Here is a 71181-nt window from a genome sequence, read left to right as displayed (position 1 = left end):
AAAAATTCCCATGGCACGCTGGATTTTGACTTGGCACGACCTGTGAGTTGACTCATGAGTCGACCCACAAGGCATGAGTCGACTCATGAGTCGACCTCTGCTGATTTGAGCCGAAAAATCCAGAAATCAGATCTTCTGGTCTGTTGCAACAGAAGTCGACTCATGAGTCGACTCCTGAAGCATGAGTCGACTCATGAGTCGACCCCTGCGACGGGAAATGTCAGCAACGGCTATTTTTTTGCCCATTTTAATTGCCATTTATGCTTCCTAAAAATCCTCTAACGGCTCTTTATCTGCCTAAATTATTTTCTCTTGCTTCTAATGCTACAAAATGCTTTAAATGATGAAAGAAATTGCAGATTAAATAGCGGATCAAACGTGAAATCAAATGTGAAGAAAAAAGAGAAGAAAAGAGAAGAACAGAAGAGAGGATCCGAAATTTGCAAGAAAAGCCTGAGATCAACGAAATATCCATAAAGAAAAAGAGAGAGGATCCACAATATACCAGAGAGATTGTGAAAGAGAAAAGGAAGATCTTTCAAGGAGAGAATTCTTCACGCCTATCGTTTCAACCTTGATCTAGAGATCGTTCAAAGCTTTCAAGAGATCTTCAATCAACAATCAACCTCTTCTCAAGCGTTCAACCGTTCATTCATCTTGAGAAAATCTGAAAAAGGGGTTCTTTATTTGAGTAAAGCTTTTATTGTTATATTTGCTCATTTAAGGAGCTGTTTTTGTATTCATCTGTGCTCTAAATATTCTTACTCTTTGTGAGTTTTTGCTCTTGTTTTTGGAGGATTTCCAAAACAAGGAAAGGTTGATCCGAACCTGAAATCGGAGTGTTTTGGGTTTGCTTGTACCCGGAAAACAAGTGTTCTAGCTTGGGATAGCTAGGGTCGGAGTTTCCGACGTCTTGTATTCTAGCTTGGGATAGCTAGTGTCGGAGTTTCCGACATTTTGTATTCGGGTTGAATACAAAGGATAGTGGATTAAAATTCCCAAGTGGGATCTTGGGGAGTGGATGTAGGTGCAAGGTTAGCACCGAACCACTATAAATCCTTGTGTTTGTGGTGTGCTTTATCGCTTTATCTTATTATATCCTTGCAATACTGCTTTAGTTAATTAATATTGATTTAAAGCCATTGTTTTGTTCTTCATAAGTTATCTGTTGGGCTTAAAATTTTTTAGAAACCCAATTCACCCCCCCTCTTGGGTTGCATAGCTGGGCAACAAGTGGTATCAGAGCCAGTGCTCTAGCTCTTCTTTGATCTAACAATCAAAGAGCCAAAGATCTATGGCAACCCATGTTGGAACTTCTCTAGCTGAGGGGCAATCAACAAACCGACCTCCACTTTTCAATGGGTCTAATTACACCTATTGGAAAGCTCGGATGAAGATTTTCATACAAGCACTCGACTATGATATGTGGAGTATCATAGTGAATGGTCCTCACACACCCACCAAGATTATAGATGGTGAGGAGTCAACCAAACCCGAGAAAGAATGGGATGAGGTTGACAAGAAATTGGCACAATTAAATGCCAAAGCTATGAATGTTCTTTATTGTGCACTAGATGCTAGTGAATTTAATCGCATTTCTACTTGTGCATCTGCTAAAGAAATATGGAATAGGTTAGAAGTCACCCATGAAGGAACAAATCAAGTAAAAGAGTCTAAAATAAACATGCTTGTACATAAATATGAATTGTTCAAAATAGAGCATGATGAGTCCATAACTGCTATGTTTACTCGTTTTACTGATATAATCAATGGTTTAAAGAGTCTTGGCAAATCTTATACTAACAGTGAATTTGTAAGGAAGATTCTCAGGTCACTGCCAAGAACTTGGGAAGCCAAGGTGACTGCCATCCAAGAAGCAAAGGACTTGAACACTCTACCTCTAGAAGAGCTTCTTGGATCCTTGATGACTCATGAACTTAGCATGATGCAACATCAAGAGGATGAAATCAAAAAGAAAAGAACCATTGCCCTCAAATCCACAACTTCACCTGATTATGAAACAGATGACTCTGAAGATGAAGATCAGGATGAGGAGATGGCTCTCATCACCCGGAAATTCAAGAAGTTTCTAAGAAAAAGGAAACAGGGGATGAGAAAGAAATTTACAAAAGGGGATCAAAGCATAGAAAAAGAGAAAGATCAAACCCCTATATGCTACGAGTGCAAGAAGCCAGGACATTTCAGATCCGAATGTCCTCAATTGAAGAAAGGTCCAAAGAAATTCAAAAAGAAGGCAATGATGGCGACCTGGAGTGCGAGTGATGACTCAAGCTCCGACGAGGAAACCTCAACCGAACAAGCCAATCTGTGCTTGATGGCACATGAAAATGAGGTAACTTCTGAATCCACTAGTGAATTTACTTTTGAAGAATTGCATGAAGCTTTCTATGATTCAATTGATGAATTAAAGAAACTAGGGAAGAAAAACAAAGAGCTGAAATTGAAAAATCAGTCCTTAGTGAAACAAGCTGAAATTCTTTCAATTGAAAAATTCACATTGATTCAAGAAAATCAAAACTTTAAGGATGAAATTAACAGGCTGAAATCTATAGTAGATAAGTTCACCTTAAGTTCAAACAAGCTAAATATGATCCTTGATAATCAGAAAGCTATATATGATAAGGCTGGACTTGGTTATAAACCCCTGAAGAAACAAAAATTTTTGAAGGATATTTATGCAAATTATTCAAGCAAAAAGCCTACAAATATTATTTGTTTTAAATGTGGAAGAATAGGACATAAATCATACACATGTCTTATTAACAAATATGCAAACACAAAGAAAATATGGGTTCCAAAAGGAACCATTCTGACTAACCTGAAAGGACCCAAGAAAGCTTGGGTACCTAAGACAGAAACTTGATCTGTGCTTGCAGGTGTGTCTAGCATCCCAAGAAGGAAACAGGAAATGGTATCTTGACAGCGGATGCTCGAGACACATGACTGGTGATGAATCACAATTCATCACGCTTGATGCTAAGGATGGAGGGATGGTCACCTTTGGAGATAATGGCAAAGGAAAGATCATCGGGATAGGTAACATTGGTATCACTCCCTCCAAATACATTGAGAATGTTTTACTTGTTAAAGGTTTAAAGCATAACTTACTTAGCATTAGTCAATTCTGTGATAAAGGGTATAAAGTAAGTTTTGAATCATCTGTATGCATTGTGACGAGTCCTATTAACGATGGCATTAAATTTATAGGGCATAGGCATGGCAATGTTTATATGGTAGACTTGAATGATTTAACTAAATTAGACATGCAATGCCTAGTTTCCTTAAATGCTAAAATAAATGAGACTAGTTGGCTGTGGCATCGTAGACTTGCACATATTAGCATGCATTCTCTTTCAAAATTAATCAAAAAGGATTTAGTTCTCGGTTTGCCAAAATTAAATTTTGAAAAGGATAGAATTTGTGATGCATGCCAATTAGGTAAACAAACTAGAATATCATTTAAATCCAAAAACACTATTTCAACTTCTAGACCTTTAGAGCTCTTACATATGGATTTATTTGGACCAACTAAAACCACTAGTCTAGGAGGAAAACGATATGGATTTGTAATAATTGATGATTACTCTCGTTTTACTTAGGTTTTCTTTTTAGCTCACAAAAATGAAACTTTTCAAATTTTCACGAAATTTCATCAAAAAGTCACTAATGAAAAAGGGTTTTCAATTCAAAATATTAGAAGTGATCATGGAACAGAATTTGAAAATCATGACTTTGAAAATTTTTGTGATGAAAATGGAATTGGCCACAACTTCTCTGCTCCTAGGACACCCCAACAAAATGGGGTAGTTGAAAGGAAAAATAGAACCTTAGAAGAAATGGCCCGTACCATGCTCTGTGAAAGCAACCTTCCAAAATATTTTTGGGCGGAAGCTATTAACACAGCATGTTACATTTTAAATCGTGCTTTAATAAGACAATTTTTAAAGAAAACCCCCTATGAACTTTGGAAAGGAAGAAAACCAAATATTGCCTATTTTCATGTTTTTGGTTGCCGATGTTTTGTATTAAATAATGGCAAAGAAAAACTTGGTAAATTTGATGCAAAATCAGATGAAGCAATCCTTCTAGGTTACTCCTCCACTAGTAAAGCATTTAGAGTGTTCAACAAAAGAACCTTAGTAGTTGAGGAGTCCATACATGTTGTCTTTGATGAATCTAACGATCTTCCTTCAAGGAAGAATAAGGGTGTTGATGATGCAGATCCACTAATAGAAGGTATGAAGGAGATCACTCTAAAAGATTCAGCAACTCCAGAAGACAAGGATCAAGAAGATGAACAAAATGAGAAAGGTGAAGAAATTCAAGAACAACCTCAAGGTACAAATGACTTACCCAAGGAATGGAGGTATGTTCACAACCACCCTAAGGAATTAATTATCGGTGATCCTATGCATGGGGTAAAAACACGTTCTTCACTTAGAGATGTACTTAATCATTGTGCTTTTGTATCTCAACTTGAACCTAAAACTTTTGAAGAAGCTGAAAATGATCATAACTGGATTAATGCTATGCAAGAAGAACTCAGTCAATTTGAAAGAAATAATGTTTGGACCTTAGTGAAAAGACCTAAAGATTATTCAATAATTGGCACAAAATGGGTCTTTAGAAACAAATTAGATGAGCATGGAAATGGAAATAGAAATAAAGCAAGACTGGTTGCTAAGGGATATAATCAAGAAGAAGGAATTGATTTTGATGAAACCTTTGCACCTGTTGCTAGATTAGAAGCCATTAGACTTCTACTTGCTTATGCTTGCTTTATGAAATTCAAACTATTTCAAATGGATGTTAAAAGTGCATTTTTAAATGGATATATTTCTGAAGAAGTATATGTAGAACAACCCCCTGGATTTGAAAATCATGCTTTTCCCAATCATGTCTTTAGATTAAATAAAGCTTTATATGGTCTAAAACAAGCACCTAGAGCATGGTATGAAAGGCTAAGCAAATTTCTACTAAATAATGGTTTCTCAAGAGGCAATGTGGATACAACTCTATTTATTAAAAGAAACCAAAATGATATGCTAATTATACAAATTTATGTTGATGACATAATTTTTGGGTCTACTAATGAATCCCTTTGTCAAGACTTTGCTAAGCTTATGCAGGGAGAGTTCGAGATGAGCATGATGGGAGAACTCACCTTCTTCCTCGGACTCCAAATCAAACAATCAAAAGAGGGAATCTCCATCACCCAAAGCAAGTACACCAAGGAACTACTCAAAAGATTTGGAATGGAGAACTGCAAACCAATTGGCACACCAATGAGTCCCTCATGTAAGCTTGACAAGGATAATGAAGGTAAAAGCGTAGACTTAAAATACTATAGAGGTATGATTGGCTCATTATTATATTTAACTGCAAGTAGGCCTGATATCATATTTAGTGTTTGCTTATGTGCAAGATATCAATCTAATCCTAAGGAATCTCATTTGAATGCTGTTAAAAGAATCCTTAGATACTTAAATGGTACACAAACTATAGGGTTATGGTACTCTAAGGACTCACAAATTAATTTGTTAGGATATTCTGATGCTGATTTTGCTGGATGTAAATTAGATAGAAAAAGCACAAGTGGAACTTGCCAATTTCTTGGAGTTAACCTAATCTCATGGTTTAGCAAGAAACAAAATTCGGTGGCACTGTCTACGGCTGAGGCCGAATACATTGCAGCCGGAAGTTGTTGTGCTCAAATCTTGTGGATTAAGCAACAACTCGAAGATTTTGGAATCAAACTTAATGAAACACCAATAAAATGTGATAATACAAGTGCTATAAATCTATCTAAAAATCCAATACAACACTCAAGATCTAAACATATTGAGATAAGACATCATTTTATAAGAGAACATGTTCAAAACAAAAATATAATTCTTGAATATGTTTGCACTGAAAATCAATTAGCCGATATCTTTACAAAGGCCCTTAGTGAGGAAAGATTCTGTGAAATTAGGAGAAATCTAGGAATTCTAGATCCATTTATCTGAAATTTCTCAATTTCCAAAGAATAGATGTCAAAAACTCTTAGAGCTCAATTTTCAACATCTATCCTGGTTCCAAAAGCTCAGTTTTATCACTCTAAAAACTTATCATTGAGCAAAATTCTTTCTCCCAAAATTTTGAATTTTTCTGGAATTTATTTGCATTTTTCCTGATTTTCTGAACTTCATGAGTCGACCCCCATGAGTCGACTCAATGGCAAACTTGTTAATCCCACCAACTTCCATCGGGTTCATTGTTTTTAAAACGGGAAACCTTGTTTATGAGACGACTCATCTTCTCGTTGTCTTCCTTCCGAAAGTCGTCCTCTCCAAACTTCTGTTTTGCTCCAAATCCAAGGATTAATTTCGAGGCAATTCTCCCTCCTCCTCTCCACCAAAAATCGTCTCCTTGAAAAAGATTTTTCTGTGCTTTCTCGCAGTGATAGGCGCGGGTGGAACGTGCCCTAGAACTTCACCGTTCATTCAAAATCCACTTCTTTTCTCCACCAAAATTCTTCTTTACTCTTTTGTGATCCCTCCTCCACTGAATTCAAGTCTTCTTGTCTGCTACCTTATTGGATATGGCTCCAAAGATGAAACTTCCCCAAAGAAGAAAATCAATCCGAGAGCCTGAGGAAATTGTCCGAAAGAAAAGGCATGCTCAGTCTTCCACTGTTCCCAATCCAGTTTCAGTACCTGCTCAAGGTCCCTCTCAACCCTCCATAAGCCCCAGTGTAAATCTTCTTTCTGATAGAAAAGTAGAAACCGGGAAAAATATAGATTTTCGGTTCTTTGAGAAAGAAGGCTTTACTTTTGCAAGTAAGATCAAAAATCAAGGATGGGAACTTTATTGCTCTCTTAAGGAAGTCACCTATGTTGATCTAGTCAGAGAGTTCTACCAGAACCTAAATTATGGAAACGGGTCTGTGACTTCAACTGTAAAGGGGATTGACATCTGTTTGGATTCTAGGATATTGGGAGAGATACTTCAGTTGCCTAGTGAAGGATACTCATATATGGAACTCCCAATTAAAGAAGAAGGGATCAGAATTATCTTAGGAGAAGATTTTTCAGGAAGTTTAAACAGATTGGAAGCAAAGCTACTGTCCATTGAGATGAGGGTCCTGCATCAGATTGTGACAAAACTATTCTTTCCTAGGAGTGGTAGACATGACTTACTATCTGGCAGAGATGTATGTGTCATGTTTCATATCATCACTCAGACCCCCCTAAACCTCCCTACACTTATGATAGAGGCCATGAGAGAAACTTTGAACAGATCCAAGGCACACTTGCCTTATGGTATGGCCCTTACTAGAGTTTTTAGGAGGTTTGGAGTTAGCTGTGAAGGGGAGACACCTACCAAGCTCTCACATGTGGACACTTTCAACCAACACAGCCTGCACCGAATGAGAATTACAAAGACTGTTGGTGGTTGGATCAAGGGCTCTGAAGAAAGAGCTGAGGAGAGAGCTGAGGAAAGAGCTGAAGACAGAACTGAAGGCAGAGTAGAAGAAGAAGGTCCAACTTCTCCTGTACATGATTTTAGGGCAGCTTCACCAGATACCCAGTTCATTCATGATACTGAGGCTGGCCCTTCTGAGTTTACTAGGATGCCCACACCAGTGTATCAGCCAGAGAGCAGAGCACCTCATTCAGAGTTCAGACTGGCTGGCGATCAGATCGAGCATATATCTCAGCGTGTGGCTTCTTTGTTGTCTAGCCAGTGGAGTAGTACTTCTTTTGCACCTGGAGCTACTTCTTCTAATCAGACCATTACTCCCCACATCTCCACTATATTTCAGATGATTTCAGATCAGTCCGTCAGGATACAGCAGCTTGAGGATACAGTCTGGAGACTTACTGGCAGAGTTCTTGACTTGCAGGGGCAAGTCCTTGCATTGGCCCATCCCCAGCCACAGGAGTCTACCATTGAGGTCACAGACCTCACTGCAGAGGCTGGCAGGCTCAGAGGAGCACTAGAAGGAGGATATGAGCTACTGAGGAAAGAGATCAGAGGATCGAGTGAGCATGCTACCACCCAGTTCACTGCTCTACTTCAATCTGTTTCCAGAGCACTGAACGTACTTGATTCTATCAGACTCATGATATCAGCCCTAGTATCTCAGCGTTCTCAGCCACCCAGTTCATCTCGTTCTCTTGCTCGTGGCAGAGGCAGACGGGGTAGAGGATGCACTTCTGATCCATCATCTCCTCACCCTATATCTGATGACTCTGATCATTGACTTATCTAGATCTTAGGAGTTAGTATCTTGTTCTAGGATCTATACCTTGGGGCCATGTATTGACATTTAGCTGGTTGAATTCTATGTATTGAAATAATTATGATTTTAATGGAATCATCTTTTACCTATATTTCTACCTCTTTGTAATGATTATATTTTGGTTATATTTCAATCTCTGATACATCTGTTGAAATATTATCTTCTCCTTATTGTTGTTTGCTATTGATAATTGCTATATTAAGGGGGAGCAAACATCTGTGAAAAACTCTAAAGAGGAAGAAATTAAAGAATATTTTCAGAAAAGGAAAAGAAAGAGTTAACTATGTTTGATGATGTCAAAAAGGGGGAGAAATTAAAATTAAACAAAAATTGAAATTAGACAAAAAGCAAAACCCTAAATTATGAGAAAAAGGGGGAGAAATTAAATTAAAACAAATATTGAAGAAATTAAACAAATATTGAAGAAATTAGACAAAAACTAGGATTGAAAGATTAAACAAAACTTTGAGAAATTTTGGTATCGAAATTTGGTATCAGACAGAGAAATTTGGTATCAGACAGAACTTTAATCCATCAAAAGCAAAATCATGAGTACAATGCAAATAAGTATTTTTTATATATATGCTCTGATATTCAAACTTGCTTTTGAAATTTTACTCACCTTGAGACATCAATAAGAAATTTGTTTTACTCTGATACATCCTACAATTTTTTTCAACTTGATCTGATACATGATAACATTTGATCCGATACAGTGTGAAGGTTTCTCTAAAATATTATAACATTTGCTCTGATACTGTATGAAATTTTCTCTGATACATTAAAAATTTTCTTGCTCTGATACATTATAAAATCTTTTCTGATATCATTGTAAAAATTATTTTTGCTCTGATACATAGAAAAAGTTATTTATCTTCTCTTGCTCTGAAATATCTTGAACTCAAAATGATCTAATACCCTTTTCAAATCTTTAAGAAAATGGACAAACTATTTTTGCATTTATATTACATGCCAAAAGAATCATACTCTTTTCAAGCATATACACCCATAATGGATTCTTTTGAAATTAATGCATTAACATAAATATTTTTGTTCATATGTTTTGTCATCATCAAAAAGGGGGAGATTGTTGCTCCTAGATTGATTTTGATGATTACAAAGCAGATTGAAGGGATACAAACAATTGAAAAAGTCCTTATGCTCTTCAAGGGCAAAATCATAATTTTGCTAAAATCCTGATTTGATAGTACCATTTGGTAGAACAAATGATTTGAAATCTATTGGTGAAAATTTCATTGTGTTTGGACTAATATTTTTGAAGTTATGAAGGTTTGAAGTGCATGAGTCGACTCATGAGTCAACTCATGGCACTATGAGCTGAATGGCACGCAAAAAATTCCCATGGCACATTGGATTTTTGACTTGGCACGACCTGTGAGTCGACTCATGAGTCGACCCACAAGGCATGAGTCGACTCATGAGTCGACCTCTGCTGATTTGAGCCGAAAAATCCAGAAATCAGATCTTCTGGTCTGTTGCAACAGAAGTCGACTCATGAGTCGACTCCTGAAGCATGAGTCGACTCATGAGTCGACCCCTGCGACGGGAAATGTCAGCAACGGCTATTTTTTTGCCTATTTTAATTGTCATTTATGCTTCCTAAAAATCCTCTAACGGCTCTTTATCTGCCTAAATTGTTTTCTCTTGCTTCTAATGCTACAAAATGCTTTAAATGATGAAAGAAATTGCAGATTAAATAGCGGATCAAACGTGAAATCAAATGTGAAGAAAAAAGAGAGGAAAAAGAGAGGAACAGAAGAGAGGATCCGAAATTTGCAAGAAAAAGCCTGAGATCAACGAAATATCCATAGAGAAAAAGAGAGAGGATCCACAATATACCAGAGAGATTGTGAAAGAGAAAAGGAAGATCTTTCAAGGAGAGAATTCTTCACGCCTATCGTTTCAACCTTGATCTAGAGATCGTTCAAAGCTTTCAAGAGATCTTCAATCAACAATCAACCTCTTCTCAAGCGTTCAACCGTTCATTCATCTTGAGAAAATCTGAAAAAGGGGTTCTTCATTTGAGTAAAGCTTTTATTGTTATATTTGCTCATTTAAGGAGCTGTTTTTGTATTCATCTGTGCTCTAAATATTCTTACTCTTTGTGAGTTTTGCTCTTGTTTTTGGAGGATTTCCAAAACAAGGAAAGGTTGATCCGAACCTGAAATCGGAGTGTTTTGGGTTTGCTTGTACCCGGGAAACAAGTGTTCTAGCTTGGGATAGCTAGGGTCGGAGTTTCCGACGTCTTGTATTCTAGCTTGGGATAGCTAGTGTCGGAGTTTCCGACGTTTTGTATTCGGGTTGAATACAAAGGATAGTGGATTAAAATTCCCAAGTGGGATCTTGGGGAGTGGATGTAGGTGCAAGGTTAGCACCGAACCACTATAAATCCTTGTGTTTGTGGTGTGCTTTATCGCTTTATCTTATTATATCCTTGCAATACTGCTTTAGTTAATTAATATTGATTTAAAGTCATTGTTTTGTTCTTCATAAGTTATCTGTTGGGCTTAAAATTTTTTAGAAACCCAATTCACCCCCCCTCTTGGGTTGCATAGCTGGGCAACACTACTATTACCAACATGTTCAATAACTCGAGCAAAGTGTTATTAATTTTATTCATATGGTAGCTCATAATGAATTGTCCATATGAATCAAAAAGAGACTGGAGGATCAGATCCACCTGTAATTTCTTATCCATGTTCATGCCGAACTTCTGAAGCTCCTCAATGTCTTTGATCATTGTCAAACAATGATCATTGACAGACTGTCCATCACGTATTTTCGCTCTGAATAGTCTTCAAGAGACCTCAAAGCGAGCTGTGCGACTCTGCTCATCATACAACTCTTGCAGGTGAGTTAGCATTTCTTTGGCTGTCCTCATGTCTTCATGCTGTCGCTGAAGATCATTGGACATGGACACTAAAATATAATACTTCGTCTTGTTATCTTCATCCATCCACTTCTCAAGTGTGGCTCGTTGATTAGGGGATGGATGAGCTGGTAACACAGATACATCCTGATCAAGGATATGGGTAATTTTCTCAGAACTGAGAATGATTCTCAAATTTTGGAGTCAGTCTTTATAGTTTGTATCGGTCAACCTATTAGTATCGAGGATACGGGCTAAAAGCTTGGAACTTGATATGGTTATCTGTAGAGAGAACAATTTTTAGTTAGATATTTATACTTATAAAAATATTTATTCTATAATTTTTTTAAAAACAAACAAAAATTTTTACTATTTTCTCAAATCTCCCACACTCTTTGGGTGGAGAAAGGAAAATCTATACACAATCGATTTCAAGTGGATACTGTGGTCTCATTAATCTATACACACCTCACCTAACAGTTATTGATGAGCACAGACTAATGAGTGGATAATACTTTATTCATTATTTTACTAAGTAAGATGTAGTAGGCTTGGTCTCTAAGTCATATGGCCTTACCTAACAGTTATTGATATATTTCTTAGTTAGTTCAGACCCATCGTTCATCAAAGGGTGCAAAGCTGTCATTGAGACCCTCACCTAACAGTTATTGGGCCTAACCCCATCTCTATCCCAGGACATCAAATATCAATAGAGTGATTGTATCTTTCCGATGCAACTGAACCACTGTAACTAACCGAGAATGATCAACGTCAGGAAGGCACCCACATCTCTACAATAATGAAAGACCTCTGACTTAATATTTAGTGAGGAGATTTAGGTTTAGGTCTCTTCTAAATTAGTAGATATGATATCTGACTGATTAAATTTAGGTCAGTACATCCACATATCTAACCAACCTAGTCAGCATGGGTGAACTCGAGTCAACAAGTAATATAGCATGAAACTGAATCTTCCAAGATGGTCAAGTAAGTTAAGATGAGTAGGGGTCCCTCGTTACTTTTTTTAGACATTAATCAAAATTGGTCAGGTCAGACAATGGAACCAATTAAATAACCACCATATAAATACTTGTCTTAGACAACAAATTGATCGATTAGAATCGATCACATTAACCTATTGAAATGAATCCGAATCACTGAGCCAAATTTGACCTTGAGTCAATCAATTCACATCAAAATATGAATCGATGCGATCAACTATAACTAAACTCAACTTTAAATCTCTTTGACCTAATCCTAATCAAGTATTGATTAGATCTAATCAACTGCTCAAAATCGATAATGGGTTCTAGCCTGATCTAATCAATTTAATCCTAATTGTAGTTTGATCACTAGACTTAATTTTTTCAACCCATACCCACATGCAATAATATAATTTCAGATCTAAAAATAATTTTAGATTATGTTTCATTGTATGCATTAGTGGCTTATGTCTTAAAATAATTTTAGACCTAAACCTAATGTTTTATATCATATATATGTAGTTTCATATCTAAACTAAAATATATATCACATATACATCAAATTTCAAATCTAAAATTAAAAATATATATATCAAATATATGTATAATTAGATTTAAAATAATAATTAAAATATTTTTAAAAATATTTTTCAAAAAATTGATTCGCATCAAACTAGGACAACCTTTTCAATATAGGGGATAAACCCTATATCAGGATAATCTTATATCAGTTTGATATGAACTTTTAATAATTTTAGTTTCAGATCTAAACATGAAATAAGACATATTACATATATTAATTTTTAGATCTAAAAGATTGATTTACTTGCTTTAAAAATAGTTTTCAAAAATCGATTAATCTTGTGCTAGGACAATCTTTTCAATATAGAGGATAAATTCTATATCAGGACAACCTTATACCAGTACAATCAATTTTAAATCAACAAAACTTTCAAATCTAAGATAAAAATCAGTTTATATATGTCTTTAAAAAATCAGTAGTTCTGATACCACTGTTAAAAAATCGGATAGGATGCATGCATAGATTTTAAAAAAAAAAATTATGAGTAGTAAAAATAAATCAAGTTAAATCTTTTAACTCATATGTATTAGATCTCATCTAATCCTACCAAAAAACTCAGGAATAAAGACATGTATATAATCTGAAATAAAAATGAGGATGAAATCAAATCTCGATACCTTTACGTAAGTCGATCCATACCACAGTCGATGATCGTAAATTTTGATGGGTTCCTTTAGCCACACACACACTCGACCTCCACAGATATCCACATAAGGCTCGTTCCAACAAGAGATAGATATCTTCACTGGGGTGCTAGATCCTTTACAGAAAACTCCTTTTTGATGGCTGAGGCTGTTCTCTCACAGATCTCACAAACACTCTTAAGAACTAGGGAGAATGGGGAGGAAAAGAAGGAGAAAGAAGATTTGAATTTTTCAAAATATTTTTTTTGATTTTTCACACTATACTAGGATCTAGAATTAGTCCCTATTTATAAGAGGGAGAGCTAGGGTTTCATAGGAGAGAGGGGGTGCCACTTTTTCACATGCCAAAACATTTTTAGCGTTAACAAATTTCTCACACCTATAATTTCCATGTCCAAGGGAGGAATTCAATTGTTGGTGCCACCTAGTTGGCATAAAAAGAAAATTATATTTTCTTCTTATCTCTATCCTTGATTTGAATCAAATTCAAACTAGAAATAAAATCAAGAGATAAGGTGGATGAGTCATCAACCAATTACCTGCTAAAAACATCCTCTCCTCTCATATCTGCACCCAGAAACCTCACGCACAACATTCTTCATGCCAAAACATTTTTTGTTGTGAATTATGGGCATGAAAATCAAAGTGGGGGGTGGTGGAAAGAGAGTCCCAGCTCCAAGAGACTCTAGGGTTTTCAAATTTGAACTAAATCAAATTTGATTTGATTTGATCCAAATAAAAAAAAAAAACCTAATCAAATTAGGAACCTAATATCCTCAATTAAATCATAATCTTATTAGGAATTAACTGAATCCAAATCTTGATCAAATCAAGAATTAATCTCTCTCACAATTAGGCTCGACCTAATCAAATCTAATCTAAGTCAAAATAAATTCAATTCAATTAGACTTGATCTGAGTCTCAATTACTCAATCAAATTGAGCCAATTAGTAATCCAATTACTAATTAATCTTCCTATGATTTACTAACACTTAGTGAATTTTTTAATTATAATTTTTGAACAAGATTAATCATCAATCAAATTGACGATTTTATCCTTCATTAATTCATAATCATCGATCAACTGTCTGATCGGATAAAAACCTCTTTTGTATGTGACCCCATAGATTCCATTCTATCTGATAGTGAGATATATTATGATCTCCATTATAATATCATCGAAACTCCTTTCGATGGGTTGAAAAATTCTAACTCTACCCTTCGAGGATCATCGATCATCTAGACAACACTCGATGAATCTCACAATCTACTAGTGACACCTAGCAATATCTAGTAGCAATTCAGTAGAATAAAGGTATGAACCCTAAGGTACAGTTATCGTGTGATTTAATCTTTCGTGAGTCTCAATTTGACGGAGGTCATGGAGAACTCATCAGACCCCATCGTCAGTTATATGCAATATTGGCTCGATTCGAGTTCATTTGTGAATCTTGTGAAAACTCTTTTTCAGTATTCACACTTACTTTGATCAAAGACTTTCTGAACTTAGTTTCGCAAATTGCATAGGACTTCTCCTTTTCTACCAAGGTCGATAGATTCCATCTAAATGCATCTTACTCTAAACAGTGAATTTGAACCTACTGAAGCCAATATACACAGCAAGGACCTGAATGGTTAGGGATCAAGGGAACATGTAGTCAAACTTAGTAGCCTCGCTGTGAATAGCTAATGACATCATAGGTCAAAGGACCACTCACACCACTACAGCATCAAGAAGATCACTGATAAGTGAGTAGACATCCATGTGATTTCTCGTATTGATCATGCTTAGTGTAAGTTATTCTCTAACAATCATCCGCACCCTTACCCCAGTGTCCTTACACTGCAGATTCGAGATTCATCTGCCCACAAAGAAGGTGAACTGTGCATAAATCTCGAATGGATTGATCACTGTCCTCCATGATGATCTTTTGATCAAAAATATTTAGAAATTAACCACTAATTAATATATGTCTTAAATTCTCAACACATTGAAAATATACAAAAATTATCTTTGTTAATTTTTAGGATAAATCATGGACACATAAATATGATTAGAATGAAAAAAATTTTTATTGATAATAAAAATATTACAAGTACTAAATTAAATCCTGAAATTATAAAATATGTCAGCCAACAATTGACTTCTAGGATACAAATCTAACACTTCCTATGTATTTTTTATTCCTTTTTATTTTCTTAAGGATCCACTTCTCCACTGTTTGCACCATGTCCAGACTGATGATTGTAATCCAAAGGACGATACACCAAAAGACGTGCAAGCTGAGTGACTATATTGTAGACTGAGAGATATAAGAGCTATCAACTTAGGATCGAGCTTTTTATAGAGCAGAGGCCGAAAGATGCCTAACCATCAATTATCACTGCTCAGTATATGAAAAAATGATAGTGCTATCCAGAATATAGGAATAGTAGAGGGAAGGTGATTATCATGCATAATAATAGTTGTCTATATGGTGCAAACTAATAAAAACAAATAGTTGCATCCGTCTTATAACAATCCAAAATATAGTAATGGTAGCACTACTCAATATATAAGAGTGGTGGATGGAAGATAACAACTATGCACGATAATACTAGCCCATTTAGCATAAATCATTAAGAATATGTATCAAAAATTATGTAGTGACATCTGTCTCAATAGTCGATACAAGTCATTTATAAATAGCAAGTTGTAATCACAAGAGAAGATCTTTTGGCCAATCAAATTTCTTGCTTCTATCCTTTAATTCCTTTCTTTTAGTTATTTAGTTCAACTCTAGTTTATTATTAGTCACAGTATAAACATGTAGCCCCGGTTATATCCTACCTCCTCTTTTTTTTTAAGCAAGTGGAATTACAATCAATAATAAAAATCCTTGAAGGCTAAGGCACTTGGACCTACACTACTATTCCTTTCCCTTATCTTCTCCCACGCACATGTAGGAACCTGCCAAAGGAAGCCCATGAAATCTCTCCAATAGAGGATTTTCCGACCAACATCTTCCTTTTCTAGCATGTTCAGTGGAACAGTTCACATAGCTATATCATGCCACCGAGATAGAGGATGGATGCTCCATCATTAGGACTACTAGGGAGTCTATCACACAATGCCAAAAAGTCTTAGAGTTTCTAGGTTGGCATATCTGGACTAGCTCCTCCAATCCATAAGCAGTTGACATCTTCGGTGGCTAGACCGGGTCCACTCCTCCTAGGGAGCTTGGCATTGAAAGCCATGTCCCATAGATAGAAATGATTCATTTGCTAGCTAGTCGCTCTCAGGAAATGTTCATGTAGTTCAAATCCTACATGAACAAGAGCCAGCACAGTCATTTGAAAGCATTCATATGTCAAATGGCTATTGTATTAAGGTCACTTATAGAACAACACAATGTATTTTTGAATTTGATAACAGAGCAAGTTGAGAGGCTTGTTTCTATTATTGAAAGCCCATATTATGTGCCACATATGCTCTGATGCCTATGCTATCTAGTCCCTATTAGGAAATGTTCATACAGTTCAAATCCTATATGAACAAGAGCCAGCACAGTCTATTGAAAGTATTCATATGTCAAGTGGCTATTGTATTAAGGTCACTCATGGAACAACATAATATACTTTTGAATTTGACAATAGAACAAGTTGAAAGGCTTATGTTTATTATCAAGAGCCAATATTGTGTGTCACAGTATGTTCTGATGCCTATTGTGCCAAAATTGGCCGATCCTACCTTTGGAGGGCAAATCAATCTGTCAAATTTTACAATATGAAAATGTCGCGATCCTTAAGAAACCTACTTTTTGATTTTTAGTCTATAAGATGAATAAAGGCAAAGACCACCTTAGAAGGTCCTCAAGAGTTATAGGTCGATGCGATAAGGAAGGTATCCTACAAATTAATTCAAAAGGTCAAACCGAACAAGTAGTCACCAATGGCTCAATCAACATCAGGCCGATAATTGAACCTAAGATTATGGCCATCTTAATTAGAACTAGTCATTCCCTTGGGATAGTGGATGGAGGACAGTAGTTCAATCTATCTACAGTGCAACATATCCATATTTCGAGGGCTGGGGTAACCACCTCAATGGGTATCATCACCTCCTCATTAGTAGCAATCGTGCACACCAAATCTATAGTTCAAAAAGTAAGCTATTAACCAACCAACGGCCTATGTTCCTCCAAATTTAAGAGCTGAGAGGCATCAGCCATATTGGGTACCTTCACCTCCAAATCAGCCATACCCATCATACCCATGGACCAGGGGATAAGCACAATGATGGATCTTACCTCCATCAGATCCTATATGCTTTCTACCTACCACTTAAGTTGCATCTTGCCTCGATTAGATCTTCCATGGATATGTTAGCTTTTCATTCAAATTGGTTAAATTAGATAACATCCAATTCCAAAATTAGATCAATGGATGTGACACCAGATACATCCCATCATCCTTCTAATAAACGATTGATAGGATATGAAAGGCATTGTTTACACCACCTCCAAATCGACAAGTATAATTTGAAAGTTGATACACCAAGATAGATGCAAGCCACATAACTATAGTGTAAACTGAGAAGGGCGAGAACCATCAATCTGCAACTATGCCTTTTGTAGAGTGGAAGCTAAGGGATAGCTAACCAATAGTTATTGCCACTCAGTGTATGATTGGTAGTTGCTATTTAAAATATATTAATAGTGGAAGGGAGGTGACTTCATACATAATAATTGTAGTTTACATGGCACAAACCAACAAAAATAAGTAATTATACGAATTTTATCATTATTCACAACATGAGAGATGTGGTAGCACTGCTCATAATATATAAGTAATGGAAGGAAGATAACTACGAATCATACTAATAGGAGTCAATGTGGCACAAACCAACAAAGACATATGTCAAATGTTTATAATAACATCTATCCCAGTAGTTAATGAAAGTCGCTTATAATTATCAAATTATTATCCCAAGAAGGGCTTCTTTCGTCATTCAAATGACTAATTGTTATCTCTATCTTTACTTTTAGTTTATCGTTGCTTGTATCCTTTATTTATTTATTTTTTTAGTTATCTAGTTCAAGTCTAATTTATCATTAGCTGCAACGTGAACAATGTGAATATATAGCCCCAGCTATACCTTACTTTCTGCTCTTTTAGGCAAATGGTATTATGATAACAGAAGTTCTTAAAAGTCAAGACATCTAGACCAATGATATTATCCCTTTCTCTTATTTTCTCTCCTACCATCCGACACCAGTAGCACACCTATGTACATATAGGAACCTATCAAGGAAAGCTCATGCCTATTGTATCCTTTGAGCTGTGGTTTTTTCGACCAACAGCCACACTTGTTCCAAATTCCACTATGACAAATGGTTCTACCCTAGGTAACTAAGCTCTGGACTCCTCAATCGCCTACTCAAATAAATTTCATGGGCACTAGGATTACTCCACAATCTCCATTTGGCTCCTTAGATGATGAAATAATGGAATAGCTGGGGGCAGCCATGGTTATCAAATTATTCAAATATTATCTAATGTTCAAACAAAAATATTTATCAACTTTGACATCATAACAATGAGTGCCAAGTAAGGATAATTTTTTAATATCCCAATCTGATTTTAATGCAAATTATAAGGCATGGATCATGCAAATGGGATCCAATAGGATTTGAGCCAAGCAAAAATCTCCGAAAAGCGCAATAGTGTTGCATATCCAAGGCTGATATCCCGTTTTGTTAGCTCGGATTGAAATTCTAGTGGGGCAAAATTGGAGTCCCTAGAGGCCATCTCCTTGGCAGGAAAAAAAATTCTGGAAGCGATGGTCAAGAGAAGACGAAGACTTGCGACGAAGAGAGAAGGACAAACCCTAAAAGCTTATGCCTAATCTCATCTGAGGCTTTAAATAGCACCAGAGTTTAAATCATCCCCAAGTGATGCTTCTTTTCAGAGCATTGATTATTATGGACGTGAATCGACAGAGCGAGAATAGACGCTCGATGCATGATAACCCTTGACGGGATGTAACTCCTACCGTCGATATGGTAGTTAATGCCACTGACAAGCGAATCATACCCTGTGCCACTTTCGAAGAGGCATACGAGAACGTGCGACGATACCTACCACATGGAGGTGATTTGAATTTTAATTCTTTTAAATACCTACACAATGGGTACGAGTTGTGTACGGCTTAGATTTCGATCCAGATTATGGCTCGAGTTGTACTTTGCTCAGAATATAGCTCAGGTTGCACATTTATTAAGTTATAACTCGGATCGTATTTTATGATTTTAATTACAGCTAAGTTCTTGGTTAATATAGATCGAAATCTGATCAATTCAGCTCAGAATGTGATTTGTACTAATCCATTCGAACACTACGAACATCAGTAACAAAAATAAATTTCATTCATTTGCATCAAAATGATTACAAAGTTCAGAGATACAAATCACTACTTTGGAATACCATCAGGACGACTTACTCCAAAACAGCCTTCTTCAGTGCCGGCAACCTCTTCAGTCTAGATGGTCGTGTGAATTTTATTTGCTTTAGTAGAGTAACAAGATTCCCTCGTAAATTTCTTTACGCTATCCGCCGCCATGGCCAGCAAACTTTCATCTAAAAAATTGGCTTGAAAAAGCTTGATACTGTCAGCAGAGAGATGTGCCCGAGCCATTATTTTGCATCTCTCAAAGCCTACGAAGAATACCATTTTGCAGGTCTGATTTATGATTTTAGCTCTTTTTTTTGCCAGTCGACTTTTCCTTCTTTTAACATTTTTGGTTAGAAGCTCTGGACCTATGATTTGATGCTAGAGCATATTTTAGCTCTCTCTTTCCTTCTCCAATTTCTTTTACAAGCACTCCATTTCTGATGAAGCCTCCTAAAATTTGGCAGATGGCTCAAGGGATGCTTGGATACTTTTGGAAGCAGAGCCCTTACCCCTCAGAGGTTCTCTTCCTGCGCCCCACTCTTTCTGAGGTCTTGGCCCTCTTAGTTGAGCCTCCACTGGTACTCCTTCGAGAAGGAACCTCAGAGGGACTATAATCTCGGCTCTTTTTTCCCTCGAGTGTCCTCCTCAAGTGCTCTACATCATCGCGGGTTCGATGGCAATCCCTTTCGCCTCAGACCTCTGCCTCTCGAGATCTTCTTGTAGGAACCAGATCTAGGGTTTCAGGGTTAGATCTTGAAACTTTTTCAAGATCATACAGCGGAAGACTAAAATAAATCAAAATTTATTTTCTAAAATCAGAGAATCCCTAGATCTAAGATCCTATTACATGATTATTACATAGCATTAAATCAGAAATTAAAATATATAAATATAGCATGAACTACATGTTGATCATATCAACATGTTTCTATACTACATCTAATGTATGTATTAAACAATAGATCAGATCTATTACCTTGCAGGTTAGACGTTCTAACCTTGTTGATCTGGACTTGAGGATGATGTTGCAAGCCGCACACACGTCCGGTCTCTAGGAGTCGTCCACACGAGCCCACGAATCTCGATCAGAAGTCCTGCTTCAGGAAATCAGCACAGTATGCTAGTACTGCGCTGATCCTTCTTTGATGGTTGATCAGGTGCCTCCTTCTTCTTGATTTGGATTCTTCCAAAGATGAAAAGTAGAAGGAGGAGTTTCAGATCTGAGACACTCTCAAGAAACTCAAGATGGAGGGAGGAAAGATATGAAAACAAAAATCCTAGAAGAAGACCCTCTTCTTCTTTACGTTTTTCTCTCTAGACACCCAAACTTGCATCTTTTATATCTCCACGACCCAAAGGTATTTCTCTCTGATTTTTGGATGGCACAAAGGTATCTCAAATCTCTGACTTCTCCTAAAATTTCATGAAAAAACTCATCTTATATAGAGAGATATGATAGAGTCCTTGTCTAGGTCAAACACCTAGTCAAGGCTTATCCAAACATGGCAAGTTAAGGGACGCCCAACTCTTGAGCACCTCCTTCATATTTTCGTGCATGGATCACCAAAAAAGGGTGCATAATGTATACCCTAAAAGCCATGAAAATTCTAAAAAAAATTTGGATAAATTCGGTGCAAAATTGAAAGAGTTTTGGATTTCTAAAACTCTATCTCATAGAATTCGAAATCCAAACTTATTCCTTTTAGATTTGATCCAAACCACCTTCCATGTAAGAAAGAAGAGAGGAGACCTTTTGTGAATGTGGGAGAGATCTGGGAGAGGGCTTTTGTCGTACAAAATAAGTGGAGATTGGCGTTGAATAAGAGAGAGGGCGTGGAGAAGGCTTATGTGGCGCAAGGTGGAATCCTAATCTTACTAGGATTCTGTCTTATGACTTGTTTTAATTTGGTTTCCCAAACCAAATCAAATCAAAATTAGATCAACCCAATTAAAATAGGTCTTAACCCAATTAAGAACCTAATTTAATCAGATTAAATTAGATTTAAATATGATTTAATTTTCTAATCAAATTAGAAATTAGATTGACCCAAGTCCTAGTTGAACTAGGACTAGTTTTTCCTTGCACTTGGCTTATCCAATAAACCAATTGAACTTGATCCAATCAAGTCCAAACCAAATCTAATTAAATCATATTTAATTAGACTTAATCTCAGTCCATTGGCTTAATCAAATTAAGTCAATCAGCAATCAAATTGTTAATAGATCCTCCTGCAACATTTGCACTGGGTTAAATGTCAATCGTATTGATCATTTAACCCTAGAACGATTTTTAATCGTTGATCAACCATCTGATCGGATCATGAACTCTAATGTGTGTGACCTCATAGATCCGAACCTAAGCCGGTAGCATAGGAATAAATTTCTATACCAATCGAAGTGACCATCTAGCAATGGTACCCGACGACTGGATAGGTCGAATGTGTAGAACAACATCCTTAGAACCCATGCGGATATAGTTTTCATATAATTCATCCCCTTGACCAAAATGATCATAGGACACCTCAGAGTTCCACTGTCAACTCTGATCAGGTTGTCCACATTGTATTTCAAAATATCAAATCCATCTGATGGATTACCCTGGCCAAGATTTTGCTAAATTGAAATACAGCAACTCATTCTTCTCCAACTCTTGGAGTGGTCAATCCCATCTTGATCACACTCTGACTTCGCAAGTACTTGACTGTGCCCAGAAGCCTTCCGTCCCTGAATTAGAAATTCAGTTAGTCCAGTACCAAAGCACAGTGAGTTGCTTGTAAGTCACTGAGGCGATCTCAAGTCTAAGAGACACTTATACCTATTCCCATCAGAGACATTCTCGACAGCAGAATACTCTGGAGTTGGTCACGTTCAATGATGATGTACCCTTACATCTCACCTGTATGCCATACCAGTGTCTCCACACTCCTTGGTTAAGAGGACAACCAACCCATATGGCCTACAGCGACCTATGCTCGATAGAAGCTGTCGTCCTTATTAACAGCTTATCATTTGGTCGTGAACAGTTTTAAGGACTAATCGATAAATCCTCTCTTTATCGAACTTAAATAGTCCTAAGGACTTCATCATAACAACGGAGTTCATTAGAAGATGAAAGCTTATGATGAAGATGCCAAATATATTTTATTTATTAACAAATCAATTACAATACTTGGTTGCTCAACCGTCAACAGCTTGATGATTGGCTTTTTGGGACACATTTTCCAACACTTCTATCTTCCTTTCAGTTTTAGATCTTTGCCGCTTAAGATCTTCAATCTTCTTCTTGGCTCTCCTCAACTCGTCATCCCGATGGTCAATCATTTCTCGAGCTTCTCGAAAAGCCTCTCTAGAAGAGTTGGTTTCTTTGACCAACTCGAAGTTGGCTGACTCTGCCTGCTCCAAATGATATTTCAACAAGTCTATCTCATCTCTTACTGTAGCAAACTCTAACATTGAGGCTTCAGGGGTAGAGCCGATGAAACTGGCTAAGTAATACCCAACCTGTACAAATGGGTATGCAATTGTTAGGTGTTGCGAGTTACAGAAGATTAAAAAAAAAAAATCTGAAGATACTCTACCTGAGCAAGAGATCTCAGAGCACCCGTCATCCTTTATTGGGCCCCTTGCTCATCCATCTACTGCTTTTCAATAAGAGAGAAAAATTGTTTCAAAAATTTTGCCGTTCCCTACCATAAATGGAACAGAAGGCACCGATTGCAAAGTCTTTGCCTGAGTTACGACTGGGGCAAGGCATTGGAGTGAGAATCCTGCTCCGAAGGCTCCCCAATCTTCGTCGCCATCACCAGAGTCTCCTCGGCATGACCACCCGCATCCTCTACCTGTGTGGCCACCAACGGGACCTCCTCAAGGCGGCCGGTCGAGTCCATCACTTGCACCTTCTTCACTGGCCTCTCTCCTGTCGGAACCCCTTCCGACAGAGCTTTCACCATGACTTCTAATGGGGCAACTGTCGGCTCAATGATTGATCCTCCCTCATGGCCGCAGCAGTTGATTCAACGATCGGAACCCTCACACCACCATCTGATGGGATCGAAGGACGAAACTTTGGTCTATCTCCTTCTGGCCAGTACCAACTCAAGCTTCCTCAAATGCTCTGAATCTATCTTGTCTTCGAGAGTCATCAAGAGTCACAGCGAAAATTTGGAGCAGAAAAGCCTTGCGGTTGTCTTCTCCATTCATTCAAGAGAGATTTAAAAGAGGACAAGGGTGAAAACAAAAAGCCGCCACTTGAAGAAATTAACTTCTCGAAAAAATTGCCGGTTAGGTAGTCCCACCAGTTGCGATCATCTGCAGCATGCTCCCACTTGACAGGCTAATAACATCAACTTTAAATACTGGAGACATATACGAAAGTGTGAGCACACGCATCCCCTGATCCAAGGTACAACTTTCGAAGTACTCCTTTCGTCTGATTCTCAAACTTAGGAGTATGAGGGTAATATTATGGTGATGCCATGAGTATCTCGGATTAGCATATTATTGTGAGATATCTCAGGCTGCCAAGCTATTATAGTGGCTACCGACCTAAGAACAAAGCTGAGGTATGTACAGCCGAGCTACTAGCTTACTGCCTATCGCGTGGTCTGCATGGCACATGATCTATCTCCATTATCTCGGCCGACTTATTTCCTAATATGTGCAACAACTGTCCATCCTAAGTGGATAGACTCCAACGTAACCATCTCTCCTGATTTCGCGAAAGTGATTAAGGACTAAAATATTTCATCTGCAATAGCATGTTTAACGGCTTTACAATCTCGGAATCGCACGATTTTATAGCTGTTCGACGATATTCTATATAAATGACAAAAATTCCGAGGATCAAAATAAGCAATCCCTCTCAAAAAACTCGTTGCTGCTCTCTTTGTTCTCTGAATCTGATTTGAGTGTCGAAGAATCCTCGCAGAAATGAAAATCTCCTACTCGGACTTCTTTTATAGGTCACTCCGGCACCTCTTGCACAAGAACCAAACATCCGCCTTCCAATGTAACTGAAACGAGCAGCAACAACATCCATCTCCATTCCACCTTTTCAATCACCTGTGTCCAACTATGCTCTATTTACATACCACGGCTCCATACCCCCATCCCCTAGAAAAAAAGAAAAAAGAAAAAGAAGAATAAGAGGAGGATAAAAAAGAAAAAAAAAAGGTTTGCTCCAACCCATCATACACATCACCAGATCCTCCAATCTTAACTCTAAACTATGACCCACCAAACTGCTATCAGTATACTGATTAACGAGCACCTCTGAGTTTAACCAAGATAGGCAGACTAGAAGTGAATGGCAAAGCAGTGCTCTTAAAAAAATTAAAAAGCAAATTAAAAAGGCTTGGGTTTGAAGATGCTAAGAAACAGCTAGAGCTAATAGTATAAAATAATGTAATATAAAATCTGCAATAAATGTTCACATATTCTGTTTCTTTTGTTTTAACCTTCTTTTTCGTGTCTGTATGTTAGAAAGAATTATTAGGAGTTTGATACAGATACAAGTATCATAACGGAAAACTAATAATCGAACAAAGGTCCATGCTATTTCTAAGTTGTAGCAATTGTAGAAGAGTGGTCGGAAATGGGAAAGAAGCATCAAGAAGCGTGAGTTCGAGAAGAAGCAAGATTCCAAAGCTGGTGTGCCACCCGAAGCAAATGATTCTTATTTCTGAAATTCCACCACTAAGTATAAGGTGTGGTCTAAAAGAACGATGCATAGTCACATAATTTATTTGTGAAGATTGACAAAATGATTACACCTAACGTTGCAAATCTCTAACATTCTGGGTAAGAGTATAAAACAATGGTATTGTAATATAATAAACTTAGTTAAAATTGAAAAGGAGTGCAAGAGTGAATTGGAAGCAACAGCAAGGTACTGAGGCTTTATACAGAAATTAGGGAGCGAAGATGTGTAAAAGTACTTGCACTTGATGCATTTGATAATCTCACAAAAAACATAACACATGGACTAATAAATTGATCAAATAACAAGCATTTTGACTTTGAATTCGGTCTTTGCTATATATGAGAGTAAGGCAAAAAAAAGAGAGCTTGATAGGTGACCTGATTGAGACACTCAAAAAGCACTACAGCTTTGGCATGCTAACATAAAGATAATGATTACTGATCGAAGACATGAAATCTCGATTGGAACTTAGGACATGTAGGGAAATGTTTGGCTCTAATATTAACAAGCAATGATATGGCTACACTCTGTAAGGTATACCCGGGTATTCATGGGAAAGCCTTGTATAAAGGATTCATAATGTTGGAAACAGACCCATATCATGATACAACAAATAATAAAACAGCTAAAGTGGAGCAGCTTTAGTGATTAGAGGAGCTGAAGGTGGTGGATGTGCTAGAAGACAACGTGGTCAAGGATGTATATATAAACGGTGAACTCATAGTGGAAACACGCTGAAAAAGAGAACAATCTAAGTCTTCATGGTATACGAGTAACAACGAATCAATCTATCATCAAAGCTAGTGCTAGTCAACAAGTCCTATGGCTGCTCATCCCAGAATGTGCTACTCGCTAGAGGACACTTTTCCCTGCTATGAAGAATAAAGGTTTTTGTAGCAACCTGCCACCGCTACAAAATGGCAACTCAATGAGGTACCAGTACAATACAGGGGTTTGTTACGGTATTGTACTGAAACATGTACAGCTACTGTTTCGCCTCTACTACCTCACCATGTGTCCACATGGCGGCTTATCATACATGTAAGCTACCAATAATGGGGTCCAATAATATATTCAAAATTCCAAGCAATAAATCAGCATTTAGCTAGTGCTGCACTAACATCTTCCTCTAACCATTTCCAAGTCTGAGACTCCTGGTTATTGAGACACGTGCTTAAAACAGGTAAATGGAGCACATGTTCTTACCATATATGCCTTTGCAAATAACCTCAGCCCAATCATCCACTCAGGTTGCCAAAATAGGACTTGTCCCCTACACAAGTGTATGCCAACTTCCAGGCAACAAGTAAGCATTCAGTCGATGATCTATAAGCATCTTCCTCTGACAATTTCCAAGTTCAAGTCCCTTGTCTATTGTCACAGATGCTTTAAACAGTTAAGTGCAGAAAACATCTCTATTGCTTGTCTTCACCAAATTTATCAATAATCTTAACAAGTTCGTCCCTTAAGGTTGCCAAAATTGAGATTGCTCAACCTCTTTTCAGTTTCCATTTCCATTTTTCTTAGTTATACCCAAACTACCTATGAGCTTATTGTTGCAAGCAAATCAACAAGAACATTAAATTATAGAATTATCTAATTTCCAACTCATTATGTCCTTTAGGATTTACAACAAGAAGATAGATAGTAAGTAGGCTCACACTACACAAAACAAGAATTCAGACGACTTGCTTAAAATGAATCTATTTCTTCACATTAATGGTAACGCAGGTTTAAGCATTCTTCCTTTGCAATTTAAAATGGATGATCCGAAACTTGTCCTTGAGATCTGAAATTTTCTGAAAGAAATGTGACCTAGGAGTGCACAGCTACAAAACAGAATGACAAAGTGCTCCATTTGATTTTGTTCATTCAGACACAAGGTTCCTTGATTTACAAAGCCATCAGACTTCCTGCATTCTATGGTTTTTATTTGTCTTATATTCAATGACCTGGCAATATAACAAAAAGAATAATTATTTTTATCTAAATTCTTTCATGCAGAAAGCAGAACTCAATTTAATGCAGCAATAAGGTTCTGACATTTGTGATGCATCTAAACATCTTATGAGTTTCAGGATCCATGCGGAAAGTCATAATAAAATTTCTTAGATCTAGTATCATAATGACATAATTTCATGAAAACATTGTAAAATCTTTAATGTAGCATTGACTCTTGATAAGCACAGACAAAACCTGTATCTTTTTAGCATCATAGCTTTCCAGAATGTTACGTCATAACAAAATGCTATTCTCTGTTTTGAAAGGTTTGTTGCCTTCTGAAGTGTTATTTTGACAACCTTTATTATTCTCACTCCCTAATATGGTGTTCTAACATCTGCTCATTCCTTGCTTCAACCCTTGAGTCAATAAAGTGACCAATAGGTTTCTTCGATTGTAATCTTTGGTTATTAGCACACTAAAGGGAGACATTTTTGCTATAGTTTGCAACATGAGAAGAGATTCTAGTGCAGAAACACCATGCCAAGGCAATCCTTTAAATTCAATTGAGGAAAATCAATCCACACAAGATCCTTTAGCCTACAGCAGCCAATTATGTTTTTGTGCCAATTCTAGTCATTGCAGAATATGTTTCTCACAATTAAATACAAAATCTAGAAGTTTTTGAGATAAAATAAAATTACATATTGTTGGAATTTGACTGTAAATTGAGAATATGATCATATTATGATGACCAAGGTTGAAAGGTAGGATCTAATTTTATGGAAAGGTGTAGAAGATGCTAGAAAGCAAGAATTATAGACTTCACTTTTTTGATCAGAGAGCTATAAGATAGTTGTAAGGGATGAAACTAGAAAAGAAAAAGGACAGGAGGAATGGAGAATATAGATGGACAAAGCTTGTGGGGAATGGAATAGAACAACTATTAGTGCCCCACCATCATTATGTCGAAGTGCCAAGCTAGGCTTTTTGGAGTAAGGGTGAAAGTGGACTCGATAATATCTATTTGAATCCATTTTCGTTTCCGAATTTATCCAAATATGGATAGAAATTTGAGCATCTGACTAATATTTGTATCCGTATCTATATCCATATCCATATCCGTCATAAAAAAATAGATATAGATATGGATAGACAACGGTCTGATCTGTATTTGAATATCTGATTCTATTTGTAACCCTATTTAATTTTATATAATACTCATGAACTTTTAAGAAAAATATATAACCACATTAACATGCTATTAACTCGATCTATCATTCACTTAGTAATATCTTTGTTTGTAGTCATAAAGTTCAATTATCCAACTTATATCTGTATTTATATCAATATTTCCTATATCCAATTTGTATCCATATCTGTTTAAAACAAATATAGATATGAATTTTTGTATCCGACGAGCATCCGTGTCCATATCTATATTCATCAAATAAAATAAATATGAATATGAATATATTGGTATCCGATCATCTTTGATCCGGTTTCAGCCCTATTTTGGAGACATTCATAGAATGGAATCACTATATGAAAGAGGAAGACGAAGCTCCATTTTGTTTTTATTGACTCCTAAGGGCACCATTTACTAAAATACTACTACATAATAAGTAAGCACATCATATCACAAAAACTAATAAACAAAGGCGTACAAGACAACCGTCTTTAGTCAAGTATGTTGAGACTCCTATCACATAATACAAAGTAGCCAACCACTGACTTCTAAAATTGGAATCTAGTTGGTAGGACTCTTGAAAAGAAAAATACTGGAAAAACATTGCAAAACTCCAAATCCTCTTAGCCTACTAGTGTTCACCAAATTGTTCCTATTCAAGCAAAACTAAAATAGGAAGATGGCCATTCTAGGTTACACAGGAGTCCTATACAAGAAATTAAAGGAAAAGGCAAAGATGAGAGTGGCTGACATAATCAAAGAAGAGCTTTGAGTGGTCAAACATGCAGAACAGAGTAACTGGCCCCTTTGATCTTCTTCACACATAAGTCTTCACGTTGTCTCTATCCTCGCTCATGAATCTTCGTATTGTCTTCTTTTGCACTGCTAACACCACTCTTGGTAGCTTTACCTGATATGCATGGAAGCATTCCCTTCTCTATCACGTGCGAATACATGCTTGATACCTAGTTGCATTATATTTATCATACTATTATTCTATGTATAACTCCATTAGATATTAAAAAATATATAACAGTTCCTCAACATAGCAATGGTTCATATCCCTATTATTGCCCTCGTCTATTTTCTATCAAGTTCATGATCTTTTAATAAAGGAGAGGGATCAGATATCATCTGCTGGAAACATCACTTATCTTGTTACATATTGACCATGAGTATCATAGTTCATAGATATTGATTTACATGTTCCCACAAAAGCACTAAGCTACAAATATAGTTTGACATTCGCACTTTCTTTATAGCATAAAATATTGAATGTCTTTTGGTGAATCCTATGGCAAAAGTAAATAATATAGGTTTGAAGCCAATTCTATATCCTGGTTAATTTCACAGAAAACTGGACCAGTGTGGAACTAACAAGTTAAGGCACTATTAAGGATGATCATAATTCTTTGGATTTGGTTGAGTCCATCTCATGATGGCCTAAACAATAGAGCTAAAATATGTTATATCCCTATAAGCCTCTATTATTTGAATTACATGACCTGCTAAATAAATTTGAAGTCAATTTAAAGGAAGAGGAAGGAATGATTGGGTATTGCCCCAATAATCACAACCTTCTACAAGAGGTTCTAAGTTTGATTGTTGGGTGGTGCATCCCCAAGTATTTTGACCTGCATAACTATACTTACAGGTGGATCAAACTCCCTTTCTCTCTCACAAAAAAGGAAAGGAAGGAATAGCAGATTATCTGAAATCATGAATACAAATGATATTGTAGTTATCATGGGATGGACCACTCCTCTGGACTTATCAAGGTTTAAACATTGCAATTTCCACTAGAGGATATATTTGGCTTATGTGAGGAATATATTTTCCAATCACAAAACTCAAGAGGGGGAGGGGGGGAGTTTTAATTAGACATCAAAGTTTTATTCCTCAAATATCAATCCAAAGTTTTAAAAGGCTGCTGTGGTATACAGATGGTCAGGTCACTGTAGAGCACATATGCGGCACATGGAGTGCATATGTGGTACATATATAGTTCACATTTTTAAATATTTTTAAATAAATAATATATATGATTATATACATTAATGGTTAAATAAAAGAAATAAATCAATAAATTCAAAAAATATTTTATACACACTAATTCATGCCTAACTTTTATTCATCAAATATTAATCCAAAACCTTAAAAGGCTGTCATGGTATGCAAGCAATGAGGTCACTGCATAGTACATGTGGCATGCAGGTGCATATATGGGTACATATACAATTCATATTTTTAAATATTTTCAGATAAATTACATATATAATTACATAAATAGATGTTTAAAGAAAAGAAATAAATCAGTAAATTCAAAAAGTATTTTAATACACACTACTTCATGGTTATTTGAGTGGGTCATATATGCAGTTCATATTTTTACTAAAGTATATAAATATATAAAGTGTTAAAAATAGAAACAAATAGAAAAACATCGGAGCAAATAAGAATTAAGTATGCACATTCAAACTTAATTTGAGACTTTTGAGTGCATATTCTTAGTTCTAACATGACATGTTAACCTAATAAAATGGAAATATCATCCTATGAACAATAGATTGTGCACAATCATGCAACAAAGAGTAAACTATAAATTGCATCACAACATTGTTAGAAGCCTCCAATAAACTTTAAAATTTTCACTTGATATCTCAAAAAAAGAAGGTTGGACTTAGAAGTACATATTTTATAAATAGAAGGGGCAAGAACATATAGTACTTAAGGTATGCATGTGCATATATGCCCACCTAGGCATATCGGCCTGCTTATGTTGCCCAACACATAAGAGGACTGCATATGGCCTGAGAGGCATGGTCCAGGGGCCGCCTCTGCGTATGCAGCTGCATAGACTGCTTTTTAGAATAGTGGATGAATCAGATTACAAACGAAGATCTAAAGGAAAGAATGAAAACAAAAGACCAAATTCTTCCCCAGAAAAGTTTAGGAAACCAGGAAGGGGCTATGAAATCATAGATTTCATTTCATATCAGATGGCTCGCTCAGTTCATTATGACCCAGATCAAATGAATCCAATTTTACTAGTGGATTAGAATGCTATTGTCCATCGTTAGCTTATTCCTCTCATCAGGCAACCATCCAATCCAGCATTACCCCACTAACTTCATCTTCAATGACAAACAATATAGTGAATCAAAGTCATTGTCGAACTTGAGAGGTTTGGAACATGTACAGAATCATTTCCATTGCAAGCAGAAGGCTACAGGTAATAGTTACAAACAAAGAACTGCTGTTATGTCATTTTTCTAATAATGAAAACTTTTATTTTAGGGTAGTATAATTAATACTAAGTTATAACAACACACCCCTGATAGTAGCACAAACATATGAAGAACTGACAGCTGCTATATAAAAAAGCACTACGAACCTTTATTTTCCTCAAAAAAAAATATTTCAGAGTTCATAATTCTGAACGCGATTAATTATCAAATTAGTCTCATAGAAACCGAAAAAGATATCCATCAAGCATATCAAACACAAAATTCGGGGGAAAAAGTGATATAAAACAAGATGCTGCCTGCAAGCATATGTATTATTATTTCAAGTTGCACTACAGCATATTACCATTGAAGCCAATTACATTCAAACTGACACTCTTTTTTATCCGAATTATATTCACATACTTTCTGATTTCATGTCGAATTAAACCGTGGGTTTGCGTTCGAAACCTTGGCCGGGTTCTTCATCGGATGGGAAGGCATTGAGGGCGGTGACGGCAGCGGCGGGAGGCCCGACCCGGCACCTCTTCTCGACCATCTCGTAGACGGCGTTGGGGTCGCCGGAGAAGAGGGCCTCGACAGAGCCGTCCCTCCGGTTGCGGACCCAGCCATTGAGGCCGAGCTCCCGGGCGTTCTGGACCGTCCAGTCGCGGAAGAACACTCCCTGGACCCGGCCCTTGACGACCACCTTCACCTGGATCAACGGTAAGGAAGAGAAAATATAAGTGAATAGAAAACAGATCAAAATATGGGACTAAAAGTCCACTTAAAGTGAAAGGAAAGATGAGGGAGAGGAGCGGACGGTTTTTTTCGTTGAGGGAGGCATTGGTGGCGTGGCGGCAGCGGTGGCGAAAGCGTTCATAACGAGGTTTTGAGAGGGTCTGTTGCTCCTGAGAATAAAACGGGGGTGGAGAGGCCGGGAGAAGATTCGGGAGACGAGACGGGTGGCCCGTGAGAACATTCCGTTCGAGAATGAGCTCGGCATCAGCACTGCCCGTTCTCTCTGCGTGTGGCGTGGGATGCACGCAGATGGAGACATCCATCGTTGTATACAGGTGCGAGTTGCGCTTTGATTTGAGTTAGAAATGGTGGGGTCGGGTTCGGGAAAGGGTTCGGCTCGAGTCTGTCTTGGGTTATGCAGATGCAGTAGCCGGAGTTTAGCCCAGCCTAAAACCCAGCTCGAGGCCGACCGGGCCCAGAGCCTTTTAGATATGAGATGAAGGACCAATGAGAAAATATAATTAATGTATGCCAATTTATATTGGGATCAAAGAAGTTTGCTTAGTGAAGAAATGACAACTTAGTCTCAATAAGGAAAAGTTTGGTTAGCATAGAAGAGAGAGAAAATTAGGGATTGAAGGTACTTTCCGATGAGAGAAACAAATGAAATTGACACTCCTAATTTCTATCTTATCCCAATGCAAATGGATGGCGCAAATAGAATGCTTAATTTTAAGTTTATTATTAGACTCAATACCGAAGCCTCATTTATCAAAAAATAGAAAAATGGTTATATTGTACCAATCCCTAAAATGAGGAGCATGATTTGGATTCAAATCTTCATGGACAATTTCTACATTATCAAATCTAAAATTTCTAGTTGGAGGTGCTCCCCACTATTATTCTATAAAAAGTATTTTAAAAAATAAAAATTATTTTAAAATATCAAAAAAATAATTAAATATTCAAAAAAAAGAGATTATGTATTATTGATATTTTTCAATCGATGAGAAAATTTTTTTTTCTTCAACTCGCTCAACTCAAATCTCTTAAAAGAAAACTAGAAGAAAATAAAAGAATTACGAAGATAGGACTTAAATCTCTTTTTCTTTCATTGATTGATTCTCCTTCATAAACTAAGGTATATAGCCCCTTTTTATAATAATAAAGTCTATAGTTATATAATTCTGATCAGATTCCTCTTTTTATTTTTTAGAAGGATGTATATTGTTGAATAATTTGGGTTGAACTTCTCTTTCTAGTTTAAGTAGGACTAGATCTCTCAAAAAATATGATTAATAAAAAATACTAAAATTTTATAGGAGATAAATTTTGACTTTTATATCAACTTTGTCATCCATCACTTCGCTTAGTTCTTCACAAATTGGAAGATAAGTTTTGGTCAAAAATTTTCTTGAAAAAAAATTTTGGTCTGGCCAGCCCATTATGAGACTTAAACGATGAATTTTTGCCTGATTTAGCCCTTTTAGAGGCTAGCTCAAAATTGTAGATCTATATCCAATTTTCAAAAAAAGATCATCTCAATCAAGTATCATATAATCAAGTTATGATCTCTTAAAGTTAGGTATGCAATTTGATTTTTAGATATGCTGGATCTTACTCTTAAACCCTATCTAACCCTTACTTATAGTGCCAAAGTGGTCCACATCGAGTCTAAGGATCCTCCTACATCAGGGCTCCCCTTGTTTACTCCTGCTCAATCAAAACTAAAAATGGGAAAACACCTACTTCTTTGTTCATGGTTGAACTATCTAACTTTACTTGAAAATAGTTTCTGACATACACTATTATTTGCTAGATGGTCTCAGCGTACTAATTGGTCTACTTTTGCATTTGAACTTCATGGCACAGATGCTTCTTGTTATCCTTCCTCATAGTCGATGATGATTATGGTACTCTTATTGGGAATAGTGTCCCAAAGCCAATCGTCAATCTGTTGATGGTTGTGCTTATTTTTGTATATGCACATGAATTATGAATTAATAAAAATTATTTTGATATTTTTTATCACAAAATATTTCATCTTCTAATGAACTCCTATGTTGTGGTGAAGTCCTTAGGACTATTTAGACTCGACAAAGAAGGATTTGTCGTTTAGTCCTTAAATCTGTTCGCGACCAAATGATACGTTGTTACCAAAGACGATAATATTTATCAAGTATAGATCGTTGTGTGCCATATAGGTTGGTTGTCCTCTTAACCAATGAGTGTGGAGACACTGGTATGGCATACAGGTGAGATGTAAAGGTACATCTGCACTGAACGTGACCGACTCCGGAGCTATTTCTGCTGTCAAGATTTGCTCCGATGGAATATGGGTATAAATGTCCCTCCAACCTGAGACCGCCACAGTGACTTGTAAGAAACTCACTGCACTTAGGCACTGGACTACCTGAATTTCTAATTCAGTGACGGAAGGCTGCTGGGTGTAGTCAAGTACTTGACTTGTCGGTGCATGTGTCAAGATGGGATTGACCACTCCAGTTTAGGAGCTGTATACAGTCGTATTTCAATTTAGCAAAACCTTGACCAGGATAGTCCTTGTGAGGAGTCACAGGACTATTTGAGTTGAGCACGATTCGGATGATCTAATCAGGGTTGACAGTTTAACCCTGAGTCATCCTAAACATAGAGGTCAAAAGGATGAATTATTCACGTAGGTTCTGAGTGTTGCGATTGTGACTATTTGATCTATCCGATCGTCGGGTACCATTGCTAGATGGTCACTTCGATTAGTACAGGAATTGATTTCTGTGCTACCGGTTTAGGTTCGAACCTGCGGGGTCACACACATTAGAGGTTCCTATCTGATCTGATGGCTGATGAAGAGTCCTAATGCTCGTGGACTATGAGTCCTACATGTCTGAGACTCTGTGATCAAGAATCAGGATTCTCTGATCATGAGTCCCACACATTTTGGGTACCGGGGTCAAGAGTCCCATTGGTTTGGGACTCTTCGATCAGGGTTACATATCGATGAATTCTGATGCCCGATTACCCATCGGATTTGGACTCAATATTTATGAGAGGTTTAATTAGTGATTTGATCACTAATTAACTCAATTTGATTGAGTAATTATTTTTGGATCAAGTCCAATTGAATTGGATTCAGTTGGGTTTGACCCGATTAGGTTAAGAGTTGACCTAATCGTCGAGATGGTTTGATCCCTGATATGATCAGGGGTTGGGCTTAATCAATTCCTGATTTGATTAAGATTTTATTGAACCTAATTAAGCCTAATTAATTTGGGTTTAAATTAGTCTAATTGGGCCTAACTTATTTGGTTCAATTAGGTTGGTTTAAATAATGAAACCACCTTGACCCATTCTCCCTGCGCCACCCCACTTCCACTGCGCCCATTTGAATTCACGAGAAGGAAGTTCTCATAAATTTTTCCTCACACAAAACCTTCCTCATGCCCGACTTTAATGCATCAAATGAGTGGATAAGGATGATTGGTTGGCCATTCAAATTTAAAACAAAGTTTGAATTTGAATGAGCAACCAATCTTAGTGCCTTGACCTTATCCTCTTTTAATGCCCCATTTATTACACGAAAAAATATTTCTCATGAAATCACTCACGCACAAATTAAGCCATGCCCTCCTCTTCTCACGCTCTTAGTAGATAGGAATAAATTGATTTTCATTTGAATTTAAAATTTGATTTGAATTCAAATATGCAATTACTCATCTTTATCCTCTCACGTGGATAAGACGTTTGACATTGTTTTAAAAGGAGGAGAAGAGTGGGGTGTGTGCAAAAAAAATTTTGGAGAGAAAATTTGGGTGTGAGGAATCCTTGTGTGCAAGGTGAAGGTCTATATCCTTCCGAGAGAAAAAGAAAGAAAAGAAAGAAAAAGTGTGCGCAGGGTTTCAGTGAGTTCTTCAGGTTTTCAGCCTGGAGTTCGAGAAGTGAGAAGGTGAGCTACGAGTGTCGTGAGCTGACCAAATTTCAGAGAGATCTTCAACATCCTCTCAAGCACGTCTGCTGATGATCCAGAGCATCCAAAGAATCGATAAACATCAATCGAAGGAGTTCGATCAGCATCGGCCGTCGAAAGAGCTCTACAACGAGCTAGCACTCGTGAGGAGTCGATCAGACCGGAAGCTTCGTGTGGATGATCTACAGAGGCCAAACATGCTGTGTGGCTGCATCGCGATGATCAGACTCTCTCGACGGTGATCAGATTACGGCGATCTACTATCCGCACAAAGGTATTGTGTTCTGAACACATTACAGTAAAGTGTTTACTGTTCAAATTCGAATTTCAAATTTAAATGCATGCATGTTATATATCATATTTAGATCCTAGTGTAGGATAAATTTATGTTAATTAATTAGATTAATTAATATTTTTTTACTGTAGAATCATAATTTTAAAAAAATTTTAAAATTATCATTTTACCCCTACACTGAATTTCCCCACAAATGGTATCAGAACGGGTTCTAAGATATGATATATATATTTGCATGCGTAGATTAAGTTGTAATCTAAAAGTTTAAATTTAAAATTTAAAATTTAAAATTTAAAATTTGAAATTTGGTTGAAATTTCAAATTTGAAATTCAAAATTTAAAATTCAAAATTTGAAATTCAAAATTTGAAATTTAAAAATTTGAAATTTGAAATTTGAAATTTGTTTGAAATTTGAAATTCAAAATTTAAAATTTAAAATTTAAAATTTAAAATTTAAAATTGGTATATTTAGATATACTTGATCCAAGTAGCAAGTAATCGAATTGGGTTGGTTGCCATGGCCGTCCGGTCATAGGAGAAAAGTAGGGTTTAAAGGTCCTCTCTGTTAGGATTTGACACTTCGAGATTCAGCCCACATTGAGCCCACAGTGAGGTTCGCGGTGAAAAATAGAGTCCAACGAGACCAAGATCACCTGAAACGGAGCTCAGATGGAGGAGATACAAGCTTTTGAAGTCGGCATGAGATTCGAGGTGGTGGAGGACCACCGGCGATCTGCGGTGGGTGGCAGCCGCGCAGCCGCAGGCGGCGGTGCACGGGACGCGCGACCTAGGCCCGTGCGGGATGTGCGACCCACGCGGGCGGGCGACCCAGGCTGGCGCACGGCCCAGGCGCACGCAGGCCCGCGCACGGGAGCGTGCCGGCCCAGGCCAGCGGCCTGTTGGCCCTTTGCCCCGGTCCACCGTGGATCGAGCGGTCCATGGCTGGGCCTGTGGACCGCGCGGGCATTTTCCACGCATTTCGTGCGGTCCACGGTACTATTCCGTGGATCGGTCGCGATCGGAGGGCGTGGGTTGATCTGTTTTTTGATCCGACGGTTCAGAACCTGATTTGGGTTGATTAAGGACTCTTAAACCTAATCTAATTGGGTTTTAACCCTTTAAAAGGGCCTGTGCGTGAAACAGAGAGGAGAGGGTTCGGTTTTTCTGCTGAGGCCGTGCGGAATCCGAGAAGAAGAAGAAGAGAGAGGCGGAAGCGCTGAGAGAGAAGGAGCAGGAGGCTCTTGGACAGCGATCGTCAGGCACTTCAGGGGTTCAAGGGGTCTTTCAAGAGAGAGAGAGCTTTTGTGAGGGGAACTTCTAGTTAGAGAGAATTGGATGTACAAGGGTTGAGGGTGAGGTCTCCTCTTGTAAAATTTTTTTTTCATAGTGAAGTTTGCATGCCCCGTGGATGCGAGCCCTTTTGTGGCTGATCCACGTATTTTGATTGTTTTTCTTTTTGTTTTTTTCTTCTTTCTTCCTGCTGCATCGCGTGGTACTGAAAAGGTCTTGGAAGGTGCTGTCCAGGCCAGACATCCACCCAACAAGTGGTATCAGAGCAAGGTGGTACAAGGATGCAGATTGCAGTGGTGGTGAGCAAGATTGAAGATGGAGAAGACATGAACAATCAAGATGGAGATCAACAAGTTCGATGGTAAGAGCAATTTCTCCTTATGGTAGGCAAGGATGAAGGACGTGCTCATCCAATAGCGGTTGATCGAAGCTCTTGTGCGATGAGAAGCCGACCACCATGGAGGTGCGGATTTGGAAACGGCTACAGATGCAGGCGGTGAGTACCATCCGCATGTACCTGATGGATGAGGTGGTGATCCATGTGCTGAGCGAGACTTCCCCGACGGTGCTGTGGTCGAAGCTCGAGGAGTTGTATATGATGAAGTCTCTCACCAACATATTTTTCCTCTGGATGCAGTTTTACCAACTGCGGATGACTGAGGGACAGAGCATGCAGGAGCATTTGAGCTACTTCTAGAAGATCCTCACCGACCTCCTCAGCGTTGGCGAGAACGTTGAGGAGAAGACCAGGGTGCTGGTTTTGCTGGCGTCGCTTCTCCCTTCGTACGAGTCCTTGGTGACTGCTCTTCTAGTGGGGAAGAGCATTATCAAGATGGACGAGGTCACCACGGCGATACTCCAGAACGAGGTTCTCAGGTGGGAGAACCCAGCTTCGAGCTCAGATGGTGGTAGCTCAGTTTTGGTGGCTTCTGGAGGAGCAGGAGGCGGTAGACGGAGCGACAGGAGATCGCAACGAGGGCGGTCCAAGTCCAGGAGGAACTTGAGCAAAATCAGGTGTTACCGATGTGAGGAGTTGGGGCATCTAGCCAGAGATTGCCCTCAACTCAAAAATCAGACGGTGGCTGCTGTAGCGACGGCCGACAGCGATTCAGATGGAGATGTCCTGGAGATATCTGATGAGGTATCTACTTCTTCCCAACAGTGGATATTAGATTCTGCATGCCCCTATCATGTATGTTGCAGAGAGGAGCAGTTTGATTCTCTAGAGAACAGTGAGGGCACTGTATATCTGCCGGATGGATCGAGCTGTGCGATCAGAGGCATTGGGACAGTCAACTGGAGGACACATGACGGTGCAGTGAGAAGATTAGAGGAGGTCCGATACATACCCGATTTCAGGCGGAATCTTATCTCACTTAGCAAACTGGATTCGAGAGGCTACGGGACGGTAGCTGGTGGAGGAATCTTGAGGGTGTTACACGGCGATAGGATTGTGCTGGAGGAGAAGAAGGAGAGTAGATGACATTATTACCTGGCAGGGAGCCCAGTGCAAGATAGAGCTTCGGGAGCCAAGTGGAGCCCAGAGCGAGGTGAAGCTCTAAGAGGCGGATCGGGCATGAGACAGGAGACTCGGGAGGATGAGAGGCGACATCGCAAGGTGAGATTTCTATTGCCGCAGGACGATGCCCTGAGTAGGTCTCAGGTCAGGAGAAGCACAGCATATGACGGAGATGGGATCAAGCAGCCTGGCTCGACTCCCATGTTTGCCCATCCATGATCAGTAGGCGATTGCCCCAGGGCATAGGGGCGAGGAGATCTAGAAGCTCTCGAAGTTTGGAGGAGGCCGAATATCGAGTCGAGGTGGAGATTGTTAAGATTTGATGCCTCAAGATTCAGCCTACATTGAGCCTACAGTAAGGTTCGCGATGAAAAACAGAGTCCAACGAGACCAAGATCACCTGAAACGGAGCTTGGATGGAGGAGATACGAGCTTTTGAAGTCGGCACGAGATTTGAGGGGTAGGAGGACCAACGGCGACTGGCGGTGGGCGGCAGCGGCACAGCCGCAGGCGGCGGCGTGCGAGATGCGTGACCCAAGCCCATGCGGGACGCATGACCCATGCGGGCGAGCGACCCAGGCGGGCGCGTGGCCCAGGCGGACGCACGGCCCAGCAGGGCGCGCGCAGGCCCGCGCACGAGAGCATGCTAGCCCAGGCCCAGCGGCCTGCTGGCCCTTTGCTCCGGTCCACCGTGAACCGAACGGTCCACGGCTGGGCCTGTGGATCGCGCGGGCGTTTCCCACGCATTTCGTGCGGTCCACGGTACTATTTCGTGGACCGATCGTGATCGGAGGGCGTGGGTTGATCTATTTTTTGATCCGATGATTCAGAACCTGATTTAGATTGATTAAGGACTCTTAAACCTAATCTAATTGGGTTTTAACCCTTTAAAAGGGTCTGTGCGTGAAACAGAGAGGAGAGGGTTTGGTTTTTCTACTGAGGCCGTGCGGAACCCGAGAAGAGGAAGAAGAGAGAGGCGGAAGCGCTAAGAGAGAAGGAGCAGGAGGCTCCTGGACAGCGGTCGCCAGGCACTTCAGGGGTTCAGGGGGGTCTTCCAAGAGAGAGAGCTTTTGTGAGGAAACTTCTAGTGAGAGAGAATTGAGTGTACAAGGGTTGAGGGTGAGGTCTCCTCTTATAAATTTTTTTTTTATAGTGAAGTTTGCATGCCCCGTGGAGGTGAGCCCTTTTGTGGCTGATCCACGTATTTTGATTATTTTTTTTTTTATTTTATTTCTTCTTTTTTTTTGCTGTATCGTGTGGTACTGAAAAGGTCTTGGAAGATGGTGTCCAGGCCAGAATCCACCCAACACTCTCTTCCCATTCGATGGGGTCTCCTATGGTGGTAGGGGTGCCGATGCGATTATATCCCATGCAGATGAAGCAGCGAAAGGAATTAATTATAAAGGTTCAATTGTAAAATTTATCATGAATGTGTTGGATTAGATCTAAAGGAATATTCATGATTTATTTTGATTGAGTTATTTTCTGTTATGTAATTAGCAATAGGATTGCTATTTATGAAATGTGCTGACATATTTGTGTAATGAGTCAACATATTTGGTGAACAGAAATAAAACCTTTCAAATTTGAAATTTTTTTTCGAAATACCAAACCCTGACCCATCAGCCCAAATACTTAATTAAAAGAATTAAGTGTTGTCTAGTAGGTTTAGAATTGTGAATTAAGACCTAAGACAATTGCATAAACTTGTGGGTCAATGGGTTAGATGGATTAGGTCCATAATTGGGTTAGACCTAAGGTTAGCTTAAAGAAATGGACTAAATTAGAGTAATTGGTCAAATCTAATCAAAAGTTAAATCAGATTAGGTCAAAGATACTCTAGACTCAACTCCAATAGTTGTAGTTGAATGGGTCCATGTCTTTAACTAGACCAAGATGGACTTAATTCATGGCTATGCGGTGAAACCCTATTTACTAAATTGATCAAATTGAAACTAATAAACTGGTTGGTGTCTAAGGTAAGTTTGGTAGTTTGACCAGTGGTTTTTAAGTGGGAGCTACTCGCAGTGATTTGATCTCTGATGAGTTAATGGCTTATCCCCACCATTGATCTCACTTACCTGGCCAACCTGGTGAATTAGGTTTTGATTAGATCACTTGGTGATTAGGGCTCACCCATGTCATTAGGTAAATCAGTTTGACTGATTTAGGTGCTCCTAATGCCAGCTTTAAGTAAATCCTTTTTAATCTGACTTGGTGAAGTTAGTGGGAGAATTGAAATTGGCTGGATATGATATTTTCTTTTCATCTATCCTTTAATAAAATTCTCAAAATTATTAGGTCCCTAAAATGATTAAGTTATAGTGATAACTAAGTCATAGCCTCCCATTAAGTGAGTGATAATCAGTCCATTAGTTTAATAATCATTGGAGGCCCAAAGGCCTGGTGCTTATTGACTAATGAAATTATCATTCATAATATGATAATTTGATTTGAGTCTTTCTGATGGTGGTCAGGTTGGCCGGCCAAAGTCGAGCCTGATCATTTATTGGTCCGATTCACCAAATCAAGTCATGTTAATGGTTGGACCTAACCAGATCTTTTCAATGGAGGCCAAAGCCTACTGATTAGGTTCTGGGGCAAAATCAATTACTAGAAGTTGTTTAGAGAAACAACTGGTTATAAACCTATCCATAGATGCACATGGATTGACCAACCAAAGTTGGGCTCGTGTGTAGTCTGTGTGGATCTAGTACCCACTAAGGAATTAAAGTAATTCTTCGAATTGAAGGTTGAGGCTACTAGTTTGTAAAAATACTGAGAGAAACTTTAGACTAAAGTCCAAGTCTTTAGTATTAATAATTTATGTACTAATATAGGTCTGGTTTTCCTTTATGCAGCTATGACCACTACCCTGTCGCTCTGGTCATTATTAGATAATGACAAGCTCATGGGACCTAATTTCGATAGCTGGTATCGAAAATTAAAAATTAGTCTTGAGCATGAGCGGATCCTTTATGTAGTAACGGATCCGACACCTGAGGAGCCAGTCTTGAATGCTAGAGGGACGGTCCGAGACACTTACCAGAAGTCCACCGTCCGGTGCATAATGCTGGCGGCAATGAATGATGAGTTCAGCCGCAGGTTCGAGAACGACCAGCCATAGGAGATGCTTCAAATGTTGAACGACTCTTTTGGCACGCCTGACGATGTTGAAAGGCACAAAACTAGTTGTGCCATTTTCAATGCTCGGATGAGGGATGGAGCCTCAGTCACTGATCATATACTGTACATGATCGAAATGATTGAGCACCTAAGTAAACTGGGTTTTCCCCTGCACGAGCAGCTCAGTAAGGATGCGATCCTTAATTCTCTGCCCAAGTCCTTCCTTCCCTTTTTTACTCATTTTCAAATGACAAAGCCTGCAGTGAACTACCACGACTTGTTGGGGTTGCTGCAGAACTTTGAGAAGGATCACCAGCTCCATAAGGAGTCGGTGAATGTTGTGGGAGGGTCTTCTTCTGATCGTCGACCCTTTAAGAAAGGGAAGAAGAACAAGAACAAGAAGAATAAGAAGGTACAGCTGCATGCTGGAATGTCTGCACAGGGTCAGACCAAGAAGCGCAAGCCCGACCAGAGCCAGGCGGAGTGCTTCTTTTGCAAGAAGCAGGAGCACTGGAAGAGGAACTGTCCTCTATACATTGCCTCTCTAGACCCGAACAGGCCGAAGAAGAAGCAAGGTACTTATATGATAACACCTTGCAACTTTTCTATTTGTGATACTACTGCCTGGGTATTGGATACCGAAAGCCCTTATCATATTTGCAATTCGATGCAGGGTCTGCAGGTCAGTAGGAGATTTGATGAAGGTGAGAGGTTCCTGAATGTTGGAGATGGAAGCAAAGTTTCAATTCTAGAATTAGGAATCATGAACCTTGTAATCAATTCTCAAAATATAATTATGAGTGAATGTCACTATTGTCCAAGCTTTTTATTAAATATTATTTCTGTAGGCCTTTTGGCCATGTATGGTTATCAATTTTTAATAAAAAAAAATATTTGCAATATCATTTTGAATGGTGTTACAATGTTTGTTGGACAACTTAATAATAGAATTTACTTTCTATCACAACCTGTTAATGTGGTTCAAACCTCCGGTAAACATCCTAGAATAGATAATATGTCAGAAGTCTACCTTTGGCACTGTAGGCTAGGTCATATCAATAAGAACAGGATAAACAGGTTGGCTCAAGAAGAAATTCTTGAAGTAGGTGATTGTGAATCACTTCCAACCTATGAGTTCTGTCTTCTTGGTAAAATGACCAAGTCACCTTTTATTGAAAAAAGTGAGCGAGCCAGTGAACTCTTGGGTCTGGTACATTCTGATATATATGGACCCATGAGCTCAAGTGCAAGAGGTGGATATTTCTACTTCATAACCTTCACAGACGACCTATCGAGGTATGGGTATGTCTATTTAATGAAGCATAAGTCGGAGTCGTTTGAAATGTTCAAACTATTCCGAAATGAGGTAGAAAAACAAACTAAAAAGTGTATTAAAACTCTTCGATCTGATCGAGGAGGTGAATACCTTTCCAATGAGTTTCTGACATATCTTGGGGAGAATGGGATTCTCTCTCAATGGACTCCTCCTAGAACACCACAGCATAATGGTGTATCTGAAAGGAGGAATCGAACCTTGTTGGATATGGTTCGATCCATGATGGGGTTTGCTGGTCTGCCGATCTCCCTTTGGGGATATGCATTCGAATCAGCTTGTTACCTTCTACATAGGGTTCCGAGTAAGTCTGTAACCAAAACGCCATATGAGATATAAATAGGATGTAAGCCAGTACTCTCGCACCTTAGGGTTTGGGGGTGTCCGGCTTATGTTAAATGTTTAATTACGGACAAGCTTGGACCTAGGTCTGACAAGTGTAATTATATAGGGTACCCAAAAGAGACCAAAGGGTATTATTTCTACCTGGTTGATGAGCAAAAGGTGTTTGTTAGCCTTAAGGCAATCTTTTTGGAAAAAGAGTTTTCTTGGTGAAGGGACTGTTGCCTCTAAGGTCGAACTTGACGAAGTTCGACAGGTGAAAAAACCGACATAAGTTGCTGAACCTGAATCGGATTTGATTAGATCAGATCCGGAGCCCATTGTTCAAGCACCCTTAAGGCGATCTGGTAGAGTACCACATCCACCGGATAGATACTATGGTTTCTTGGTCTGGGACGACGATCTTATCGAACTTGATGAAAATGATGAGGATCCGATCACCTACATGGATGCAATGCAGAGACCCGACTCTGAGAAATGACTAGAGGCCATGAAATCCGAAATGGAGTCCATGAAGGTCAATGATGTGTGGACATTGGTTGACCCACCCGAAGGAGTAAAACCCATAGGGTGTAAGTAGGTCTTCAAGAGGAAGAGGGGCACAGACGGAAAGGTGGAAACCTATAAAGCCCGTTTGGTTGCTAAGGGATATCGTCAATGTTATGGTATAGACTATGATGAGATGTTTTCTCCTGTGGCAATGCTCAAATCCATTCGGATTATGCTTGCGATAGCTGCCCATCTGGACTATGAAATCTGGCAGATGGATGTGAAGACAGCTTTCCTAAATAGAGAGCTGGATGAAGAGGTGTATATGATACAACCTGAAGGATTCACATTCACTGATGAGTCTAAGGTGTGCAAATTACAGAGGTCCATTTATGGACTTAAGCAGGCATCCCAGAGTTGGAACATACGTTTTGATAGGACGATCAAGATGTATGGCTTCGTTAAGAACGGAGAAGAGCCCTGCATTTATAAGTGGGCTAATGGTCTAGTAGTGATATTTCTTATATTGTGTGTGGATGATATTCTCTTAATTGAGAATGATGTCCCTGCATTATAGGGAATAAAGATTTGGCTGTCATCACAGTTCTCCATGAAGGATTTGGGAGAAGCTTCCTACATCCAAGGGATGAGGATCTATAGGGATAGATCTAAAAGGTTGCTTGGTTTATCCCAATCTACGTACATAGATACTATGCTGAAGAGGTTCAGAATGGAGAATTCTAAGAAAGGCTATCTACCGATAGGCTATGGAATTTCTCTCTCGAAGAGAGATTGTCCGACAACACCTCAAGAGAGAGAGCGCATGGGTAGGATTTCACATGCTTCAGCAGTGGGATCTATCATGTACGCCATGACATGTACACGACCAGATGTGGTGTTGCTCCTAGATTGATTTTGATGATTACAAAGCAGATTGAAATAATTTTAAAATGAAAAAGTCCTTATACTCTTCAAGGGCAAAATCATAATTTCACTAAAATACTGATTTGATAGTACCATTTGGTAGAACAAATGATTTGAAATCTATTGGTGAAAATTTCATTGTGTTTGGATTTATATTTTTGAAGTTATGAAGGTTTGAAGTGCATGAGTCGACTCATGAGTCAACTCATGGCACTGTGAGCTGATTGGCACGCAAAAATTCTCCTTGGCACACTAGTTTTCTGGCTTGGCACGACCTGTGAGTCGACTCATGAGTCGACCCACAAGGCATGAGTCGACTCATGAGTCGACCCCTGCTAATTTGAGCCAAGAATTTCCAGAAACGCATTCTCTGGTTTTTGCAACAGAGGTCGACTCATGAGTCGACCCCTGAAGCATGAGTCGACTCATGAGTCGACCCCTGCGACGGGAAATGTCAGCAACGGCTATTTTTTTGCCCATTTTAATTGCCATTTATGCTTCCTAAAAATCCTCTAACGGCTCTTTATCTACCTAAATTATTTTCTCTTGCTTCTAATGTCATAAAATGCTTTAAATGGTGAAAGAAATTACAGATTAAATAGCGGATCAAACGTGAAAACAAGAAGAAGAGAAGAATAGAAGAAAGTATCCGAAATTTGCAAGAAAAAGCCTGAGATCAACGAAAAATCCAAAAAGAAAAAGAGAGAGGATCCACAATATACCAGAGAGATTGTGAAAGAGAAAAGCAAGATCTTTCAAGAAGAGAATTCTTCACGCCTATTGTTTCAACCTTGATCTAGAGATCGTTCAAAGCTTTCAAGAGATCTTCAATCAACAATCAACCTCTTCTCAAGCATTCAAGCGTTCATCCACTTTGAGAAAATCTGAAAAAGGGGTTCTTCATTTGAGTAAAGCTTTTATTGTTATATTCGCTCATTTAAGGAGCTGTTATTGTATTAATCTGTGCTCAAAATTTTCTAACTCTTTGTGAGTTTTTGTTCTTGTTTTTGGAGGATTTCCAAAACAAGGAAAGGTTGATCCGAACCTGAAATCGAAGTATTTTGGGTTTACTTGTACCCGAGAAATAAGTGATCTAGCTTGGGATAGCTAGTGTCGGAGTTTCCGACGTTTTGTATTCGGGTTGAATACAAAGGATAGTGGATTGAAATTCTCAAGTAGGATCTTGGGGAGTGGATGTAGGTGCAAGGTTAGCACCGAACCACTATAAATCTTTGTGTTTGTGGTGTGCTTTATTGCTTTATCTTATTTCTTTATTATATCCTTGCAATACTGCTTTAGGTAATTAATATTGATTTAAAGTCTTTGTTTTGTTCTTCATAAGTAATCAGTTGGGCTTAAAATTTTTAGAAACCCAATTCACTCCCCCCCTCTTGGGTTGCATAGCTGGGCAACAAGTGGTATCAGAGCAGGTGCTCTAGCCCTTCTTTGATCTAATAATCAAAGAGCCAAAGATCTATGGCAACCCATGTTGGTACTTCTCTAGCCGAGGGACAATCTACAAACCGACCTCCACTTTTCAATGGGTCTAATTACACCTATTGGAAAGCTCGGATGAAGATTTTCATACAAGCACTCGACTATGATATGTGGAGTATCATAGTGAATGGTCCTCACACACCCACCAAGATTATAGATGGTGAGGGGTCAACCAAACCCGAGAAAGAATGGGATGAGGTTGACAAGAAATTGGCACAATTAAATATCAAAGCCATGAATGTTCTTTATTGTGCACTAGATGCAAGTGAATTTAATCGCATTTCTACTTGTGCATCTGCTAAAAAAATATGAAATAGGTTAGAAGTCACCCATGAGGGAACAAATCAAGTAAAAGAGTCTAAAATAAACATGCTTGTACATAAATATGAATTGTTCAAAATAGAGCATGATGAATCCATAACTGCTATGTTTACTCGTTTTACTGATATAATCAATGGTTTAAAGAGTCTTGGCAAATCTTATACTAACAGTGAACTTGTAAGGAAGATTCTCAGATCACTGCCAAGAACTTGAGAAGCCAAGGTGACTGCCATCCAAGAAGCAAAGGACTTGAACACTCTACCTCTAGAAGAGCTTCTTGGATCCTTGATGACTCATGAACTTAGCATGAAGCAACATCAAGAGGATGAAGTCAAAAAGAAAAGAACCATTGCCCTCAAATCCACAACTTCGCCTGATTATGAAACGGATGACTCTGAAGATGAAGATCAGGATGAAGAGATGGCTCTCATCACCCGAAAATTTAAGAAGTTTCTAAGAAAAAGGAAACAGGGGATGAGAAAGAAATTCACAAAAGGAGATCAAAGTAAAGAAAAGGAGAAAGATCAACCCCCTATATGCTACGAGTGCAAGAAGCCAGGACATTTCAGATCCGAATGTCCACAATTGAAGAAAGGTCCAAAGAAGTTCAAAAAGAAGGCAATGATGGCGACCTGGAGTGCGAGTGATGACTCAAGCTCCGACGAGGAAACCTCAACAGAACAAGCCAATCTGTGCCTGATGGCACATGAAAATGAGGTAACTTCTGAATCCACTAGTGAATTTACTTTTGAAGAATTGCATGAAGCATTCTATGATTCAATTGATGAATTAAAGAAACTAGGGAAGAAAAACAAAGAGCTGAAATTGAAAAATCAGTCCTTAGTGAAACAAGCTGAAAATCTTTCAATTGAAAAATTCACCTTGATTCAAGAAAATCAAAACTTAAAGGATGAAATGAACAAGCTGAAATCTATAGTAGATAAGTTCACCTTAAGTTCAAACAAACTAAATATGATCCTTGAAAATCAGAAAGCTATATATGACAAGGCTGGACTTGGCTATAAACCTCTGAAGAAACAAAAGTTTCTGAAGGATATGTATGTAAATTATACAAGTAACAAGTCTACAAATATTACTTGTTTTAAATGTGGAAGAATAGGACATAAATCATACACATGTTTTATTAACAAATATGCAAACACAAAGAAAATATGGGTTCCAAAAGGAACCATTCTGACTAACCTGAAAGGATCCAAGAAAGCTTGGGTACCTAAGACAGAAACGTGACCTTTGCTTGCAGGTGTGTCTAGCATCCCAAGAAGGAAACAGGAAATGGTATCTTGACAGCGGATGCTCGAGACACATGACTGGTGATGAATCACAATTCATCACGCTTGATGCTAAGGATGGAGGGATGGTCACCTTTGGAGATAATGGCAAAGAAAAGATCATCGGGATAGGTAACATTGGTATCACTTCCTCCAAATACATTGAGAATGTTTTATTAGTTAAAGGTTTAAAGCATAACTTACTTAGCATTAGTCAATTCTGTGATAAAGGGTATAAAGTAAGATTTGAATCATCTGTTTGCATTGTGACGAGTCCTATTAACGATGGTATTAAATTTATAGGACATAGGCATGGCAATGTTTATATGATAGACTTGAATGATTTAACTAAATTAGACATGCAATGCCTAGTTTCTTTAAATGCTAAAATAAATGAGACTAGTTGGCTGTGGCATCGTAGACTTACACATATTAGCATGCATTCTCTTTCAAAATTAATTAAAAAGGATTTAGTTCTCGGTTTGCCAAAACTGAATTTTGAAAAAGATAGAATTTGTGATGCATGCCAATTAGGTAAACAAACTAGAGTATCATTTAAATCCAAAAATACTGTTTCAACTTCTAGACCTTTAGAGCTCTTACATATGGATTTATTTGGACCAACAAGAACCACCAGTCTAGGAGGAAAACGATATGGCTTTGTAATTATAGATGATTATTCTCGTTTTACTTGGGTTTTCTTTTTAGCTCACAAAAATGAAACTTTTCAAATTTTCATGAAATTTCATCGAAAAGTCACTAATGAAAAAGGGTTTTCAATTCAAAATATTAGAAGTGATCATGGAACAGAATTTGAAAATCATGACTTTGAAAATTTTTGTGATGAAAATGAAATTGGCCATAACTTTTCTGCTCCTAGGACACCCCAACAGAATGGGGTAGTAGAAAGGAAAAACAGAACCTTAGAAGAAATGGCCCGTACTATGCTTTGTGAAAGCAACCTTCCAAGATATTTTTGGGCAGAAGCTATTAACACAGCATGTTACATTTTGAATCGTGCTTTAATTAGACAATTTTTAAAGAAAACCCCCTATGAACTTTGGAAAGGAAGAAAACTAAATATTGCATATTTTCATGTCTTTGGTTGCCGATGTTTTGTATTAAATAATGGAAAAGAAAAACTTGGTAAATTTGATGCAAAATCAGATGAAGCAATCTTTCTAGGTTACTCCTCCACTAGTAAAATATTTAGAGTGTTCAACAAAAGAACTTTAGTAGTTGAGGAGTCCATACATGTTGTCTTTGATGAATCTAACGATCTTCCTTCAAGGAAGAATGAGGGTGTTGATGATGCAGATCCACTAATAGAAGGTATGAAGGAGATCACTCTGAAAGACTCAGCAACTCCAGAAGACAAGGATCAAGAAGACAAACAAAATGAGAAATGTGAAGAAATTCAAGAACAACCTCAAGGTACAAATGACTTACCCAAGGAATGGAGGTATGTTCACAACCACCCTAAGGAGTTAATAATTGGTGATCCTATGCATGGGGTAAAAACCCGTTCTTCACTTAGAGATATACTTAATCATTGTGCATTTGTATCTCAACTTGAACCTAAAACTTTTGAAGAAGCTAAAAATGATCATAACTGGATTAATGCTATGCAAGAAGAACTTAATCAATTTGAAAGAAATAATGTTTGGACCTTAGTGAAAAGACCTAAAGATTATTCAATAATTGGTACAAAGTGGGTCTTTAGAAACAAATTAGATGAGCATGGAAATGTAATTAGAAATAAAGCAAGACTGGTTGCTAAGGGATATAATCAAGAAGAAGGAATTAATTTTGATGAAACCTTTGCACCTGTTACTAGATTAGAAGCTATTAGACTTCTACTTGCATATGCTTGCTTTATGAAATTCAAATTATTTCAAATGGATGTTAAAAGTGTATTTTTAAATGGATATATTTCTGAAGAAGTATATGTAGAACAACCCCCTGGATTTGAAAATCATGCTTTTCCCAATCATGTCTTTAGATTAAATAAAGCTTTATATGGTCTAAAACAAGCACCTAGAGCATGGTATGAAAGGCTAAGCAAATTTCTACTAAATAATGGTTTCTCAAGAGGCAATGTAGATACAACCCTATTTATTAAAAGAAACCAAAATGATATGCTAATTATACAAATTTACGTTGATGACATAATTTTTGGGTCTACTAATGAATCCCTTTGTCAAGACTTTGCTAAGCTTATGTAGGGAGAGTTCGAGATGAGCATGATGGGAGAACTCACCTTCTTCCTCAGACTCCAAATCAAACAATCAAAAGAGGGAATCTCCATCACCCAAAGCAAGTACACCAAGGAACTACTCAAAAGATTTGGAATGGAGAACTGCAAACCAATTGGCACACCAATGAGTCCCTCAAGTAAGCTTGACAAGGATGATGAAGGTAAAAGCGTAGACTTAAAATACTACAGAGGTATGATTGGCTCATTACTGTATTTAACTGCAAGTAGGCCTGATATCATGTTTAGTGTTTGCTTATGTGCAAGATATCAATCTAATCCTAAGGAATCTCATTTGAATGCTGTTAAAAGAATCCTTAGATACTTAAATGATACACAAACTATAGGGTTATGGTACTCTAAAGACTCACAAATTAATTTGTTAGGATATTCTGATGCTGATTTTGTTGGATGTAAATTAGATAGAAAAAGCACAAGTGAAACTTGCCAATTTCTTGGAGTAAGCCTAATCTCATGGTTTAGCAAGAAACAAAATTCGGTGGCACTGTCTACGGCTGAGGCCGAATACATTGCAGCCGGAAGTTGTTGTGCTCAAATCTTGTGGATTAAGCAACAACTCGAAGATTTTGGAATCAAACTTAATGAAACACCAATAAAATGTGATAATACAAGTGCCATAAATCTATCTAAAAATCCAATTCAACACTCAAGATCTAAACATATTGAAATAAGACATCATTTTATAAGAGAACATGTTCAAAACAAAAATGTAATTCTTGAATATGTTTGCACTGAAAATCAATTAGCCGATATCTTTACAAAGGCCCTTAGTGAGGATAGATTCTGTGAAATTAGGAGAAATCTAAGAATTTTAGATCCATTTGTCTGAAATTTCTCAATTTCCAAAGAATAGATGTCAAAAATCTTAGAGCTCAATTTTCAACATCTATCCTGATCCCAAAAGCTCAGATTTATCACTCTAAAAACTTATCATTGAGCAAAATTCTTTCTCCCAAAATTTTGAATTTTTCTAGAATTTATTTGCATTTTTTCTGAATTTCTGAACTTCATGAGTCGACCCCCATGAGTCGACTTAATGGCAAACTTGTAAATCCCACCAACTTTCAACGGGTTCATTGTTTTTATAAGGGTTACTGTTTGTGAGACGACTCATCTTCCCATCATTCTTCTTCCAAAAGCCGTCTTCTCCAACTCTTCTTGCTCCAAATCCAAGGATCAATTCTGAGGCAATTCTCCCTCCTACTCTCCACCAAAAATCGCCTCCTTCAAAAGGATTTTCTGTGCTTTCTCGCTTTGCTTGGCGCGGTTTGAACGTGCCCTAGCACTTCACCGAACTTCCAAAATCCACTTCCTTTCTCCACTAAAATTCCTCTTTACTCTCTTGTGATCCCTCCTCCTTTCAATCCAAGTCTTCTTGTCTGCTACTTTACTGGATATGGCTCCAAAGATGAAACTTCCCCAAAGAAGGAAATCAATCCGTGAGCCTGAGGAAATTATCCGAAAGAAAAGGCATGCTCAGTCTTCCAGTGTTCCCGATCCAGTTCCAGTACCTGCTCAAGGTCTCTCTCAATCCTCCATAAGCCCCAGTGTAAATCTTCTTTCTGATAGAAAAGTAGAAATCGGGAAAAATATAGATTTTCGGTTCTTTGAGAAAGAAGGCTTTACTTTTGCTACCAAGATCAAAAATCTAGGATGGGAACTTTATTGCTCTCTTAAGGAAGTCACCTATGTTGACCTTGTTAGAGAATTCTACCAAAACCTACATTATGGAAACGGGTCAGTGACTTCAACAGTCAAAGGGATTGACATATGCTTGGATTCTAGGATATTGGGAGATATACTTCAGTTGCCTAGTGAAGGATACTCATATATGGAACTCCCAATTAAAGAAGAAGGGATCAGAATTATCTTAGGAGAAGCTTTTTCAGGAAATTTAAACAAACTGGAAGCAAAGCTATTATCCATTGAGATGAGGGTCCTGCATCAGATTGTAACAAAACTCTTTTTCCTAGGAGTGGTAGACATGACTTACTGTCTGGCAGAGATGTATGTGTCATGTTTCATATCATCACTCAGACCCCCCTAAACCTCCCTGCACTTATGATAGAGGCCATGAGAGAAACTTTGAACAGATCCAAGGCACACTTGCCTTATGGTATGGCCCTTACTAGAGTATTTAGGAGGTTTGGAGTTAGCTGTGAGGGGGAGACACCTACCAAGCTCTCACATGTGGACACTTTCAACCAACACAGCCTGCACCGAATGGGAATTACAAAGACTATTGGTGGTTGGACCAAGGGCTCTGAAGAAAGAACTGAGGAGAGAGTTGAGGAAAGAGCTGAAGACAGAACTGAAGGCAGAGTAGAAGAAGAAGGTCCATCTTCTCCGATACATGACTTCAGGGCAGCTTCACCAGATACCCAGTTCATTCCTGATACTGAGGCTGGCCCTTCTGAGTTTACTAGGATGCCCACACCAGTGTATCAGCTAGAGAGCAGAGCACCTCATTCAGAGTTCAGACTGGCTGACGATCAGATCGAGCATATATCACAGCGTGTGGCTTCTTTGCTGTCTAGCCAGTGGAGTAGTACTTATTTTGCACCTGGAGCTACCTCTTCTGATCAGACCATTACTCCCCACATCTTCACTGTATTTCAGATGATTTCAGATCAGTCCGTCAGGATCCAGCAGCTTGAGGACACAGTCTGGAGACTTACTGGCAGAGTTCTTGACTTGCAGGGGCAAGTCCTTGCATTGGCCCATCCCCAGCCACAGGAGTCTACTATTGAGGTCACAGACCTCACTGCAGAGGCTGGCAGGCTCAGAGGAGCACTAGAAGGTGGATATGAGCTACTGAGGAAAGAGATCCGAGGATCGAGTGAGCATGCTACCACCCAGTTCACTGCTCTACTTCAATCTGTTTCAAGAGCACTGAACGTACTTGATTCTATTAGACTCACCCTTTCTGTTCAGTCCCTAGCATCTCAGCGTTCTCAGCCACCCAGTTCATCTCGTTCTCCTACTCGTGGCAGAGGCAGACGGGGTAGAGGACGCACTTCTGATCCATCATCTCCTCACCCTATATCTGATGACTCCGATCATTGACTTATCTTGATCTTTACTAGGTCCTAGGAGTTAGTATCTTGTTCTAGGATCTATACCTTGAGGCCATGTATTGACAATTAGCTGGTTGAATTTTATTTTCAAGAACTATGTATTGAAACAATTATGATATTAATGGAATCATCTTTTACCTATATTTCTACCTCTTTGTAATGATCATATTTTGGTTATATATTTTCTTCTTGTTGAAATATTGTCTTCTCCTTGTTGTTGTTTGCTGTTGATAATTGCTATATTAAGGGGGAGCAAACATCTGTGAAAAACTCTAAAGGGGAAGAAATTAAAGAATGTTTCAGAAAAAGGAAGAGTTAACTATGTTTGATGATGTCAAAAAGGGGGAGAAATTAAACAAAAACAAAAATTGAAATTAGACAAAAAGCAAAACCCTAAATTATGAGAAAAAGGGAGAGAAATTAAACAAAAACAAATATTAAAAGATTAAAATAAATATTAGAGAAATTAAAACAAATATTGGAGAAATTAAACAAAAATAAATATTAGAAGATTAAAATAAATATTAGAGAAATTAAACAAAAACAAAGATTGGAAGATTAAAACAAATATTGGAGAAATTAAACAAAAACAAAGATTGAAAGATTAAAATAAATATTGAAGAAATTAAATAAATATTGGAGAAATTAAACAAAAACAAGGATTGAAAGATTAAACAAAACCTTGAGAAATTTGGTATCGAAATTTGGTATCAGACTTAAACAAAAAGCCATCCATCAAAAGCAAAATCATAAGTACAATGCAAATAAGTATTTTTTTTTGCTCTGATATATTTCAAAATTCAAACTTGCTCTGATACATCTTTTGAAATTTTATTCACCTTGATACATCTTAAGAAATTTGTTTTACTCTGATACACCCTAAAATTTCTTTTAACTTGCTCTGATACATGATAAAATTTGCTCTGATACAGTGTGAAGGTTTCTCTGATAAATTATAACATTTGATCTGATACAGTGAGAAAGTTTCTCTGATATATTATAATATTTGCTCTGATACAGTGTGAAATTTTCTCTGACATTTGCTCTAATACAGTGTGAAATTTTCTCTGATATATTATAAAATTTTCTTGCTCTGATACATTGTAAAATCTTTTCTGATATCATTATAAAAATTATTTTTCTTGCTCTGATACATTGCAAAATTTATTAATCTTCTCTTGCTCTGATATATCTTAAACTCAAAATGATCTAATACCCTTTTCAAATCTTTAAGAAAATGGACAAACTATTTTTGCATTTATATTACATGCCAAAAGAATCATACTCTTTTCAAGCATATACACCTATAATGGATTCTTTTGAAATTAATGCATTAACATAAATATTTTTGTTCCAATGTTTTGTCATCATCAAAAAGGGGGAGATTGTTGCTCCTAGATTGATTTTGATGATTACAAAGCAGATTGAAATAATTTTAAAATGAAAAAGTCCTTATACTCTTCAAGGGCAAAATTGTAATTTCACTAAAATACTGATTTGATAGTACCATTTGGTAGAATAAATGATTTAAAATCTATTGGTGAAAATTTCATTGTGTTTGGATTTATATTTTTGAAGTTATGAAGGTTTGAAGTGCATGAGTCGACTCATGAGTCGACTCATGGCACTGTGAGCTGATTGGCACGCAAAAATTCTCCTTGGCACGCTAGTTTTCTGGCTTGGCACGACCTGTGAGTCGACTCATGAGTCGACCCACAAGGCATGAGTCGACTCATGAGTCGACCCCTGCTAATTTGAGCCAAGAATTTCCAGAAATGCATTCTCTGGTTTTTGCAACAGAGGTCGACTCATGAGTCGACTCCTGAAGCATGAGTCGACTCATGAGTCGACCCCTACGACGGGAAATGTCAGCAACGGCTATTTTTTTGCCCATTTTAATTGCCATTTATGCTTCCTAAAAATCCTCTAACGGCTCTTTATCTACCTAAATTATTTTCTCTTGCTTCTAATGTCATAAAATGCTTTAAATGGTGAAAGAAATTGCAGATTAAATAGCGGATCAAACGTGAAAACAAGAAGAAGAGAAGAATAGAAGAAAGGATCCGAAATTTGCAAGAAAAAGCCTGAGATCAATGAAAAATCCAAAAAGAAAAAGAGAGAGGATCCACAATATACCAGAGAGATTGTGAAAGAGAAAAGCAAGATCTTTCAAGAAGAGAATTCTTCATGCCTATTGTTTCAACCTTGATCTAGAGATCGTTCAAAGCTTTCAAGAGATCTTCAATCAACAATCAACCTCTTCTCAAGCATTCAAGCGTTCATCCACTTTGAGAAAATCTGAAAAAGGGGTTCTTCATTTGAGTAAAGCTTTTATTGTTATATTCGCTCATTTAAGGAGCTGTTATTGTATTAATCTGTGCTCAAAATTTTCTAACTCTTTGTGAGTTTTTGTTCTTGTTTTTGGAGGATTTTCAAAACAAGGAAAGGTTGATCCGAACCTGAAATCGGAGTGTTTTGGGTTTACTTGTACCCGGGAAACAAGTGATCTAGCTTGGGATAGCTAGTGTCGGAGTTTCCGACATTTTGTATTCGGGTTGAATACAAAGGATAGTGGATTGAAATTCCCAAGTAGGATCTTGGGGAGTGGATGTAGGTGCAAGGTTAGCACCGAACCACTATAAATCCTTGTGTTTGTGGTGTGCTTTATTGCTTTATCTTATTTCTTTATTATATCCTTGCAATACTGCTTTAGGTAATTAATATTGATTTAAAGTCTTTGTTTTGTTCTTCATAAGTAATCAGTTGGGCTTAAAATTTTTAGAAACCCAATTCACCCCCCCCTCTTGGGTTGCATAGCTGGGCAACATGTGGCATACTCACTAGGGGTAGTGAGTAGATACCAATCTGATCCAGGGGAGAATCACTGGAAGGTTGTTAAAACCATCCTGAAGTATTTAAGAAATACTAAGGACCAGTGGCTTGTTTATGGTGAATCGAACTTGAGACTTATAGAGTTTACAGACTCTAGTTTTCAGTCTGATCATGATGACAGTAAAAGTGTGTCGGAATTTATTTTTACCCTTTATGGTGGGGCTATCTACTGGAAGAGTTTCAAACAGCACACAGTGGCTGATTCAGTTTTCTTGGCAGAGTATGTCGCTGCATCAGATGCTGCCAAAGAAGCGGTGTGGCTAAGAAAGTTTATCACCGAGCTCGGAGTAGCACCCTCCCTTGTTGGTCCAGTTCTGCTCTACTGTGATAGCTCTGGAGCCATTGCTCAGGCGAAGGAACTGAAGGCACACCAACAGACGAAGCATATTCTGTGCCGCTACCATCTCATCCGAAAAATTATGGATCGAGGTGATGTCGACCTTCAGAAGATCGATGGAAAAGAGAACCTGGCCGACCCATTCACTAAAGCCATTGCGGTGAAGGAGTTCGACAACTACAAATCGAAGATGGGTATTAGATACTGCACCGATTGGCTTTAGGCCAAGTGGAAGATTGTTGGGAATAGTGTCCCAAAGTCAATCGTCAGCCTGTTGACGGTTGTGCTTATTTTTGTATATGTATATGAATTATGAATTAATAAAAATTATTTTGATATTTTTCATCATAAAATATTTCATCTTCTAATGAACTCCTATGTTGTGGTGAAGTCCTTAGGACTATTTAGACTCGACAAAGGAGGATTTATCGTTTAGTCCTTAAATCTGTTCGCGACCAAATGATATGTTGTTACCAAGGACGACAACGTTTATCAAGCATAGGTCGTTGTGTGCCATATAGGTTAGTTGTCCTCTTAACCAATGAGTGTGGAGACACTGGTTTGGCATACAGGTGAGATGTAAGGGTACATCTGCACTGAACGTGATCGACTTCGAAGCTATTTCTGCTGTCAAGATTTACTCCGATGGAATATGGATATAAATATCCCTCCGATCTGAGACCGCCACGGTGACTTACAAGAAACTCACTGCACTTAGACACTGGACTACCTGAATTTCTAATTCAGTGACGGAAGGCTGCTGGGTGTAGTCAAGTACTTGACTTGTCGGTGCATGTGTCAAGATGGGATTGACCACTCCAGTTTAGGAGCTGTATACAGTCGTGTTTCAATTTAGCAAAACCTTGGCTAGGGTAGTCCTTATGAGGAGTCATAGGACTGTTTGAGTTGAGCACGATTCGGATGATCTAATCAGGGTTGACAGTTTAACCCTGAGTCATCCTAAACACAGAGGTCAAAAGGATGAATTATACAGTAACCATATTCACGTAGGTTCTGAGTGTTGCGATTGTGACTATTCGATCTATCTGTTCATCGAGTACCATTGCTATATGGTCACTTCGATTAGTACAGGAATTGGTTCCTGTGCTACCGATTTAGGTTCGAACCTGTGGGGTCACACACATTAGAGATTCTTATCTGATCTGATGGCTGATGAAGAGTCCTAATGCTCGTAGACTATGAGTCCTACGTGTCTGAGACTTTATGATTGAGAATCAGGATTCTCTGATCACGAGTCTCACATATTTTGGGTACCGAGGTCAAGAGTCCCACTGGTTTGGGACTCTTCGATCAGGGTTACATATCGATAAATTTTGATGCCCGATTACCCATCGAATTTGGACTCAATATTTATGAGAGGTTTAATTAGTAATTTGATCACTAATTAACTCAATTTGATTGAGTAATTATTTTTGGATCAAGTCCAATTGAATTGGATTTAGTTGGGTTTGACCCGATTAGGTTAAGAGTTGACCTAATCGTCGAGATGGTTTGGTCCCTGATATGATCAGGGGTTGGGCTTAATCAATTTCTGATTTGATTAAGATTCTATTGAGCCTAATTAAGTCTAATTAAGTTAGATTTAAATTAGTCTAATTGGGCCTAACTTATTTAAATAATGAAACCACCTTGACCCATTCTCCCTGCGCCACCTCACTTCCACTGCACCCATTTGAATTCACGAGAAGGAAGTTCTCATGAATTTTTCCTCACATAAAGCCTTCCTCACACCCTACTTTAATGCACCAAATGAGTGGATAAGGATGATTGGTTGGCCATTCAAATTCAAAACAAAGTTTGAATTTGAATGAGCAACCAATCTTAGCACCTTGATCTTATCCTCTTTTAACGCCCCATTTATTACACGAGAAAATGTTTCTCATGAAATCACTCATGCACAAATTAAGCCACGCCCTTCTCTTCTCACGCCCTTAGTGGATAGGAATAAATTGATTTTCATTTGAATTCAAAATTTGATTTGAATTCAAATGTGCAATTACTCATCTTTATCCTCTCACGTGAATTAGACGTTTGACATTGTTTTAAAAGGAGGAGAAGAGTGGGGCGTGTGCAAGAAAAATTTTGGAGAGAAAATCTGGGTGTGAGAAATCCTTGTGTGTAAGGTGAAGGTCTATATCCTTTCGAGAGAAAAAGAAAGAAAAAGTGTGCGCAGGGTTTCAGTGAGTTCTTTAGGTTTTCAGCCTGGAGTTCGGAAAGTGAGAAGGTGAGCTACGAGTGTCGTGAGCCCACCAAATTTTAGAAAAATCTTTAACATCCTCTCAAGCACATCTGCTGACGATCTAGAGTATTCGAAGAATTGACAGACATCGATCGAAGGAGTTCGATCAACATCGGCCGTCGAAAGGGCTCTACAATGAGCTAGCACTCGTGAGGAGTCGATCAGATCGGGAGCTTCGTGTGGATGATCCACAGAGGCCAGACATGCTGTGTGGCTGCATCACGATAATCATACTCTTCCGACGGGGATCAGATTACGGCGATCTACTACCCGCACAAAGGTATTATGTTCTGAACACATTACAGTAAAGTGTTTACTGTTCAAATTCGAATTTTAAATTTAAATGCATGCATACTATATATCATATTTAGATCTTAGTGTAGGATAAATTTATGTTAATTAATTAGATTAATTAATATTTTTTCACTGTAAAATCATAATTTTGATAAAATTTTAAAATTATCATTTTACCCCTGCACTGAATTTTCCCATAACTCTTCCTCAATCTCGATCTCAACTAATTGCTAGATGGAACTAAGAGATGAGAGCTTGGCCTCTCATGAGTAATTTTGGCTTCTCATATTATCATCATAAATTTACTGAATGTATTAACAAAATGCTTTGCATGAGCAATGGTCAAAAAGGTCTATGTTTCCTTGTGTTTTGGAGACATTGATCAAGAATTTCTTCCTGTCCTTCACGAGACGATACTTCCTTTGTCGTTGGTAGAAGATTGCATCTCGATCCCAAAGATATGACTTCTAAGGATAACTTAATAGGCATCCAGAGGAACCACTTCATAGGTTACCTTATCAATATAACTCTTAATAATGGCAAACTTGAAAGTATACTACTTAGTAATCTTCAACTCAACATCTTTCTAAATCCAATCAAGAGGGTAAGGATGTAGATGAGACTTAGTTTGCAACCCTAACTTCTAAACTAGATTTTTAGGGATGAGACTCATCTAGCTTCCAAGATCTACAATAGTCCTAATGATGCTCTGATTCATTTGGATTTTCAAGTAGAAGAGTTTCTCATGCACCTTCAGGTCTATCACAGTTTCTATCTCGGATTTCTTCTCCATCAAGCTTAGTTTAGAGTCATACTTACTCAAGTTCGAGCAACTCCTCAACCTCTATAATATTGAGGACCATCTTCTCTTTCTTCTTAAAATCATTATCCTTTGGCTTCCTTCTCTTGGGATGCAACTCGGGGTAAAGTTTTCAACACTTCTCTTTGTTATCTCTAAAAGTTGCAATGATCATAATAATTTTTAGAAGTCATATTGATGTGTTTCTTTCTCTTTTTGTTTTTCCTAAGCCGATTTTTCTCCTTAATTCCCATAGCCTTCATACTAGCTTCACTAATATCTTCAATTTTGAAGAGTTTCAGCTCTTTTTAGATACTCTCATAAAGACCTCCAATGTACTTCATGACAACTACATGATCATTGATAAAGATTTTGAGGAAGATTGTTTGCTTGTAGAACTTGACATATAGTCTTGGACAGATTGATCATATTTCTACCATAGTTATTGCCATTTGATCCATCAATCCTCCTTGTAGCTAATTGGATAAAACTATTTATTGATTAGGCCCTTGAATTTTGTCCATGATAGAATAAAAGTATCATTATTTCTCATGTATGAAAGCTTGAGACAAGCAAAAGCTATCTTGTTGCTCCTTGAATTGATTTTGATGATTACAAAGCATTTGAGGGGGTTACTAATGATTTTGGCTTGAAAAAAGATTTATTATTTTTCAGGGGCAAAATCATAATTTTATAAAGTCCTAATTCGAAAGCCTCAAGAGTAAGAACAGAAGATTTGTGATCTATTGGAAGAAATTTTATAGTTTTTGGATGTATATTTTGAAAAAAAATAATATTTATAAAATTGAGTTGATCCTATGAGTTGACTAATGTCAAATGGGACTGAACGGTACGTTATTTTTTGACTGACACATTCAATTGAGTCGACCCCATGAGTCGACCTCTGTGCATGAGTCGACCCTATGAGTCGACCTCTGTTCCTGTGCACGTCAAAACTATAGAACAATCATTTTCTATTCTGTGTCATAGTAGTCGACCCCATGAGTCGACTCATGTATATGAGTCGACCCTATGAGTCGACCCCTACGATGAAAAAACTCCATAACGGCTAGTTTTTCAGCTCATTTTGGCACATTTAATGCTTATTTAATGATTTTCAACGGTTCTAAAACTATCCAGATCACTCTCCACCATCATTCGAAGCTATAAAAGGCACTTAAAGGAGGAAATAAAGAGGATTTTTCAAGCATTCATTTCAACCCTAAGCAAAGAGCCTTCTTGAAGTTAAAGAAGCTTTCATTTCAAGTTCACCAACCCCTCAAGAGCTCATTCAAGTCTTCAACAACCTTGAAGAGAATTAGAAAAGCTTCTTCATTATTGTGTAAAGTGTATTTAAAGCTTTATTTGCTCATTAAAGGAGCTACATTTGTATTTTCATGTGATTAACTGTTATACTCTATTTTTGAGTTGATCTTTAGTTTTGGAAGGATTCCAAAACATGAAAAGATTGATCCGAACCTTGAATCGAATTGTATTGGATTGGCTTGTATCCAAAAAATAAGTGTTCTAGCTTGGGATAGCTAGAGTCGGAGGTACTGATGTTGTATTCTTGTTGAATATAGTTTAGTGAATTTGAATTCCCAAGTAGGAGCTTGGGGAGTGGAAGTAGGTACAAGGTTGGCATCGAATCACTATAAACCTTGATTCTTTGTGGTGTGCTTACTTATTTTCTATCTTATTTTTTTTTCCTTCTTGCACTCTTACATCTAATATCTTCACTTTGCTTAAATCATCACTTCAACTAACTTGTCTTTTATTACTTAATCTTTGTGGTTCTAGATTAATTTTAAATTTTCAAAAATCCAATTCACCCCCTCTCCCTCTTGGGTTGCATAGCTGGACAACAAGTGATATCAAAGTCTGGTGCTCTAGTCCTACTTTGATTTAACCATCAAAGAGCTAAAGATCTATGACAACTTAAGTTGGTGCTTCACTAGCCGAGGGGTAGTCCACAAACCGACCTTCACTTTTCAATGGGTCAAATTATACCTATTGGAAAGCTCGGATGAAAATCTTTATTCAAGCACTTGACTATGATATGTAGAGTATCATAGTAAATGGACCACATACACCCACTAAAATAATTGATGGTGTGGAATCAACCAAATCCGAAAAAGAATGGGATGAGATTGACAAAAAAATGGCACAACTTAATACAAAAGCCATGAATATTTTATATTGTGCTCTAGATGCTAATGAATTCAATCGTATTTCAATATACATATCAGCTAAGAAAATATGAGATAAATTAGAAGTAACTCATGAAGGAACTAATCAAGTGAAGGAATCAAAAATTAATATGCTTGTGCATAAATATGAACTCTTTACAATGGAGCATGATGAATCAATAACTGAAATATTTACTCATTTTACTAATATTATTAATGATCTAAAAAGTCTTGGTAAGTCTTATTCTAATAGTGATCTCGTGAGAAAGATTCTTAGGTCTTTACCAAGGACTTGGGAAGCCAAAGTGATCGCAATCCAAGAAGCCAAAGATCTGAATATCTTACCCTTAGAAGAGCTTCTAGGATCGCTAATGACACACGAGCTAAGCATGAAACAACATCAAGAAGAAGATGTCAAAAAGAAGAGGACAATCGTCCTCAAATCCACTGCTCAACTTGATGAGGAATCTGATTATATAGAAAATGAAGAGCAGGATGAAGAAATGGCCCTCATTACTAGAAAGTTTAAGAAGTTTTTGAAGAAAACAAGACAAAGAATAAGGAAGAGGCCACCTACAAAAGGAGAACATAGCAAAGAGAAGGATAAGGAGTAATCTCTTATTTGTTATAAATGTAAGAAATCAGGACACTTTAAGTCTGAATATCCACAACTTAAGAAGGGTCCCAAGAAGTACAAGAAAAAGACTATGATGGCTACATAGAGCGAAAGTGATGAGTCAAGCTCCGAAGAAGAAGATTCAAATAAACAAGCCAACTTGTGCCTTATGGCATATGAAAATGAGGTAAATACTGAAACTCCTAATGACTTTATCTTTGAAAAACTTCATGAAGTATTTTATGATCTAATTGATGAACTAAAGAAGTTAGGGGTAAAGAACAAAGAATTGAAATCAAAAAATCAATCTTTACTAAAAGAAAATGAGATTATTTCAAATAAAAAATTAATCTTGTCTCAAAAAAAATCTAAACTTAAAAAATGAGATTGTCAAGTTAAAACCAATGGTTAAAAAGTTTACTTTAAGTTCAAATAAACTTTAAATGATACTTGACAATCAAAAGGCCATTTATTATAAAGCCAGTCTTGGATATAACCCTTTAAAGAAATAAAAACTTCTGAAAAATATCTTTGTAAACTCATCATGCAATAAGTTTTTAAATATTACTTACTTTAAATGTGGTAAAGTAGGACACAAATCCTATATATATATTTTTTAACAAATCTGAAAATTCTAATGTGAAAAAAATATGGGTTCCAAAAGGAACCATTGTGACTAATCAAAGAGGACCCAAGAAAACTTGAGTACCTAAAGTCAAAACTTGATTTTTGTATGTAGGTGTATCTTGCATCCTAAGAAATAAATCAAAAATGGTATCTTGATAGCGGATGCTCAAGACACATGACTGGTGATGAATCTTAATTCATCACACTTGATGCTAAAGATGGAGGGATGGTTACCTTTGGAGACAATGGCAAAGGAAAGATCATCGGTATAGGTAACATTGATATCACTCCCTCCAAGTATATTGAAAATATTTTATTAGTAGATGGTTTGAAACTTAATCTATTAAGCATCATTCAATTTTGTAATAAAGGATACAAAGTCATTTTTGAATCTTCATTATGCATAGTAACTAGTCCTATTGATGAAGGCATTAAATTTGTTGGACATAGATATGGTAATGTCTATATAGTAGATTTGAATGATCTTTTCAAAATAAATATGCAATGCTTAGTAGCCTTGAATGCCAAGATTAATGAGACTACTTGGCTTTGGTATCGTAGGCTTGTACATATTAGCATGCATTCACTTTTAAAACTTATTAAAAAAGAATTAGTTATCGGCTTACCCAAATTGAATTTTGAAAATGATAGAATTTGTGATGCATGCCAACTGGGTAAACAAACAAGAGTTTCATTCAAATCTAAAAATATTATTTCAACTTCTAGGCCATTAGAACTATTGCACATGGATTTATTTGGACCCACTAGAACTACTAGTCTAGGTGAAAAATGATATGGCTTTGTGATTATTGATGATTTCTCTCGTTTTATATGGATCTTCTTTTTGACACATAAAGATGAAACTTTTCATGTGTTCTCAAAATTTTATCGAAAAGTCACTAATGAAAAAAAATTTCAATTCAAAATATTCGAAATGATCATGGAATCAAATTTAAAAATTAAGATTTTGAAAAATTTTGTGATGAAAAAGGTATTGACCACAACTTTTCAGCACTTAGGACACCCCAACAAAATGGGATAGTAGAAAGAAAAAATAGAACCCTTGAAGAAATGGCTCGTACCATGCTATGTGAAAGCAACCTCCTAAGATATTTTTAGGTGGAAGTAATTAACACGGCATGTTACATATTAAACCGTGCTTTAATTAGATCAATTTTAAAGAAAACTCCCTATGAGCTTTGGAAAGAAAGAAAATCAAACATTGCATATTTTCATATTTTTGGCTGTCGATGTTTTGTTTTGAACAATGATAAAGAAAGACTAGAAAAATTTGATGCAAAATTTGATGAAGCTATTTTTCTTGGTTACTCCTCTTCTAGCAAATTTTTTAGAGTTTTCAACAAAAGAACTTTAGTAGTAGAGGAGTCAATACATGTTATTTTTGATGAAACTAACGATCTTCCTTCAAGAAAGAATGAAGGTATTGATGATGCAGATCCTCTTATAGAAGGGATGAAGGAGATCATCCTAAAGGACTCAATAATTCAAAATGAAAAAGAATATGAAAACAAGCAAGAGGATGAAGGTGAAAAACAATAAGAACAACCTCAAGGCTCAAATGATCTACTTAAAGAATGGAGGTATGATCACAATCACCTCAAAGAATTGATCATTGGTGATCCTACACATAGAGTAAGAACTCGTTCCTCTCTTAGAGATGCATACAATCATTTTGTATTTATTTTTTATTTTGAACCTAAAATCATAGATGAAGCTGAAAAAGATTATAATTAGATAAATACAATGCAAGAAGAACTTAATCAAGTCGAAAGAAATAATGTATGGACTTTAGTATCAAGACCTAAAAATTATTCAGTAATTGGCACAAAATGGGTATATAGAAATAAATTGGATGAACATGAAAATATAATTAGAAATAAAACAAGATTGGATGCAAAGGGTTATAATCAAGAAGAGAAATTGATTTTGATGAGACCTTTGCACCTGTTGCTAGATTAGAAGCAATTAGACTTCTACTTGCATATGTTTGCTTTATGAATTTTAAGTTATTCCAAATGGATGTTAAAAGTATTTTTCTAAATGGATATATTGCTAAAAAAATTTATGTAGAATAACCTCTCGATTTTGAAAATCATATTTTTTTTAATCATATTTTTAAATTAAACAAAGTATTATATGGTTTGAAACAAGCACCTAGGGCTTGGTATGAAAGGCTAAGTAAATTTTTGCTGAATAATAATTTTTCAAGAGGAAATATAGACACAATCCTTTTCATTAAAAAAAATCAAGATGATATCTTAGTTCTTAGTTATACAAATATACATTGATGACATTATTTTTGGGTCTACTAATAAAACTCTTTGTCAAGATTTTACTAAGCTTATGCAGGGGGAGTTCGAGATGAGCATGATGGGAGAACTTACATTCTTCTTTGGACTCCAAATCAAACAAATAAAGGAAGGAATCTCAATCACTCAAAGCAAATATACAAGAGAAATACTCAAAAGATTTGGAATGGAGGGTTCTAAAGTAATTGGTACACTTATGAGCCCATTATGTAAGCTTGACAAGGACGAAGGAGGTAAAAATATAGACTTAAAATTTTATAGAAGCATGATTGGTTCTTTATTGTATTTAACTACTAGTAGACCAGATATTATGTTTAGTGTATATCTTTGTGCTCACTTTCAATCAAATCCAAAAGAATCATATTTGAATGTAATTAAAAGAATCTTTAGATATTTAAATGGTACACAAACTTTAGGACTATGGTATTCTAAGGACTCATCAATTGACTTAATAGGATATTCAGATGCCGATTTTGCTGGATGTAGATTAGATAGAAAAAGTACTAGTGGAACTTATCAATTCTTTGGAGTTAACTTAATCTCTTGATTTAGAAAGAAGCAAAATTCGATGGTACTGTCTACAGTCGAGGCCGAATACATTGCAGCCGAAAGTTGTTGTGCTCAAATCTTGTGGATTAAGTAACAACTTGAAGACTTTGGCATCAAACTCAATAAAACTCTCATAAGATGTGATAACACTAGTGCTATTAATCTAACTAAAAATCTTATTCAGCACTCTAGATCAAAATATATTGAAATTAGATATCATTTCATAAGAGAATATATTCAAAATAATAATATAATTCTTGACTATGTATGTACTGAGAAACAATTGGCTAATATTTTTACCAAGGCCTTAAGTGAAGATAGATTTTGTAAAATTAAAAGAGAACTAAGAATCCTTGATCCATCAGCTTAAGTATCTCTCTAATTCCAAGTTCTTAATGCCAAAAATTCATTGAACCAAATTTGTTGAGCTCAATTCTCATCTTTTCTTTTCTGTTAAAAGCTCAAAACTATACTTCACATGATCAATCTCTAGGTAGATATTTTTTTCTCAAAGTTTTAGATTTTTTCAAATTTTTTCATCATTCTTATGAATTTTTCTGTGTCATGAGTTGACCCCTAGGGTCGACTCTAGGGTAAACTTATAATTCTGTCAAAACCCTTCGGGCGCTCTCTTTTTATTGAAAAATTTCCTTTGAGCCGACTCAGCCCTTCTTCTTTTTCCTCCCATCAAACCAAAAGCTCTCCTTCTCTTCTCCCTCAAATCGAAGATTTCTCTCAAATCTCTCTTCCCATCGATTTTCACCCTTCAAATTGCCCGTTTAGGAACCAACTTCCTCTCTTCTTTCTTTCTCGTTTGGGCGATTCGAGCTTGCCCTAGATTCTACCTCTCTTCTCTAAATCAGTGATTTATCTCTCCAAAATTCTTTCTTTTTCTTCTAAAATCCATTCCTCTCTACCTCTCATTTAGTCTCCTAAGCTCCTTGCAAGTCTCTTTTGTCCAAATGGCTCTCAAAATAAAGCTACCATAAAGAAAAAAATCTGTTTGCGGGTTGGAAGAGAGTGTACACAGAAAAAGAATAGCAGTCGGGCCCTCTCCTGCTCCAATCCCAGCTCCAGATCCTGCTTCAGCTTCTACACAGTCCCCAATCAGTCCAAGCAAGGTACCTCTCTCTGATCGAAAAGTGAAACCTGGGAAGAATACAAATTTTAAGTTTTTTGAAAAAGAAGGATTCTCTATTGGATCGAAGATTAAAAATCAAGGATGGGAGTTTTACTGTTTATTAAAGAAAAATACTTATGTTGATTTGGTCAGAAAATTTTACTTAAATTTGAGTTATTGCAATAGTAAAGTCTACAGTGAAAGGTGTTGATATTATTCTTGATCCAGTGCATTTGGGACAAATCCTGCACTTGCCTTGTGAAGGCTATACTAATTTAGAGCTCCCATCAAAGAAGAAGGAATTAATATTATCTTAGGGAGAACTTTTACTAGAAGTTTGAATAAATTAGAAGTAAAAATTCTTTCTATTGAGATGAGATTGTTACATCACATGGTAATCAAACTGTTTGTCCCTAGGAGTGGTAGACATGACCTCTTATCTGATAGGGATATTTACATCATGTACCATGTGATCACCCAGACCCCCTTAAACCTTCCTACTTTGATGTTTGAGGCCATGAGAGAGACCCTGAACAGGTCTAAGGCTCACTTGCTTTATGATATGGCACTCACTCTAGTCTTTAGGAGGTTCGGAGTCAGTTTTGAGGGGGAGACAGTTCTAGGTTGTCTCATTCTGACACCATCAACTACTACACACTGCACCGCATGGGTTTTTCAAAGACTGATGGCGGTTGGTCAAAGGGTGTCGAGGAAAGAGCAGAGGAGCCAGCTGAGGAGAGAGCAGAGGAGGAGAGACTGTTTTCACCTCTTTGTGATCACAAAGCATCTCCAGATATTCAGTTCATATCTGATTATGAGGCTAGTCCTTTAAAGTCTGTGAGGAGGCATGTTTTTGTATCACAGTCCGAGAGCAGAGTAGATCATTCAGAGATCAGACTGGTAGACGATCAGATTGAGATGATGCTGCCTCCATTTTATCTCAGCAGTTTGCCACCTCAGTCTTTGCTCAGAGGTCGACATCTCAAGATGACTCAGATCAGACTTTGATCCCTCATATCTCTACTATTTTTTAGATGCTCACTGCTCAGTCCATACGTATTGAGCAGCTTGAGAGATATATTTTGAGACTGACAGGCAGAGTTTTAGACTTGCAAGGATAAGTTTTAGCCTTAGCCCATCTCCAGCCGCAAGAGAACATCACGAAGGTCTCAGACCTATTTGCAGAGGTGGCTAGACTTCGAGGAGTTTTAGAGAGTGAATTTGACTTTTTGAGAAGAGAGATCAGGGGCTCCAGTGAGACTGCCTCTACTCAGTTTAGTACCCTGATGCAGTCTATGTCAAGAGCCTTGGATCTTTTGGACACCATCAGACTTTCTCTTCTAGCACAGTCCGTAGCTTTTCAGGCTCCAGGATCCTCTCGCCCCTCTACTCGTGTCGGTACTTCTATCCGTGGTCAAGGCAGACATGGTCGAGATCGTGCCCGTGGATTTGATCCTACATCTCCTTATCATATCTCTGACTCTTCAAATTCTGATCCCTCTAGCCATGATATCTATTAGATTTAGAATAGTTAATCTTTTTTTTTTTATTTTTGTCTAGGATCTATCTTATGACCTTTGTATTTTATTGGCTGATTGACTCTTGGATAGTTGTTATTCATGATTTTTGTATGATCTATGTATTTTGACATAATGTATTCAGTCACATTTTGATACATACATTTTTTTATGCTTTGAATTTCAATGAATGTCTTTGAATTAATGTTTATGAATGGGATCAATTAAAATATTTTAATTATAAGATATGAAAAATGACTCATATATGTGTGATGAAATATCATGAATAGCAATATCTTCTAATGAACAAATTGATATGTCTTTTATAATTGCTATAGTGAGGGGGAGTAGAGAAATAAACAATGAAAGAGGGAGAGTACAGAAATAAAATAAGATATCAAAAATGGGGAGAGAAAATATATCCTTTATGTTATCCTTTTTTTTTCTCTTTCTTCAAAATTCTTTAAGATCTTAATTGATGCTGTCAAAAAGAGAGAGTAGAGAATCAAAAATCGAGATTGAGTAATAAGCAATAGAGAAATAGAATCGAGAGCAATAAGCAAAATTGTCAAAGCAAATGAGCAAAATTGTCAAAGCAAATGTGTCAAAGAACCAAAATTATCAGCAATTTTCAAAGCAAATGATCTAATAAGCAAATTTTAAATTGATCTTCAAACTACTCATGATGCATTTCATTCAAATAACTGGTTATGATGTTTAAGTGATGCATTTTCATAAATTTAAAATTTATGTTCAATGCTTTATATATGTTATACTCTGCTTTTCCTCAAGTATTTTGTCATCATCAAAAAGGGAGAGATTGTTACTCCTTGAATTAATTTTGATGATTAAAAAGTATTTGAGGGGGTTACTAATGATTTTGGCTTGAAAAAATATTTATTATTTTTCAGGGGTAAAATCATAATTTTACCAAGTCCTAATTCGAAAGTCTCAAGAGCAAGAACAGAAGATTTGTGATCTATTAAAGAAAATTTTATAATTTTTGGATGTATATTTTGAAAGAAAATAATGTTTATAAAATTGAGTCGACCCCATGAGTCGACTCATATCAAATGGGGCTGAATGGTATGCTATTTTTTGACTGGCACACCCAATTGAGTCGACCCCATGAGTCAACTGTTGTGATCCAGGTGGTGTGCCCAAGGCCTAGGGGACCAAGGCTAAGGCCAAGGTCCATCATTCATGAGGGCTTCATGGAGGCTCTAGGGCTAGTTGGGCCCTAGGTTGAAAGGCTGTGGGCCTTTCGGGTTC

The 71181-nt window shown here is 37.4% G+C and overlaps 1 protein-coding gene and 1 long non-coding RNA gene across 2 annotated transcripts; both read right to left on the bottom strand.

Moving 5' to 3' along the window:
- Nucleotides 1–24564: 24564 nt before the first annotated feature.
- Nucleotides 24565–31031, bottom strand: LOC140856462 (uncharacterized). The gene is made up of 2 exons (XR_012139675.1): nt 29424–31031; nt 24565–24953 (listed from the first exon to the last, which is right to left on the bottom strand). It is a non-coding gene; the product is annotated as an uncharacterized lncRNA (long non-coding RNA).
- Nucleotides 31032–32200: 1169 nt separating this feature from the next.
- Nucleotides 32201–32971, bottom strand: LOC105034407 (uncharacterized). The gene is made up of 2 exons (XM_010909556.3): nt 32720–32971; nt 32201–32611 (listed from the first exon to the last, which is right to left on the bottom strand). Exons 1-2 carry the CDS (start codon nt 32954–32956, stop codon nt 32342–32344), a joined length of 507 nt encoding a protein of 168 aa, XP_010907858.2. The 5' UTR covers nt 32957–32971; the 3' UTR covers nt 32201–32341.
- Between the last annotated feature and the right edge of the window lie 38210 nt (nt 32972–71181).

The sequence above is a fragment of the Elaeis guineensis genome, chromosome 3, assembly GCF_000442705.2.
Source record: "Elaeis guineensis isolate ETL-2024a chromosome 3, EG11, whole genome shotgun sequence".
NCBI classification, from domain to species: Eukaryota; Viridiplantae; Streptophyta; class Magnoliopsida; order Arecales; family Arecaceae; genus Elaeis; species Elaeis guineensis.
Note: the sequence above shows the minus strand (reverse complement) of the source record. Positions and strands in the feature narration are given on the sequence as shown.

Excerpts from the sequence above, each read along its gene's own strand:
- LOC105034407 (XM_010909556.3), bottom strand. The coding sequence starts at position 32,956 with ATGTCTCCATCTGCGTGCATCCCACGCCACACGCAGAGAGAACGGGCA. Across the intron at positions 32,612-32,719 it reads CTCCCTCAACGAAAAAAACC|GTGAAGGTGGTCGTCAAGGG; the intron begins GTCCGCTCCTCT and ends CCGTTGATCCAG.